At 35.7% G+C, this 72,089-nt stretch overlaps 1 protein-coding gene across 8 annotated transcripts; it reads left to right on the forward strand.

The window, feature by feature from the left end:
* The first annotated feature begins 12,536 nt into the window (after window positions 1-12,536).
* On the forward strand, window positions 12,537-27,173 carry LOC132176592 (probable lipid phosphate phosphatase beta). Of its 8 annotated transcripts, none has more exons than XR_009439538.1 (4): window positions 12,538-13,233; window positions 25,934-26,481; window positions 26,639-26,734; window positions 26,857-27,173. XR_009439538.1 is itself a non-coding variant. In XM_059588844.1 (3 exons), the coding sequence occupies exon 1, from the start codon at window positions 12,632-12,634 to the stop codon at window positions 13,223-13,225; it is 594 nt and encodes a 197-aa protein (XP_059444827.1). In that variant the 5' UTR covers window positions 12,538-12,631; the 3' UTR covers window positions 13,226-13,233; window positions 25,934-25,971; window positions 26,639-27,173. The 8 variants fall into 8 exon arrangements, 3 of the variants coding, with proteins under 3 accessions (XP_059444828.1, XP_059444829.1, XP_059444827.1); XR_009439540.1 differs by having other exon boundaries at window positions 25,934-26,011; window positions 26,305-26,481; window positions 26,639-27,173; XR_009439541.1 differs by having other exon boundaries at window positions 25,934-25,971; window positions 26,305-26,481; window positions 26,639-27,173.
* Window positions 27,174-72,089: the final 44,916 nt, after the last annotated feature.

The raw sequence follows: 72,089 nt of genomic DNA on the forward strand, positions 1-72,089 counted from the left end.
AGTAAGACCCATGTGCCCTCCCCTCAACAGATTTACCTAGATAGTAGCCACTATGGACTGAATATGCTCCATTCTTCATACCAAGCCAAACTAGTCAATTTGGTTTAAGCTCACACGTGAAGGAGAATGTTAAAGTAATGATTAAGTAATTAAATTTACATCTTTCTATCAGCTTTTGGTGATATAACACTCTCCCTACTTTTTCTTCCTTATTCAAATAATTTTCAAAATAATTTTTCTTATCATTTCCTTATACTATTTAAGTATTATTTAAATTAAATGCTGAGAGAGAGAAAAAAATGTAAATATTGTTTTAAATAAATGTTAGAGGAAAGAGAGAAACAATATTTTTATATTAAAATAATGTCACGAAAAGTAAAAGTGCTACCTTGGCAAGGGAACACTAAGAGAGCCGATTTCAGGCATTTTTTAAGAATTTTTCATACATTTAGAGAATTTAATGTTGGTATTTGCTTATCTAAATTACAGTTTGTAATCTCTTACCCTTTTCCTATATTGCTCAGGAAAAAAAAAACTTTAAAAGAAAGAAATTTTTTTTTTTTTTAAAAAAAAAAATCTGTATTTGTTGTTTTTATTTTAGATTGTGTTACCAAAAGGGATTTTCAAATCTATAACTTTCTTTTATCTTTAGGGTAGGTATCAACTCCATAGCCTAGTTAAGGAGGTTTTTGTTTTTCATGGTCAAAAGCCCTTGAAATCGAGGAGGTTGATGACATTTATGTTTTAATTGAGTAACGTGGAGCCTTGAAGCAATCAATGCATCTTATGACCAAGCATTCAACTCAATTATTATTTCTTTTTTCAAAAATAAAATAAAAATAAAAAAATTCTTGGTCAAGTATTAAACTCATGAATTGAATGCATCACTTTCCAACTTTCTCATATAGTTAAATGCCTGCCTTTTCATATATCATTGACAACAACATCATCACCATTATATTTATGCACCTTGGAAATTGCCCATAAATAGGTAGTATTATCGCCGATAATTTTTAACACAATTTATGAATTCAACACGAAATTAAAGAGTTAGGGTTAAAGAATCTGACTCGTTTAATTAAATAGATTAAGCTAAAATTGACATATATAGTCTTATATCCATACTTTGACACGACCCGAAACTAACAAGCAACATAATGACAGTCAATTTTGTACATAATAAACAAATCATAATAAAAAAATTAGATGGTTAGGGTTGAAGAGTTTGAATTGTTTAATTAAATGTATCGAATTATAATTGACCTATATAACATGTACTCATACCTAAACACAATTCGAATCCAGCATACAAACGCAAATTGCCACCCTACGTAGCTTCCTTATTTCAGATAAGCTGTCAAAAAGCTTGAAAATTTGGCTATTATTTTGATTATAGTCTTACAATTTGGCAGCTTTTGAGAAACTCAAGTAGGAATATGTGCACCATTGTAGCACAGAATGCAATAACTGATGAGAGAACAGGTGAAGCCTCAGGTGCCACAAGCCAGGACAGAGCTGAATCAGGTGGGACTCATTATTTATTCTTGAACCAAAATTAATTTAGACTGCTCAAAAAGTCAAAACACAAATCCTGAAAATCTACGGACTGCAGTGCATGATTACCACCATGCTATTCTAATCATCAAATTGGCAAGGTTTTGTTGTACGCAGGTACACGGTACGCGGTACACCCACTGAATCACTGCGGTTGGATTAATTATCAATCTCGTTCTTCAGATCTGTCACCATTGGCTTTGCAAATATTGTCTGCACCTGGGATGCATACTAGTCTTTCACTCGGGAGTCGGGACTATTACTTCTGACGCGTGAATTTATTTTTTTATTTTTATATTTTTATATCAGAAAAAAAAAAGTAAAAAGTAGATGAGAGAAATTAATTGCAATTATTATATTTATATTTTTTCATTGGTAGCCGCACATGGGCTTAAATGAAGAAAACTACGTTCGCTTTTTCAAATCTAACTAAATCATAATTTGATTTAACTCCAATAAAGAATAAAAAAAAAACCAAAATAATTTATACTAATTAAGCAAAGTTTTTCTTCAAACCGAGTTAAAGGAATTTTCTTTAACTTAGTCTATAAAAGTGACATGTGTTCATTTTTTTTTTAATAACATGTGAGATGCATATGATTTTTTAATAAAATTTATTTCAACTTTATCTCAGTTATTAAAAAAAAATAGACACATATCACTTTTATAGATTAAATTGAAAAAAATTCATTAAACTCAATTTGAAAGAAAACTTTATCTGCACTACTGTGTACCTAACCACTTTGAAAATTTTATGACATTTGAATTATTCCTAAAATTTATCACGGAAAAGACTCAAAAGAGAGAGGAGGTACATATAATTTTTTTAATAGAAATTTGTTAATAAAAAGGGTTTTCTTGCTTAATTAAAACTCAAAAAAAAAAAAAACAAACAAACAAACAAACAAACAAACTTCAAGACAAATAAAATATTAACACTTGATCGGTTTCCTTTAGCCTCTAATAAATGGAGGGTGTAGAATTTGCAAAAATAAAAAAGATACATAATTTCAGTTCTTTTCAGAGTTTGACATGAGTGAAGTATATTTTTTTGCAAAGTGTTTAATTTTAATATTGTAATAATTAAAGGAGTTATGATTTTCCTAACAAATTGGCCTTTTTCTTTCTAGAGGAATCATGTTTGCAGAAGTGACATATTAGCTAAGGGTGGTTAGAGCAGCCGGTTTTTATTTTAGCTATTCAAAATGCAATTTTTTTTTTCTTTTTTTTTTTAACTACTAGTTTTTCACTACTATCTCTAACAGAATCTTTATTCTAACTCTTTACGTTCTTTAAATATTATTTTTTGATATGGTATTTATTCTTTTTTTATCCCTGCATTTTCTCCAGCCTCTCTCCTCTCTCTCTCTCTCTCTCTCTCTATGGCATGTTAGATTATATGTAGTATTATCCCACATGGGTTAGAGATATGTAGTGTCTGTATTACTAGCCTGTATATATAGACGCCTTAATTATATACATCATTTTGTGTAATTTAATATACAATATTATTTTCAACATGATATATATTAGAGGTTCTGAATCACATGTTATACATGTTCTCCTCTTTTCTCTCTCTCTCTCTCTCTCTCTCTTTTTGGCCTCCCGTCCGTTTTTCGGCAAATCCAACCAGTGACAACACCGCTCGAAACTTCAGAAGACGACCGTTTTAGAGCCGCCGAGCACAGCTTCATTGGAGTATTCACGCTCCCACATGCGCCACCCAGAGTCTCTGTAGTTCCGCCACTATTGCTTCCTTCCGCCATAGGTCGCCATTGTAGTTCACTTCCGATGGCAGGACTTCCGTTCAACAAATCTTCCTCCGGGGATTCTAGATCAGCCTTGACCGCCGCCATATGAGCTACCACGCGCCCTCATGCATCGCCCCGAGTTTTGGCCGTTCGGCCATAGGCCACCACCATTGTTCACTTCCGACGGCAGGACCTCCACTCGACAGACCTTCCTCCAGCGATTCCAAATCAGCCTCGACCACCGCCATATGAGCCGCCACGCACTGCTCAACGATCAGCACGTGAAACTTACACACCTAGCGCCGCCCCTACTACCGTTTGTGCACCACACACGCCAAGCCTTCTACTCAGCAGAGCTACATGTTAGATCCTCAGAGCACCACGTCAGCCCTACTGCCACGTGCCACGTCAGCGATACGGCCACGATAGCCCTACTACCATGCCAATTGTTGACCGATGACTTTGCCATAGTTGACCAGATGCTTCCTACTCTATTTTTCCTCCTGATCCCATTTTGTGGTTTGTTTTTGCATTTGACCTTTGTAGATGGCACAAAACGAGATTTTTTATCATATTCATACTGTATTGGATGTCATAAACTACATTGTTTGGTCCCAATCTATGCGTGGTTTTCTCAAAAGCCACAAGCTTTGGTCTTATGTGACTAGTGTTACCATTAAGCCGATTAAAGGGGCTACTGAAACTGATGACGCCCTCCACACTAATTTCATTGATTGGGATAGTAAAGGTTATCATATTCTTACATGGTTCCATAACACCACTATTCCATCAATTTCCGTCCTATTTGGTAGTTTTGATGAAGCTAAGGGTGCTTAGGATATGCTTGCATCTCGCTATTCTGCTGTTGACGGTGCTCGAGAGTACCAACTTTTGTTTGAGCTTTTTCATCTGAAACAAGAACCTGGGCAAAGTATCAATGATTTTCTTGCTCACATGCAATTCTTATGGGACCAAATTGATCTTTCTAATCCTATTTGGAAGGATCTCATCGATGCTCAGATGTATGCTGAACGCAGGGATCAACATCGCCTTCATCAATTTCTTATGGCCTTATGTGATGATTTCGAGCATGTTCGTGTGCAACTTTTACATTGCTCGTCTCTTCCTACTTTGGACAAGGTCATCTTCGAAATTGTCCGTGCAGGGAGTAGATTGCAGAACATGCACTCTCAACATAGTCATCCAGTGTTGGCTGCTCCACTATCCGTTTCTTCCTTTGTTCAGCTAGAGCGCTTTGACAAGTTTGGTGCTCCTCGACTCCCTCCTAAGCCTCGTGACAACAATTATTGTCGCTATTGTAAATGTTGAGGGCACACACTATTGACAAGTGTTGGCGTAAGGGAAGATCTAATGATCCCATTGCAAAAGTTGCTCATCCTGAGAACGCTTCCTCTACAGCTGTTTCATATTCAGCTTCTTCAGTTGCTACCTCTGGTGAGTCATCAGGATCCACTGTCACCTTATCGGCAGCTGACTTCGAGGAAATAGTTAATCAAGTCATCCGATCTCGTTCTAGTAATGCATCTTCCTTTGTCCTCTCAGTCTTGCCAAGTAATTCTCCATCTTGGCTTTTCGATTCTGCTTGTTGCAATCACATGATACCCCCCACTTCCTTCACCACATCTACACCTTCACCCCATTCCTCATCCATTCGCACAGCTGATGGCACCAATATGACTGTTAAAAATTAGGTACCATCAATACCCCTTCTCGTTCTATTCCTGAAGTTTTTCATGTGCCAGAATTATCCTACAATCTTCTTTCTGTTGGGCAATTGTGTGAACTTGGATATAGATGTTGTGAGTTTTAATTGTTACTCGTAATTGCATGATTCATTTGTAATATAACTTTTGCAAGTGCGAGGTCGAATTCACAGGGAATTGTGTTCATGAAAACACACTTCTATCTAAATTAATTAAACTTTAACCAAGTTCCAACAATTGTGTGATTTCTCTTGCAAAAATAAAAACTAAATGAAATTAACTTTAATCAAGTGAATAAAAATACTAAGGCTTCAGAATTCACACTCACCAAATCAAGCAACACATTCTCATGTTTGTTCATACATCCAAAGAATGATAAAACCCTATGCATGATCTACTTTTCATAAAAATACCACATTAAAACATTCAATGAATTCATCCATTATACAAATCACAAAGAATACCCAACTTAAACCAAATCATCCAATGTATCTGTTTGATTGACGAATCACAATGGATATCCAATTTAAATTGAATTATTCAATGTATCCGTCGGATGAAATACACCGAATATCCAACGTTTACACAAATAATCATCGAAACAATCAATTAAAAAAGTTTAATCAAATAACTAAATTGAAATAGAACATCAAATATATTAAACATCGGAATTGTACAAACATTACAATGAGAATGTGACTGCTAGTCAATGGTGAGGCTTCATCTTCAACCTTAGTTGAAGGTTTAGCCTCTCACGGCTACAAAAATCAAATTAAAATTAATTGTATTCATCAAAACTGATAAACTTACAAAGGAAAAACGTGTTCAGAGCTACAAGATGCAAAAAACTCAAAAAATACACTGAAATCTTATAGGAAGATTTCAGACCCAAAAATGGTGCAATCTTCTAGTCTTGGGTCATGATGACGAAACCAGTCGAAGAGATCTAAGGCCTTTCCTAGCCTTCTTCGTCATGAGTGTGTATGACAAATTCGTAACGAAACTGTAAGACCTCGCTCCAAAGAGTATGATATTGTTTGCTTTAGGCCAAACTTGCTTAGTTTTATTATTGGGTTTACTCCAAAAGGCCTCATACCATTTATTGAGAGCATATTCCATATAAACACATTATTTTTTTCACACCCAGTCAATGTGGGACGTCACAATCACCTCCTCTTGGAACTCAGCATCCTCGTTGGCAACCTTCATGGGCTTGTGCACGCTCCCCCCATCTCAGGCTGGGTTATGACTCTGATACCATATGTAACACTCCGCTCCAAATTATATGATATTGTCCACTTTGGATCAAGCCCACATGATTTTATTATTGGGTTTACCTCATACCAATTAGAAAGAGCATATTTCATATAAACACATCATATTTTTCATACCCAGGCAAGGCAATGTGGAATGTCACAAGCACAATCCAAGAATAATTAATCATAGCGAATTCATGACGAAAACCCATAGAACCTTTAAATAGCTACATTTTTCACACAAAACCCTTATGACATGAAAAGAACAACTAGTATATTTTTTGACACATCGGATATGGCAAATTTCTAAAACCTAAAACATAAATATATGGGGGCAGAGGGAGGGGGTTGAGAGAGGTCAAATGCCCTTTCACACCTCCCAAAAATTCTCATTACCCCCGATAGAATTTTCCCAATACCTTGGTTGTCCATCCTCAACTACTCATCAGTGGCATCCACTTTACACTAGCAAAATATTTTCAAGAGAACTGAGATTCATCCTCAACCTCCGATGGGATATTTTTTTCTATAATTGTTAGTTTGTTTTAGGATTAGGAGATTAGGACAAATAAAGGTAGAAGAAGGAAGAAGGTAAACAACTTTTTGATTTTTTGCAAAACGCAATGTTTAAGTAAAGCAAAGCAAAGACACACCATTTAAATACGGTTGAGAAATGCTCATTTTGTTTAGACTTGAGAGAGACCAATTGACCTTATAACTTATAACATTAGAATTTGAAAGGAGTTAATATCTTAATCAAGATTGTGGCGCCAACTTTAAACATGTTTTTTTTTTTATATAAGAGAGTGAGAGAGAGAGTTCAGTCACCGACTTTAAACCTAAGGGCTAAGTATATATATAAAACATTAATGCAATTTGATTTAGTGAAATCAAACTTGAGGCCTGACTTGTCTAGGTGCAATGTGTGATTAGTATATTTTTTCCGGGCACACAAATTTGTCAAAAAAAGTTTCAAGTATTTAATTAAAATTTTACATTGATTAAGCTTTTATATATAAATTGCTCTTTTAAATTAATTTTTATGAATACATTTAATTTTTGTTATATATTTAAATTATATGAAATATATAATTGTAGTTACTTGAGATTATGGAGAACGACAATAATTTAATTGAGCTCTAATCAAATTCTAAACGAGATGTGAAGCTATGTTCAATTAAAAACAAAACATCATAACATTTTTTCACAAGCAATCAAATCAGCAGAAAAGGGAATACATAACTCATTTGAATGTATCAATTAATTGTATTCGCTTTTTTTAGAAACAAGGATTAACATTTCGTGGCCATAATAAATCTAAAGACTAAAATAATCAAAGAAATTTTATTGAATTGTTGTGTTTCTTGTGAAGCATTATAAAAAAATTGACAAACTAATCTTAAAAAATGCTCATGAAATTCATTGAATGACCAAACCATACATTCAACAAAAAAATAAATAAAAAAACTAGCAAATGTTGCAACAGGTGAAAGTCTAGATGCTATTGTAAAAGATCTTGGAGACTCGTCATTTGTTATCCTAGTCGATGAATCTTGTAATATATATGTTAAAGAACGACAATCGTTTTACATTATGTAGATAAGCGGGGCCATAAGATTGAACTTTTTAGGCATTACACATGCTAGTAATACCACAATTGCAGTATTAAATATGGCAATTGAGTCAGTGCTTAGTAAACATGATTTAAGTATTAGCAAATTGCAAGGATAATGATAGGATTGAGCTAGTAATATGCGAGTAGAGTTTAATGGAGTTAAAAACTTTTTTTGAATGATAACACATTTTCCTATTACATTAATTGCTTTGCACATTAACTTCAACTGACTTTGGTTGCTATAGGTAAAAACGATTTTAATATTGTTGAAGCATCATGCAAATGTCCACTTTTTGAAAAACAAATTGCTGAAGTTGTGGAAGCACTTCAAAACATTGAAACTTCTACTAATCATGGCTTGAATCAATAAATGAATCTAAAAAGACCCAAATATAAACATTGGAATTATCATTATAGTCTAGTTATTAGTCTTATTCTTAAGTTTTCTTTTATTATCGATGCAGTTGAAGATATTGTTGAAGATGATTTATATTATGAATAGAGAGCATAAGTAAATATATTAATTCAGTTGCTCCGAAATTTTAATTTTGTTTTCAATTTACACTTGACAAAAAATGTTTTGGGGATTACTAATGAGTTATCTTAAGCATTACAACAAAAAGATCAAGATATTCTGAATACAATTAAGTTGATTGAAGTTTCAAAGCAGCATTTACATGCAATGAGAGAATATGAGTGGAACTCTTTATTTGAAAACGTTTATGTATTTTGTGCCAAAAACAATATTGTTATCCCCAATATGGATGATTTGTACTAATCCCGGTCACAATGAAAAGCTCAAAGCTTGAAAAATTTGCGTCGTTATCGTGTGGAGCTTGTTATACTATTATAGATATACAACTCCTACAACTTAACAGTTGTTTTAATAAGGAAAATTCTAAATTGTTACTTTGTGTTGCGTACATGCTTGAGTTCAGATGATTCATTTGCTACTTTTAATAAGGAGAAATTACTTCATATTCCTCAATTTTATCTAAATGATTTTTCACCAATTCAACTTATTACCTTGGATAGCCAACTTAAAACACATATAATTGACATGCATTATAGTGAAGAATTTGCAACACTCAAAGGGATTGGACAACTTGATTAAAAAATGGTAAAAATAAAAAGAGATATCATATATTCATTGGTTTATTCATAGGTGACATTCTTATTGATTATGTTAATTGCGACAACTATTGTTGAAAGTGAATTGTTAGTAATGAATATTGTTAAAAATCGTTAATGTAACCAAATGAGAGATCAATGGATGAGTGATTGTCTAATTACGTACAATGAAAATGTAAACTCTATCAACAATGAAAAAATATGAAGTGATTGCAAAATATGAAGAACTCGTCAAAAAAAATTGAGTAAATTAACGTCATGCGTGACAAAATCAATTATAAGTTACATTTATATGTTTTAAACAATAATTACATTTTATTAAATTATTTATTTATTTATTTTATTAATTATATTCTTTAATATTCTTTAATTAATTTTTGTTCAACATAAATACATATGAAAATCTTAGTTGAGCAAAGATTCGTTGACATTCTTTGTAATATTTTAAAATTTCATTTTGTTTTCTTTTTGGCTTCTTTCCAGTAAATGGAAAGAGTTGGAACCTCTTCAGAATGTTTTACAAGTACGACTGTGTTCCAAACTTGGGCTTCAGAGATTTCTAAGCCCCCGATCGGTGCTCTTTGCATGCTTCCTAGTGGACATCGTATAGAAGTGTAGGCTATGGCCCATGGGCCACATAAATATGGGCTCAAATAGCAAACGTTATGCCCGGGAGTAGTGGATCACTAAATTTGGATTGGGTCCAACTATAAAGAAGGAACAGTTCTCATCCTCCAAAATGGAGGAACAAAAGCCCAGAAAAAAAAAAAAAAAAAAAAACTCATAGAGGAACAAAACAAAGAAAAGAAATATCAATAAATAAATAAAGCAAAAGAAACGTAATATCAAAAGCGTGAAGGTGCCAGTGGGTTTACATTTATACTGCGAAAATAGGGGAATTTAAGAAAATAGTATTTTTGGAAATTTGTTTTTTAATATTTTTGGAATTGCGTCGAAAAATAGAGCTTTTTTAGAGTAAAAAAAAAAGAGATTTTAAAAAAAAGTTTTATTTTGAGCTCTTTCCAAAAATATGTTTTGGCAATTTTTAAAGTAAAAAAGTCAAAAAGTGTTATTTAGTAAACTTTCATGCTACTGTCATATAACTATGGTGATATGACAATAAAACCAGACATTGGATCAATGAGAGCTTTATAACAAGAAAAAATCAATGGTTGATTTTTATTGTCACATCACCATAGTTGTATGACAATAGTATAAGAGTTTACTAAATATCATTTCTCTTTTTCTTATGTAACGAATTTGTATTAAAATGGATAACTTTTTTTTTTTTGAAGGGAAAATCATTCCAGTCTCATTAATTGATGAAAGATCACGAATATAAAACTCTTACATCACAGAGCAAAAGCTTTGAAAAAATCATAGCCGAAGTTACGAGGTTACAAGTCATAGATACATACATAACAATCTAACATTCAAGACCTATTTATGACATCAAAATTCGTTAACCTATGACTAATCTTCAGTTGTAACAATAGGTCTGCTCCAGACAAATTCAATCCGATATATAGATAGCAACATCCTCCTGCCGAAACTCATCCTCCTCGACTTGCAAGTTAGGAAATTCTCAACCCAACAGCCCTGGACCACAAAATACAGAGAAAACAGGAAAAAAAATAAAAAAGACACAAAAGCCCAAAAAACACCACCAGAGGAAGACTGTCGGATGATCTTGGCCAGAGTGCGAAAAAAACCACGCTTAGGCGCGTGTGAGTCACGATTTGTCGTGGGATTGCCGGAATCTGATGCAGCAAGTGTGGTTGGAAGTAGGCGGGGCCGGTGCACGTGGTGGAGGGGCGCGTGTCTAGGTGAGTCTGATAGAGAGACGTAGATTGAGCTATGAACAGTCCGATCCAAGAACCCTATCAGCGACAAAAAAAAGCACTACAGAAATGGTAGATGATACACCTTATGCCATTGCGTTTGAGCCTGTAACCAAACAAAAGTAAAGAAAAAGAAAAAAAGGGGGAGAAAGAGTCGGGGAAGGGAGGGGGAGAACTTCCCCTCTCCCAAATGAATAACTATGTTGATCTTATGTGCTTAAACCTAAGTAAAGTATAATTAATCCCAAAAATCTTCATCTTCTCCCATGGTGGGATTTTATTTTGTTATATCTATTATATTCTTGTACGTAAAAGTTGTTTCTTTTTACATTTTATTTTTACTAAACAAGAGGCAAAAATAGTTGAACAACTTCTTTCTTTCTTTCTATTTTTTTTTTTTTTTTTTGAGGTGAAGTTGAACCTCTTTTAAACGGTCTTATTAGAGTAATGCTTTCTACTATAGTATTAATCTTTTATCTGGTTATTTAAAGTAAAGCTATATATATATATAGGGAAACGACATTTACTTTTTTTTTTTTTTTTTTACAAATTATCTATTCATTGATATAACAATTAAATGGGGCAAAATGCTCCGCACAATGCCAAATATATAATTTGGAATCTTTATAACTCAAACATTATCTATAACATACACAATACCCTTTCGCGCTATTATAAAACAATATTTATGAAAAAATTACCATCTCAATCAGTTTCAGATTTACAGTAAATTCTGGCAAATCATGTCTTTATTTGTTGCCATGTCCTTAATTCCCTGGTTATTTATTTATTTTATCTCCACTACTAGTGCTTTATCAATCACAATCTTCTTCGTTGCTTTTACCATAGTGATAATTATTTTTTATATTTGATAATTCCCCCGTCATTGGTTTATGGTTTGCTCACAAAAAATGAACCATAAGGAAACAAAAAACAAACAAAAAAACCAATTTCGTTATTCTTAAGGATTCGTGAAAACAAAACTTAAGAAAACGAATAAAATTTCACCACATAGATCGCTATTAAAAGCATATATAGATAGAATACATTCTTATTTAAAAATAACAATATAATAACAAAAACTCAACACATCCTCACGCGTTTCACACGCCACCGCCAACCAGCCACGCGCTGCGAAAAAGCACATCGAGGACGATTGACACACGTGCCCTGATTGATCTATGGTGGAGGCAGAAAAATGAAGGGAGAAGGGGAAAAGAGAAAGCTGGTAGGGAGGAGAGAGTCGTAACTCCCTCCCCCACTCTGCCATGCTCTCTATGCGCTGCTTTATTTCTAGTAATATTTACCCCCTTCTAAATATCATTCTTTTTGCAATGTCATAGTTTAGAAGATCTTTGAAAAAAAAAATATATACATTACAATTTCTACTGCAAGGTTTTAGTAAAAGAGAGAACAGTAATTTCTACATGGTAATTATAGTAATGCATAATTATTGCAGAGTTTTTTATTGTTTTAGTGAGTGAATAGTATTCTGTGTTTGAGTACTTGTTTATTTACCGAATAAAACTAACTAATTGGCTGAGTTTATACAAAAAAATATATATTTTTTTGTTTTTGTGATTTTTAATGATTTGAATGTCACTAAAATAGTTTTTGGGTGACTTGTGGAAGTTGTTTAGATGAATGCCCCACAAAACGGCATCGCTTCGCTATTCTTTGCCAGCTCACAGTTGACATAGCCAAAACACCCACCACTCACCAACTGCCAAGTCCGCGGCCGCGCCATTCCCAAGCACCCATGGACGCACCACCACCGCTACCAGGCAAATCCGGCAGCAGCAGCACACTCCTCGGCCGCCTAATAAGCGTAGACGCCTCCATCTCCCATCACCTCCACACCGTAACCCGACCGCTCCTCCCCCACTCCCTCCTCCTCCTCTTCGAGCTCTCCGCCGACTTCCGCCTCTTCTTCCCGATCTCCCTTTCCCTCCTCCTCAGCCCCACTCTGCTCCGCCCCTTCCTCCCCCCTCTCCTCCTCGGCCTCATTCTCGACCTCGCTTTCGTTGGCCTCGTCAAACTTATCTTCCGCCGCCCCCGCCCTCCACACAACAACGCCTCCACCATGAAGGTCGCCGTATCCGTCGACCACTTCTCCTTCCCCAGCGGCCATGCCTCCCGCGTCTGCTTCGTCGCCTCCCTCGCCCACCTCTCCGCCGCTGCTCTGCCGGATTATAAGGCCCTGAATTATGCTCTCCTTCTTGTTTTGGTCTGGGCGGTGTTCACATCCGTCTCCAGGGTTCTTCTCGGCCGCCACTTCCTTTCCGATGTCATCGCCGGGGCGTGTTTGGGTGTTCTCGAAGCTCTCTTTGCTTTCCACTTCCTCAGGTTTTAGCGTTTCAGGTACTGTGATCTCAGATTTTGGTCAAGATTAGCTTCTTCTTGTGAGCTTAATTTGAGTATGAATGTCCCGTTTCTGCATTAGCTTACTTGTTTTTCTTTATTTATTTTCGAAATGTGACTCCATAGCAGTCTTAAATTCATTCGTGCTGGTGGATAAACATTGGATGGATTTGGTATGAAGTCTTAGGGGGCTACAAGTATTTTAGCGATAGGAGAAATGGCGGGTTTAAGATCTGTAGATTGATTAGGATTTTGAAAAGCTTGAGGTTTACGGGCAAAAAGGGGTTCTGGTCAGCAACGAAATTGGGTTTTTGAGGCAGGCATTCAGGGGTTGATTGGTGCCAAAGGTTAGAAAATATCATTGGGGTCTTATGGTTTCTAAAGGTGTAGGGAAAAGGGTTGTGTTTTGGGGTTTATACTAGGCTTGAAGAAACCGAAACTTGGCTCTGCGCGGTTGTTAAGATCAGTAACCAAGCTGACTTTTTGAAATTTTATGTGCAACTTGATATATGGATGGATTTTGGTTTGTAAGAAAGATTTTAAGTAAGGGTTAGAAATGAGTGGAGAATTATATCAGGTTGTTGGTTTTAATTGGTTGTAGAGGTTTAGGAATTGGAAGTTAGGTAACCATGCTTTTCATAAGCTAAAACACTTAAATTTCAAAACTTTATTAATCCAACTCTAGTAATCTTTGAGAAGCACCCAGATTTTTATAGGCTTTTGCGCGTTCTTAATCAGTTTGTTATGAGCAAGTGCAATGAAAGAGACATTGAACCATCTTTTGTTAAATTGTTGGGTAGTTTGGGCTTTTTGTTGGTTGGTTTTTTTTTCTCTCTGTGGATTGCGCATGGATTCTTTCTTAATCAGTTCATCATGGCCTATATTTTGGAATAAGAAAATTCAAAAGCTTTGGTTTGACATTCAATTGTGCTGGTCTTTGTGTATATAGATGAAGTGCTGCATAGACGTGTAGTCGATTTGTATGCTTATTTGTGGAGTACTCGAAATGCTGCTGTGTGGAAGATGGTGCCTACCTGCCTTTTTATGGTGTATATAGATGAAATGCAATAGTTTTACTTTAGTGGGCATGAAATATTATTGTTGGGACTTTGGTTCACCAATTTTTCGCTCGTTTATTTTTACTCATCAATGGTTTTGTTATTGGTTTCAAATCTAGATCCTTCTTTAGATTTTACTTGTCTTTTAGGTAGAAGATGTTGCCTACCTGCCTTTTTATGGTGTATATAGATGAAATGCAATAGTTTTACTTTAGTGGGCATGAAATATTATTGTTGGGACTTTAGTTCACCAATTTTTCGCTTGTTTATTTTTACTCATCAATGGTTTTGTTATTGGTTTCAAATCTAGACCCTTCTTTAGATTTTACTTGTCTTTTAGGTAGAAACTATTATTACGCCAAGGTAAAGGCCAGAGATCATGATGCAATGCTTCAATGAGGCCAACTACATACATACAAAAAAAAAAAAAAATCTGGCTCGCGTCGAGGCCACATGGCTCAATTAGACTCACCTATTGATAGAGTTTGACAAATGACCTGCAAGCAATAGTTATTTTCTGGAGCTATTTGATTTACCAAATTATCCTTGATTCAATAAAATTGACTAAAAGCTAAACATTTGGATAAAAGGAAATTGTATTGATCTAATAAATAAACTACTATGTAGACTTACTTTTGAACCAAAAAAGGGTGCTTGTTTTGGATCGCTAGGCTTAGGATTTCAAAGGGAGTACTTCTCTATTTATTTTATGGATGCAGTATTAGATGTACCATATTTATTGTCCGAGATTCACCAGGATAAAACAAAATTTCTTTACTAAATAGTATGATGACTCATGCAGAGTCCTGAAATCTAGAGAACTTGCTGCAGAGATTTGGAATTGAAGCATCTACTGCACAAGGAAGCCATGATCACTAATCAACATAGGAGAAACAAAAGTAGTTGTCCAAAGATAGAGAGTATAGAAAAATAAAGCCTATCCTCGAAAGTCCTCTCTCGTTTCTCAAAACTTCTATTATTCCTTTCCCTTCGTAGACACCACAATAGACAAGAAGACACCATCTTCAATACAACAGCACTCTGAGGGCTACAAGCAGGCCACCAACATGCATATAAGTTGACTACTTGTCTAGGCATAACCAAGACAACCTAAATCAACTGAAGAATACGTTCCATAAGGCCTTGACAATCTCACAATGGAGAAAAGGGTGGTCCATGGACTCTCCATTCTTTTTACACATACAACACTTATTAATCACGATAAAATGTTGTTTTCTCAGATTGTCCATGCTAAGGATATTACCTAGGGCCGCAATGCCATATAACTAGAAGCTTCCTTAAGGGCCAACTCTCCGCACCACAGACCATGCCTGAAACTAACCTTTGAGTTATCTTTGACCTCAAATCTAGTACGGTTGGTGAACTTCCCCCAACCTCTCTTAATATTCTTCCATAATCTCACTCCATACATCTCAGGAGGCTCATTAGAACATCACTCACCCCACGAACTACCAAATTTAGAGTCCACCATAATTCTCCACCAAGCCTCTTTCTTATGCATATAGCGCCAAAGTCATTTCTCTAAGAGAGCACGATTAAACAATAGCAAGTTCTGGACCCCCAACCCTCCATCCAAGACTGGAGAACAAACCTTGAACTAGCTTACCAGGTGATATTTGAATTCTTCACCTAGTCCTCCCTATAAGAATTCACGTTGAAGCTTCTCAATACGGTTAGCAACACTCGCAGTGAGAAGAAAGAGGGACATGAAATACATAGGTAAATTGGAAAGAGTACTCTTAATGAGGGTGACCCTACCTCCGTTAGACAAGTACATCATTTTTCAACTAGCCAACATATGCTCAATCTTTCTGGCAATGCTGTTCCAAATAGACTTAGCCTTGTAAGAGGTCGGTCCCCTTACGTCAAAGGAAAGGGGGAAACCCCACAACCCATAATACCAGCCGACCCATCTACATTAGCAACATTAACTACAGGAACCAATTCTGACTTAGCCAAATACCTTCAAGCCTGAGATGACTTCAAAACATAAATACAAGCATTGCATATGACAAAGGTGATATGGGTTAGTCCCTCAAAAAATAAAAGTATCATCTGTAAACAAAATGTGAGATATATCAAACCTTGTCCCCACAGATAAGCCAAATAGTAATCCCCCACTCATTGCAGTGGAGATCATCCTATCCAAAGCCTCCATCACAATGACAAACAGCAGAGGAGACAAAAGGTTCCTTTGTCTCAAGCCAGGGGAGCTACTAAAAAAATGGTGGGAGTGTCGTTAACCAAAACTGATAACCGCACTGTGGAAATACAATGAGCAATCCAAGAACACCACTTTCCCCTAAAACCACACATTTTCAGCATTTATGATAGAAAATCCCAATTAGCATGATCATAGGCTTTTTCTAGGTCCAGCTTGCAAAGAACGCCTGGCTCCCAAGATCTTAATCTACTATGAAGGAATTTATTGGCAACAAGAACAGGATTTAGTATTTGCCTACCCTGGATGAAAGCATTTTGCGACTTTGAAACTATCTTTTCCAACACCATCTTTAGCTTGTTTGCTAGAATCTTAGCAATAATTTGTAAATGCTACTCACAAGACTAATTGGGGGAAAGTCTTTGGAATCAATAGCCCCTGAAATCTTTGGAATGGGGGCAATATAAGTAGCATCTTTTCAAACTTACCTCTAGCATGTAAATCACAAAAAACCTTTATAATGTCTTCTTTTAACATGTCTTCTTTTAACAGTTTCCAACAAGGTTAGAAGAACGCCATAGAGTAGCTGTTAGGGATTGGCGCCTTGTTGCCATTCATTGCTTCCACAACCTCCAACACCTCCCTTTCCTCAAATTCTCTCTCCAACTAATTAGCCTCAGTCTCACCAATAGAATCAAAGGAAAGACCATCCACCGAAGGCTGCTAACTGAATTGCTCGGTATACAACTTTTTATAAAACTGGACAATGTACTCGCTATTCTCCACCCCATTGGTAGAAAGTGTGCCCTCAATCAACAAGGAGTCAATGGAATTCTTCCTCCTATTGGAGTTGGCCACTTTGTGAAAAGACTTTGTGTAGTTATCACCCTCCCTCAGCCATAAAGCCCTAAATTTTGCCTCCAATTCACCTCCTCCACAAGAGTGGATTCTCTAACTCGCTTACTACTTCTTCCTTCCTCCTCTTCTTGTCACCTAAAGTTCTCTCCTCTTCATTCCAACATTTTGAGCTCCCTAATGCCTTTGCTGGCAACATTAGAATAGGAACCCTGCTCCTTTTGAGGACAACCTGCTTCAATAGTTGTCAATAACGCCAAAAACTTCTCCTCAAAACCTTGACACAAAACCCCCCAAAAACAATAGATTTCCTTTGTACATTGCAAAATCCAATCTGAACACGCCAACCTGAAATGACCAGATTTCCCCGCACAACTGGGGAATAGGAGTTTAGGGGGTGCACAACGAGGGGGTTCCGTTGTTGAAAAGATCCACAACCCGGCAAGGAACTGAGTCCAGCACAGATTGATAATTCCTTCCAACACTATCCAACTTCATCCCAAACACAGTAGACATAGTCATCCCCCTTCTCAGTAGTAGGACTGATTTCCCATAGAAGACCCAATGAGGAGCCAATGCTTGGGTCTACAGGAAGAACCAGCATCTAAATGGGTAACACCAGAATCTTAGCCACGGCTAGGTCTGGAGTAGAAGACTGATCAACTAGCGGGTTCTGAGCAGGACCACCAGCAAGAGGGACTACTTGAGGCTCCATAACCAAACCCACAACTTCAAACTCTGCCCCCCTCCTCAGTTGGGGCTGAACCACATAACTGAGGCAAAACTAGCCAACTGGCAAGTTCCTTACCAATTTTCTGAGGTCGCCAAGGCCTTGGAAGGTTCACTAGCAAAATCTGGCCTCCCCCAAGGCAAACACCTCCTTCTCGACGAGGATTGGGTCATGGTGGGAAGGGCCATCAAAGTTGTTCTTGTCGGCAGAAGTACTGCTTGTCTCCGAGCTTCTAACCAGATGGATGCTGTGACGACCCACAACTGCCCCGACGTAACAAAGGCAAGAATACAGGGCATCGCAATAACCTCATCATACATAACATCTCATAACATCAGAGATAATCATGAATCTTGTAGCCAAAACGTCACATATATATTTTTTTCAACATTTAAACCATAAACTTCACATAACACACAAAGCTGACAATGGACATCTATATTGTTAAGCGTTTACATTGTACTTTTACATAACATATACCCATACTACAAAGACTAGACAAAAATGACGTAGGCGGCACAATACCAAATACATCATAAGTGTATATACATATGAAAATGTACACAAAAGGTAGACTATGATACTAGTTTAACAAAACCCAAGGCACACAATGACCTCAATTATAATAGCCCAAGTACAAGGCTACCGAATTATCATCTATATCCTCATCACCTGCAACAACAATAACGTCTATACGATTGTGGGGTTACTACAATAATATAGGTGGATATGTGAGTCCATAGTCTCAATAAGTATAAAAATTACCAACTTAAAACCAATGAGCCGATCCTTATATAAAATATTGTTCTACTATGAGCTTACAATAATTACTATAGATTTTTATAATTTATCAAAGTAAACTATAGTTGATAAGGTAAGTACTGTAGATAAATAATCCTTTGCAACATAATACCTTAGCTGTAGAAACACATATATATGTATATATGCATTTCACAACCCATTAAGTGAAACGCATACATATGAGCATATCTAAGCAAGAAAACAGTTCATAAACATCAATAAGACACATAAGTCCTGTGCAATGCAATTTTTCGTTTATTCTCTTGTTTCCGTTCTTCTCTCATCATAGTGTTGTGGGACTTTGGCCCTCAATCTTTGTGTATTTATGGGGGACTCTAACCCTCAGTCTTCGTGTAGTGCTGGAGGACTCTAACTCCCGGTCTCCCTTTTTCATTTTACATTAAGGTCTTCTTCATATTTCACCATAGCAGCAATGCCATTACAATATCATTAATAACATACATTAACAAATATAGCATCATTGCCCACATGTTCTTAAAACAATTCCTTTTGTTTTCATAATCATACCTATTTAAAACATCATTCTAACACATAAGAGATTGAAAGCAATTAACTTAATCAACACCTTTGTTCTAATCACAATATCTTAACACATGTAAAATCATCAAAGTACATATATTCATGTTTATCCCCAAAATATTCGGGTCATGTAAAACATAATATTCATGCTTCAAAACAAGTATCTTATCCTCTTTGACGTTTGAGAAGGATCCCATACTCAAGCACAACTACAATATCACATTGCATTACAATGTTAGTCTTAACCCATGTCAAAACTCCCCAATTATTGGCCAACTCCATAGTGTTCAACATCTCAAGCACAAATCCTTATAAAAACCTAGGACAAATTAGGGTTAATCATTACTACACATGCAATTAACCCAATCTTAAAGAACATATAGGGTAAACCGTCAACACCAACAACAAAATCCAACCTATAAGAGAATTCCAGGGTTTAATATCAAAAATCCCAAATTAATCCAACTTAGAGAAATTAGGGTTTAGTTTTTGCCTGGAAATAATCGGTGAAATCAAAGCTCCAACACCAAGAATCAAGTACTCGATGCCTAGAAATGGAGTAAAAATCCTCTTCTTGCACAAACCCAAGCTCAAGCCCTAACCCAACGTGAGAGAGAGAGAGAGAGAGAGAGAGAGAGAGAGAGAGAGAGAGAGAGAGAGAGTGAAATTTTCGGTTTTGGGGCATTTGAAATTGCATGTATACTATTTATAGTCAAAACCATAGTCTTTTGTTCGAACTGACAAACACCCAGTTTGAATTGAACACCATTTCACGCAATAAAGCTTCTGAGAAGCCTTTATAACCGCATCCAGTCCAAACTTGCAAAAATTCCGTTTGAACTGAGCACCTAGTTACTCATTTGTTTGAACTGAATTACTCTTAGTTCGAGCTGTGCTCACACAAAAGCATAGTCTCCAACTCAAACTTAAATAGAACGTCACTAGAATGGAGCTCTCGGCCATACGCCCCAAAACTACCCAATTCAAATTAGACTTAGGATGCAATTTGGAATGGAGCATTTTGGCTGGCTCCAAAATGTCCCAGTTTGAACTGAACTTAGGATAGAAGTTGGAACAGACACCTCAGCCAAAGCTCTGAAACACCTCTAAACTCGCCGTTCGAACTAGAATTGGAATGACACTTGGAACATAAGGCTCTGTTTTGCTCCAGGCTACTTTTTGCCTTGGCCAGTTCGAACTGATGAGTTCTTAGTTCGAACTGATGAGTTCTTAGTTCAAACTGATAGCATAAAAGTGGAAATAACTTTCTAAGTATTTTATAGTTCCCAATATTATGGTTTAATAACTAGCAAACACCCAAACTATTTCTTGGTGTTACAGATGCTATTCTCCATAACAGCCCTACTTGGGCGATCCGCCGAAGAAACCACCAGGTTGTGGAGAACCCGAGCCCATCCTCGCATGCAATGTTGGGATTGGTGTCCTAAACTCCAATTGGTCGAATGATTTTTTGTTGTAAATGAATAATACTCTTTATTTCCTGTTTTATTGTTGATCATTTGGCATATGTATTGATGTTTACATGTATATCTATGATTGAATATTATTCTGTCATGTACATATAAAGGGCCCTAACTTGCCAAAATCATTGTTCGTGGGCGTAAATGGAATTGGGCATTCCATTTAGACCATAACATATCAATCTATGACGAATTATCTTGATCAAGTGAAGCAAAGAGGCTTCAGGTTGATATGTTGGTATAGGAGCAAAGAGATGCCATGCGTCGAACAAATCATATGAGTCATCATTATTTTAAACATTCATAAAGAATGATGTATGTACACGACTGTTTATAACAATTACTCTAAATCCTGAGAAGGTGAACTTAGATGTAAAATGTAGGTCATTTTGATGCATCAAGGAGTGAGACCTTACTACGGTCAAAATCTCGGTGTATTTGGTGATCGCATGTAGTAATGTGGGAACACCCTCTTTAAGAAGGAATCTAAGTTCTCTGTATAGAACAAAGTGATAAGGAATATTTCTCTTGATGTAAATTTAATGAAAATGATTATTATGAAGCTCGGGCCTAAGTGTTTCGGTGGGTGATGCTGAAACTCTTATGTATGTAGTAAGATGAGGTTTTGTAATGACCCATGGAAAAGTGCTAGCCACATCTACGCTATCACTCCAAAAGGACTAGTCAATTTGGAGTTTTCCTAGAATTCATTATAAAGTCTAGTTTCACCTAGTAACTGGACTTAGAACCACCCACTCTGTGGGCTACTTCTCATCTTCTAAATATGGGACTGGAGTGTTACAAACTCCCCCTCTTAAATTTTTGACGTTCTCGTCAGGGTCACGTCATGCAGTGCTCTAGTGCTACATGACTTGGTGTTACTAGGTGGCTTTGATACCATTTGTAATGACCAAGAGAAAAACGCTAGCCACATCTACGCTATCACCCCAAAATGACTAGTTAATATGGAAGTTCTTTAGAATTCATTATAAAGCTCAGTTTCATCTAGTAAGTAAGCAATGTGGAACTTAGCACCCATGAATATCTTTATAAACCACCCACTCTATGTGAGCTACTTTTCATTTTCCCAATATGGGACTGGAGTGTTACAGGTCTCACAGATTACAAAGAATAATCATGTAATTAATTTGGGTACTCAAGGATAAGAGGTAGTGAATTAAAGTGGCAATTTATTGACTGTGATTCAAAAACGAAATATTCTAGGGAGGGGTAATATGTATTAAATAACCATGTCATGGGGATTTATTGATTAAATTCAAAAATACAAATTAGAGTGTAGTCACATTTGTTTAGTGGAATCAATTGTGTTTAATAGTAATCCGTGACAAGTTATTGATAACAAATGTCATAGGCCAGATAGATTGTGGTGGATTTCTTCCAAACAAGGTCTATTCAAGGTTAAGGCCCTTTTTTATTCTTTGGCTTGCAATGAAGGTGGGAGATTCCCTTGGAAGAGTGTGTGGCGGACGCAGGCTCCTCCGAGAGCGGCTTTTTTTGTTTGGTCGGCGGTTCTAGGCAAAATACTAACCTTGTATAATCTCAGGAAGTGTCATGACATTGTGATAAACAGGTGTTGCATGTGCAAGAGGAGTGAGGAGACGGTGGATCATTTCCTTCTTCATTGTGAGGTTGCTTCTACTCTGTGGTATGCCATCTTTAGTCGCTTTGGGATGGCCTGGGTGATGCCTAGACGGGTATTTGATCTGTTAGCCTGTTGGTGGTCTTCTGGGAGGCGGAGGAGTGCTGTGGTGTGGAAGATGGTGCTTTGAGGACTTGGAGAGGTCTTTGGAGGACATTTTATCCTTTTGCTTTCACACTTTGTATCTTTGGACTGGGGTACATCTGTCCCCGTTGTCGATTAGATATGATGATCTCCTTGCCCGTTTCTTTTTCTAGTTAAGTGATCCTTTTGTATATTTCCTGTGTACCTTGGGGTGCCTTACGCTTTTAATAAGACTAAGCAGTTATTTATTTATTTAGGCTGTTTTATAAAGGACCAAGGAGTTAAAATTCCTAAATGCCTAAGCAGTTAAAAAAGCATTGGGCTAAAGGGATAAAACCCAAGCCCAAGCATTGGGCTTCAAGTAAAAGGGCTAGAGTTAAACCTAGCCCTAGGAGGCACATCGGGAGAGTCCCCATGGCCGGCGGTTATTCTCCTTGTGACCACAAATCCTAGTACTGCTAGGATTCTAGAGTGCTCTTTTCCCACCTATCCAAGTACAACTAAATCTATAAATAGAGTACCCTGTAGAAGCATAAGTGTACAGTTGTGACAATTAAAAATACAGATCAAAAACTGTATTGAGTTTTGGTTTTACTTTATGCTTCTAGTTTACTCTTGAATTAGTGAGAATAGGTTGTGAGTCCACACTCACAGACTCATAGTTATATTTAGTCATCAAAGAGAAGACCTGAAGTCTCAATCAAATCCTCAATTACAAGAAGCTAGTTGTGTTCGTCATCAAACATGCAAGAAGAATATCAAGCAGAATTATATAGCCCAATATGCCTAGGAGGCCAAAATTTCTCATAAATAACACTCAACTTTTTTTTTTTTTTTTTCAAATAATCTACCATTGTTTATCTTGATGAAACGGTTTATGGGATTATTTTTCGGTCCATATATTTTTATATGCATGATCCCAACACGCAAAACCCCCTTTGGCCTAGGAAGAAGTGCGACAGTCGAACTAGAAGATGTGGCAGGACCACTAAGGGTAGTAGCCGGAGTAGAATCACCAGCCGTGCACGACATTGCGGGATCACCGAGTTGGCCCAAACCCGTATTCTTCACTGAAATCTAACCCATGGGCTGAACTGAACTCTGTTTGCAAAGACTTTCGTCTTGGGCTTAAACAAGACTTTGAGCTGGCTACCCTCAAAACCCATCAAGGCCTCAATCTTAGCGCCACGAGCTGTATGGTCTTTGGGCTTCAAAATAACTTGGGATGGGCCTTCAGCAGCATTAGGATTCAGTTTCTTTTGTATAGCACCTGTTTTTTAATCTCAACTCATTTTTCCAATTAAGCTTTGGGATAATTTCTGGCCTCTCCAGATTGATGGACAATAAACTACCTGAACTGGTGGAAGTCCGGGAAGCATTTTGTGCTACCTGTCCATCTGGGATCAAGTTGAGACTTGAGAGGAGGAGAGACGGACTAGATTCTTGTTGGAGTAGCAGCAGAATAAGTGTTTGTTGAGAATGGGTGTCAACAGGTTTTTGATTGATTTTAGGAAAATGTTCATTTAATTTTAATCTTTAATAGGCACCTGGTGTTCACTATATAGACAACTTCAACAACATATGTGCTTTATATTGTACGCCTAAAATGAGAAGTTGGAAAGTTTACCTGCAAGATTTTTGATAAGTAGGCACATTTTTTTACAGATTAATGTTTCTGCCAATGGATTGGGAAATGAGGTCACAGTTTTAATCTATTTTGGACAAGTGAATAATACAATGCTTATGTCTCAGGCTCCGTTTGGCATTGGACAGTTATTGTTTAGTGGACAGGAACTGTTGCAAAAATTAATTGATGTGATAAAAAAGTAAGAATGTTTAGTATAAAAAAGTGAAATTTTTTTGTTTTGTAGTGATTTTCTTATTTGAATAATAGTAAAAAATGATTGACATGATGTAAAAAATAAAAATGTTAGGAGTTCAATTTTTTGCATAAATTGTAAGGGGCTCCTGACAAACGGTGCCTCAATGACAATACAAGTCAGGCAGAGATGGTTCCTAGGAAATTTCCTTTGAATATGCCAATCAAATCTAGGATGATTTGGGTCTTTAGACAAGAGCTGCCAGGATTTCGTCTATCCCATGTGCATATCTGCTGCCGTCAGTTAAGTCTTCTTTCGTAGACATATTGCTGACACTAAGGCAGTATCGTGCTTCTCTCTTTGAGGTTTTCAATCCCCTTTTCCACTTCCTGACAGTTGATTGGATTGGAGTTGATTTATTGGTCACTTATCTGTAATCACCTCTGCTCTGTCAGGTTTGGTTGATCCTCCATCTTTCTTTGCTTGAGGTGCAGAAAATAATTGAAAGGAAAGAAATTCTAGGAAAAATTAGGGAAGTAAAGCTTCTCCTGCAAAACGATAAGAAGTATACATGTACTCGTAGAGAGTTCTGTTTTAAAGTTGGTGGATGAAAGATTGGTTGGCAAATCCTGCTGGAGTTTAATGGTGCTTTCTCTATGTTTCACTGACTTATTACTTTTTGCGTGATGTATTAATACTGTTTTTCTTTTGATACTTCTAAATTGGATTTTGGGTAAGCCTCAAGTTAATAGAATGAATGAAAGAAAAAAAAAAAGAAAGTAGTCAGCCTAATCATTTTTAAAATTTCTGCTTTACCCACTGTCATATGCTTTATCTGATAAGGTGTTGTTGGTTGACTGATTGATTGATCATTTGCATTTCTTTTGATTTTGAAAAAAGACATCATGTAATACTAGGCTGATGGTTATCGTTGAAATTTGCTGGTTGCAGCATGGCTGTTATTATTAGGATGGAAATGGGAAACAACCCATGATAAAAAGAAGCTAAATATATCTTCGAGTTTATAGACTTGACACGTGGGGGGGGTGGACACTTTAGCACCAAGAGTTATAATCCAACCCCATACTTTTGAAAAGAGGGGGATATGCCATTATACCATTAGGCCATTGAAGACTAGTGGTGGTTGTTTGTTTTTACATCTTTTTCTTATTGATGTCACTAAGCAGCTTAATCGAGAATGTGAAATTGCTTGTGCTGAGGTCTCTGTCCTTGGTACTTGTCGATTGTAATAATTTAGGCTATAGTCTACACCCACTTCTGCTAGGGTCCTACCATGGACACCAAACTTGGAATCTTTGGTCTGTTCCGAAAAGACCAAGGTAATTTTGTTTGAATTTGTCAATTTGTGGGGGCACCTGCGTGCGTGCGTGCTTGCTTTTCTTTATTTTCTCTTTTCATGATTGTTATTTGAAATCCAGAAATACCGGCTTTCCTGCAGAACTAACCCAGACTTTTTTCTGGAATGCAGGAGACCTTAAACAGGAGCAGGCAATCATTGAAGCCCTGGTGAGAGCATGTGTCAAAGGCTAGACAGGCTTTAAGTTGGGTGAGGCAAACTTTTCTGGAATACAGAAAAGTTTTCCTTTAATTTGAACTTTAATCCAGTCTTTAGTGGGCTTGAGCCTTCCCCCTCATTCTCATTCTCAGATTGATTGATTGATTGAACATCATAATTAGAGGCAATGTTATATAATGGGAGGAAGTATTTTCTATACCAACAACAAAATACCATGATTCCTCTTGGGTTTGGCCTTTGTCTATCGTTGTAGATGAGATAAGCTCACATGTCAACATTTTATTGTCGCCAAGTTTTAAGGCTTCGTCCTCTTGTTTATGTAGGGAGAAATTCCTCGTTAATTAATTTCAGAGAAAACGTTCATGTACTAAACTTGATGCAGAAAAAAAAAGAAGAGAAATTGATACATTGATAATGGACTATGGCATGGGTAAAAACCAAAGAAAATGCTTGGTATACAGTTTAGCCTCGAAGAATGCTTTGGTCAAATTGTGTACAAGGTTGGTCATAAACACTTTATTTCCCCTCTTTTGATTGAATTATCCCCACTTTTGATAGTATGGGACAGAAGACAATCAAATTGTTCACGACTTGTTTGACTTTGGTTTATCAAGATGCTTATTTAAGCCTCTCATTGTTCAATGTGGTAACTTTTAGGACAATTTCTGAGGTGGCACGCCTGCTATAGATAATGATGAACCCAAATGTTCTACAGTCTACATACAGACAGCCTGGGAGCGCAGCCCCATAAAGGTGATTGAAACATGTGACACTGGGCATGATAAATTCTAAACAGATTTTGGGCAGGTGCTCATCAGCACAGAGTTTGATGCCTTTCTGACTGAAAAGCTTGGATTGTGAAATTGTGATCGCAGAGGGATGGGAAATTGTTTTACATGGATTTCCATTTTATCGATGTGCGTACCCAGTTCAGAACTGGCACAAGCAGAGGACCTGGGCAGACGGATTCGGAGTCTGAAGAAAGACTGACAACATTTCAAGTAGGAACGTTGGAAGAGTTAGATGATCATGCAGACAGTGCCGCATGACTTGCAGCTCTGTCATCATCTTAGGCTCACTCTGTTTACTTGTAGAGAGAGAGAGAGAGAGAGAGGTACTTTTAGGTTAAGATCTTAAACTAACGTTGTTTTTAGTGTCTCAACCATAATAAAACATAGGCTACGTTTGTCATTGGACTTGAAAAATGAAGTGATCTGTAATTGTAGTAAATTTGATTAATGTGAAAAAAAAAGTAAAAATGTTTTGTATGAAAAAAATAAATAAATTGTTTTATAGTGATTTTTTTATTTGAATAGTAATAAAAAGTGATTGATGTGATGTAAAAAATAAGAATATTATAAGTTAATTTTGAGATGAATAGTTTGAGATTTTTTTGGTGTCCTTCGGCAAACACATATAAGGTAGTGGCCGAGTTAGGAATTTATCTTAAGATAATTTTTAATTTTTTTTTTATTTTTATAAACTATGATTTTATTATATATAAAAATTACACAATTCAAAATTGATATATTTTATAACATAATATGTGTTATACTATTTTATATACAATGTGTATCACAAAAAAGTATATCTATCAAACATCATATATATATATATATATTAATAAGTTAACATATAGGTACTAGTACAAATAAAAAAAATATAAAAAATAAAGTATCAAATTGCATCCTACACTCTTTTAACAAAATCATCATCAAGTATTGAATTTGAATTGAAGCTCATAGAAATTCTATTTCAATATAGACAATTAAATTATTTGCAAGAATCTCATTCTCCATTTTGTAATGAAATATTGTTTTAACAATTTTCATAGCTAAAAATGTTCGTTCGATAGTTGTTGTAGATACTAGCATAGTTAAAACAAGATGAATCAATATATCAATAAGATGATGTGTCCTTGATTTTTTTTGTCTCCGTTAAGCATCGACATAATTCCGCAATGGAAGGCAATTTTTTTTTTTTTGATTATTAAGCATATCAAGTTAAAAATATCTCAACTAAAATCTAAAATTAATTTTGTTAGTTTTTATTATTGGCTCATTCGGTGTCCATGAGATTTATTTTATGTTTTTAGGGATTGCGTAGAATTGTACTTAAGCCTGCAGATGAAAACATTCAAGAAAATATTGCTAAAAAATGCATGTACAAGAGAAGATGTCCGAACCTTAATTAGGTTGTCTAGACATGATAAGCCCCAGGGAGTCACTATCCCCTAGGTTGTCTGAACAAGTCAACGGACACCCACTCTTGGCTTGAAGAGACATCTGAACATTAGTATAAGCTGTCTAAATGTTGTTTACAATTACCTACTTAAATTAATAGGCAAATAATTGGATGTTTTACCCACAAGTGCACGAGGACAACACAGTAATATAGTGTGCAAATACGGGGTCATTCCCACCAGGATTGCTGAATCTTGTCTAAAATCAATTCTCAAAGTAAAATAAAACAAAAGATTGGATTTAAGTTGATAATGATAAAAAGGTAGGACTTTGATATTCACCACTAATTATATTTAGCTAATATGTCAATATGCCAATGTTTTGATCATGCTATGTATATCTAATGTTTGTCAACCTAAGGGCATGTGTATATACTCCTTAAGCTATTGATTTTCCTAAGCAACGAGTTAGGCATGCGTGTATACTCTTACTCTTTCTTTCCTAAAGGATTTAGCATGGTGTATACTAAGTTGTTCTTTAGAAAAGCATATATTCTGTGGAAATAGACAAACACATGAGACCTATGGTATGGGTGTATACTTCCGGTTCTCCATGTTGATTAATCCAAGAACCCGGTGTGGATTACTTTTGTTACTTATGTTAAACCCATGACTCAGTCATCTAAATTGATTTAATTAACTAGTCCATACACATGCACATGTTGATCAGACACACACATATAAGGAATTCATGAAAATATATATTAATTAATTTAGATATCACAACAAGATCATCACAAATGCGCCAATATTGAATATTAACTAAACATAACTAGGGCTTCAATCTAACCCTACTAAATAAATTAGCTACACATGAAGTTGATGTTAAACATCTTCATAAAATAAAGGAAATGAAAGGAAAAGAATAAACCCGAAACTTGAACTTGAAGAGCTCAAATTCTTCTCCTTACAAAGCATACCTATTCTAGAGGCTTAAGGGTCTATTTATAGGCCTTTAGGAATGCTCTAGAACCCCTAAAAATTGTAGGGTTTGAGCCCTAGTTCGCACTAAGCTACAAAACCCTAAATGTGCTCTTTCCATAACAGGGCTGGCGACTGTCTTGGCCATCACGCACGGGTGCGCTCGATTGCAACCCGTGTGCGATTCATCGCAGGTCTGCGATTGATCCTCCTCATGCTTGCGCTCGATCGTGGATGCCTTGCATGTTGCCATCTTCGCCTGTAGTGCGCTCGATCGTAGCTCCCCTACGATGGATCACTCTACCAGAGCCTTCCAAAATCCAAAATAGCTCATTTTCAAGCCCAAAACTTCTGAATTTTTTTTTTTTTCCAATGACCTACAAAATCAAAGAAAACACAATAAAGAGCTAAAATGACCTAATTAATTAAAACTAAAGGATTAAAACATGTAAGTTAAGGGCTTGAAATATGAATATTTTAGCACTTAACACCAAATACGAGTTGCTCGTCCAAACATTGTTGCAAACATGAGCTCTCGGGTTAAGAGATGTTCAGACATGGACATGAATGTTCGGACACCATAGGTTAATTTTTTTTTTACCGTTCCTTGACCTGTTTGGATATCACAACGGATGCAAACATTATGTTTACCTAATGTCCATACACCAAGGACAAATGTTTGGACATGGAAGGTAGTTAAGGTTACAAAACCCTAGGTGTGTTTGGTCACCTTAAGTACCCGTGGACATTGTCATTGCAAAATGCATGGTTGCTATTTAAAAGACTGCTTTGCTTCAATCTTTAGTACTTCTATTAGACACACGAAATTTGAAGGCTTCATTGAGAGCATTGAGAGACAAGTCCATATAAGTTCTTGAATGTGAGTCAAGAGTTGTTTGTATGAAACTCTTGAACTGAAGATTTAAGCAAAAGGTGCAACAACTATGATTACACAAAATACAACAGAAGTCTATCAGTGGTGATTGGTAAGGATTGCACTCTCAGAAGACTAGCAAATATGGTAACTTGTTGGAGGTGAGACACTTAAGGAGAGGGTCGTCCTACAGACTGTCATAGTAGAATTACAAGGGGTGTAAGTTTTATTATTCTTTGTAGTTGGTTAATCTATAGTGGAAATATTCCTAGGTTAACTAACCTAGAGAAGTTTTTCTTTGGTGCAAGGTTTTCATCTTCGTTAACAAAACTCTGTGTGTTGTAGCTGTTTATTTTGTTGGCTTAATTTTTAGAATTGCATTAGTTATTTTGATATATTCTAAACTGCTGTGAGTTAGTTTATTTTGTTGCATGTTTGGGGTCAGAACCGTGGGTTGCGTAAAGCCCCTTTTAAAATTTCACATGTATATCATGAATGCTAAATAATTTATAGGCATAATTTGGATTTAAAGCTAAACTAAGTGTCAAAAGTTTCATTGTTCCCTCACCAAACCTACTATGCTTTTGCAATTAAAAGTTTGTGGTAGCATTATATATGTCAAATGATAATGATACTCCATTGTAATGTGATCTCATTGGTGACAACCTCAGTATTCAATATAACGAGCATTCAAATTTGGAATATCAATTTCAAACTGCTTGGAGAAAGAGACGACTTTCTCAAAAAAAAAAAAAAATTGCAATTTTCATCTCTTAATTTTTGGATGAGTCATTTTGTAGTAGAGACTAATTGCCTAGCATTCAAAATGTCTTGAGAGTTTTGCTATAAATGTTGACAAATAACATTAGTAATACCTATGACTTCCTACATCAAATATAAAATGAATATGAATTGGAAAGATATAAATATTTTTGTTAGGTCTTAGAAATTGGCCTTATTTGATGATCAAAACTTAGGTTGAAAAACTTTTTAACACTCAAATCTTTGGTGTAAAAAGTTTTGTTTAAATTGTAAAGACTATCATTTGGACTGTTACCAACGATGCTAACGGAATTCGTGGATAAAGACATTAAGGATCAACCTGAGAGCACCGTCATTGTTAAGTGCCAAAATATTCATATTTTAACCCTTAAACTTATATGTGTTAAGGAACCTACGATTGAGTGCAATACCAGAGAAGACAAGCAGCGAGTGCAGCCAAGTGCGATCGTGCGCACACCAGAAGAGTCTCGATCACAGACGTGCGATCGAGCGCACCCGTGCGCTGGAGACACATCAGAGGTGGCCAGACTCCCTTTCCTTCCATATTAGGGTTTTCCAAGTCACACTTGTAATATGACTAAACCCTACGAATTTTCTAGGTTTACTAGTGTGTCAAGGACTTCTAAAATCCTATAAATAGACCTCTTAGCTTCTAGGAAAAGTGTGGAGAAAAGAGGCATAAACTCTGAAAAGGAACTGAAGGCTAAATCAAGAGGAGTTTGTGTTTTTCTTCTCTTCCACCTTTTATTTTTGTTATGTAGTTTATAGTTTAATTAGGGCTGGATTGAAGCCCTAATCATGTCTATTTATAATTTCAATATTGGCGCCTTTGCTACAATTATATTTTGGTGTATTTAACTTGATTAATTCCTATTATCTTGAATTCCTCATATGTGTTTGTCTGGCTAACATATGCATGTGGTATGGACTAGTTAATTAAATCAATTTGGATGATCGAGTCCTGGGTTTAATAAGAGTAACAAAAGAAATCTACACTGGGTTCTTGGGTTAATCAATATGGGGAACCGAGAGTAGACACCCATGCCCTAGGCCTCATGTGTTTGTCGATTTTCACAGATTTATGCTTTCTTAAAGATTAACTTAGTATACACCCATGCTAAATCCTTTAAGAAAGAAAATAATTAGAGTAGACACCTATGCCTAATTCGTTGCTTAGGGAGATCAATAGCTTAAGGAGTAGACACTCATACCCTTAGGTTGGCAAATATTAAATATACCGGTATGATTGGCGTATTGACATATTGTTATCTTACTTAGTCTGATTAGTAGTGGATATCAAAACCCTAATCCTTTTTAATTTTAGTTTATCTTTCATTTTAAATTCAATCGTGACAATTGAATGTTATTTGTTTAATTAAATAGGAAATTACTTCTAAACATAATTTACCAATCCTCGTGAGAATGATTTCGTATTTGCCTGCTATACTATCGTTTGATCTTGTGCACTTGCGAGTAAAACGTACCAAGTATTTGCCTATTAATTTAGGTGGGTATTTGGCACAACAAGTTTTTGACGCCGTTGTCGGGGATTGTGTTAAATTTTGTTTAAAATTATTTTCCTTTAGTTGGTTATTTTAATTTTTAATTTTAATTCTATTTTTATCAAAAGGAAAAATATTTTTTTTAGTTTTCCATTTACTTCTCTGTTTCTGTTCTGTTTCAGCTTGCAGCACCCGACATTCCAAGGCCGTCACTTTGATGTGTTGATGCTAGTTGTCCGAGTGGACTCTCGAGAGCACCGTCACTTGGATAGTCACCATGACGTGTTAATGCTGCCTACTCCAGGGACTTCCAAATAGTTCTGTCTCTTGGACCGACACCTGGTCTATGTTGATGTTGCTTGCTGTATAAGAAGTCTAGAGAGCTCTATCACCTAGTTTGTGCTGACGCTGTGAGCTGTCAGTAAAAGCTAGTAATGAAACCATAGTGACCATGCTTAAGCATTTCTGGCCATCTTTACGTTCTAGGGATATTTGCACTAAGCTGAAGATGATTGGTACTGAGCTAAATAGTTAAGGATGCCTATTTTCAAAGGTTAAGCAAGCCAATCAAAAGTGGTTAAGAGTCCTTTAAGAAGGAACATTTTCTTCGGTCTTATGATGAGCCAAGAGAGTTTAGTTAAGAGCATTTAGTTCTTTCCCTCTCTTGAAGTTTTGTGATTCAAACCACACCACTATACAAATCTTCAACCGCTTGAAGTCTACCATGGGTCAGTAAGGAGTTTAGGTGTAGTAGATTGTCTAATGAGGAGTTGGAGTCTATCGAGGAGATAGGGAGACAAGTGAGGAGTTTGTTTGCATGTGGATTGTCTTAGTAATTTTATTAGGGTTGTAAGTTTTACTATACATATACATTGATTATTCTATAGTAAGTGATTTTTTAGGTTTGGCTGCATCGGAGTGGCTTTACCTTTGATATGTTCAAAGGATTTCCACTTCCTTAACAAAGTCATTATGTTGTTTGTGTGGTTTGATATTCTTAATTGCTCACTAACTCTAGTTTGAATTTCTACATTATTGTGCATTTGTGTAAGAGGTCCGATTCCAGTCCCTTCAATTGGGTATGAGAGCGAGATTCACTCACTTTTAGACTCATGTCCCGGGTGTTTTTTTATTTATTTATTTTTATTTATATTGTCATAGAGTTGACACCCACAAATGCACTTGATACAAGCGACAAATGGTATCAATTTGAAAATTTTGAGGCTTTCACGATGTCTGCTAGTAGCATCCAAGAGTCTCGTGACTCTAATCCTTTAGAATTTTCTGTTAGTGACTCTAAGGAAGTGGATGAATTGAAAATTGCCTATTACGACCTCTTTGAGGATTTTTCTGTATTAGTTGATTTGAACAATTTAATTTTTTTTTTTTTTTAAAAGCTCAAAGGAATTGACATTTAAAAAAGTTGCTTGGTACTTGATTTGAGAAATGCTTGTGATGTTTGCAATGTTCTTAAATATGAGAATGCTTTGTTAATTGATAGGATAAATTCTCTGAAAAAGGATTTGTGTGAAACCAAGATGCTTTATAACGAATTCACAAGTGAGAGATTGAAAAGTATAGTTGGGATTTCTAGGTTGAATTGGAGTAAACTTGTTGCCTATACCTCACATGCTTATGCTAGCAAGAACAAAGACCATGTTGCTAAGCTTGTGAAATTGGGGATTTTAAGGTTGAAAACTTGCTTGGATTAAAATGCATGATTGTGTGAAACACAAATCTATAATTCCCTTTAGAAAACAAGCTTTTCTCATTATTGTGGGATCACAGGTCACATTAGACCAAATTACTTTCTTTTAAGATCCCAAGAACCTAGGACTCAATGGAATGCTTATAGGAGAGACGAACTTGGTTATGAAAATCAGAACAACCTTGATTGAGCAGGTCAAGCTCATAAGCACTAGACTTAATGACTTGTCTCTAATTTATTTTAATGGAATTTGAGTGAAAATGATGACCACACTTGTTTGGTTGCTCACACTGCTCTTAAAGTGCTTGATACCTGTCATTGGTATCTCGACAATGCCTACTCTAAACACATGTCAGAAGAGGACAAATCTATCTTTAAACTTCTGAAAGAGTGCATGGGTGGTAATGTCACTTTTGAAGATGGCAGCTAGTCACAAGTACTCAAAGGCAAGGGCACCATCAAGATTCAGGATCCGCCAAAGCTACACGAGGTCCTCTATGTCAAAGTCTTCAAGGCAAAATTGTTCTGCAACAACCAAATTGTGGTGATGTCCTAGTGGTTTAATTCTCCAAGAAAGAGTGCAATGTCTTCAATGATAATGGGTAATGGATTTTAGGACGACAAAGAACATGTGACAATTGTGATGGAGTTGGGAAAGGTACCACTATAAGTTGCAACAGTGTCAAGTTAGATGAAGTTGAATTGTGGCATCAACTCTTGGGGCACCTGAACTTTAGGGATCTTACCAAGGCTTTCAAGAAGGAACTCATCTTGTGCTGGCCAAGGTAGGAAAAGTTGAGAAGATATTATGTGGGCCTTTTCAGATTAGAAAACAGATGAAAGTTTGAAAATGTTGCCTTTGAAGACTACTATGAAAAGCATGGGATCAAGTGGGACTTCTGAGCCCCCATCACTCCACAACAAAATGTGTTGAGAGGAAGGATAGAGTGTTCCAAGAAATGAAATGTGCAATAATTCACTTCAAGAATTTGGCCACTCACTTCTAGGGGAAAAGCCGTTAACACAACCTGCCATATCATCAATCAATAGGGTCTACCTAAGACTTGGAACCGAAAAAAAAAACCCATATGAAATATGGAAGGAGATGAAGCAACTATCAAGTACTTCCAATTTTTGGAAGCAAGTACTACATTCTACGAGATAAGGAAAATCTTACTAAGTTCATCAATAAAAGTGATGAAGGGATATTTATTGGGTATTCCTTGTCAAGTCGAGCTTATAGGGTCTACAATGAGAAAAATGAAATTATGATGAAGTCCATCAATATGGTGGTTGATGATGATACCATAGAGGCACACAGTGAGGGCCGAGGGCAGGGGAGAAGGTTGTTAAAGATAGCATCGAAAAATCGGGTTCAAATTCTGAAAGTGAAGAACCATCAACTTCTAAGCATAAAATGTTGTCTAAAGAACCTCCATCCCAAATAAGTTTGAATCATCTAAAATAAAACATCTTAGGTGATTTGGATGAAGGAAAAAGGTTGAAGAATAAAGTAGTCAACCAAGTGTCTCACATGTGCTAGTTATCTCACATTGAATCTAAAAAGGTTAAGGAGGCTTCGAATGATGAGAGTTTGGTGGATGAAATGTATGAGGAACTACATTAGTTCACTCGTAATGATGTTTCAACTTTAGTTCCTAGACCTACTAAGCACAATGTCATTGGTACCAAATGGATACTTTGGAATAAGTTTGACAATAGTAGTACAATTGTGAGAAACAAAGGCAGATTAGTAGCTCAAGGTTACACCCAAGTTGAAGGCATTGATTTTAATGAGACTTTTGCACTAGTTGCTAGACTTGAGTCAATTTGGATTTTACTAGGTATTTCTTGCAATTTGGAATTCAAGCTATATAAGATGGATGTAAAGAGCACTTTCTTAAATAGTCTCCTTCAAGAAGAAGTCCATGTCGAGCAACATAAAGGCTTCAAGGATCATTTTCATTTGGATCATGTTTACAAGTTGAAGAAAGCCTTGTATGGATTGAAGCAAGCATGAAGATTATGGTATGAGAAACTCATTGCTTATCTCCTAGACCATGGCTTTTTTAGAGGCAAAGTTGATTGTACTTTGTTCATCTGTAAAAGCAGCAAGAATATGTTGATTACTTGGATATAAGTGGATGACATACTTTTTGGTGCTACCGTTGACTTGCATGCTTATAATTTTGCCTCGAAAATGAAGAAAGCTTTCGATATGAGCATGATTGGAGAGTTGACCTATTTCTTGGGCAACTTTAGGAACTGATGGAGGAGGTATTTTTGTTCCTTAGTTAAGGATGCCCACTTTCAAAGTTAAGCAAGCCAATCAAAAGGGTGTTCTAGAGCCTTTTAAGAGGGATCTTTGCTTTAATCTTCTGATGAGCTAAGAGAGTTTAGTTAGAGCCTTCAATGCTTTCCCTATCTTGGAGTTTTTTTATTCAAACCACACCACCATACATACCTTCAATCGATTGAAGTCTATTGTGGGTCGATATGGAGTTCACATGTAGAAGTTTCGCCAATAAAGAGTTGGAGTCTATTAGGGACACAAGGAGACAAGCTAGGAGTTTGCTTGCGTGCAGATTGTATTAGTAATTTTACAAGGGTTGTAAGTTTACTATGCATGTACATTGATTTTTCTATAGTGAGTTTTTTTTTTTTTTTTTTTTTTTGGGTTTGGCAGCGCCGTAGTAGTTTTATCTTTGAGATGTTCAAAGTGTTTCCACATTGTTAAGCAAAATCATTGTGATGATTGTGTGTGGTTTGATATTTTTAATTGCTATATAACTCTAGTTTAAATTGTTGCAGTCTTGTGCGTTTGTGTAAGTGGTTGGATTCCAGTCCCTTCACATTTTATAAACAACATTGGCATCCTCACGTTGATAGTAAGTGGATCATTCTTTCATTTTGTTTCCAAACACTAAACAAGTAGCACCAAAAATGCGCTAAACAAGTATCACCAAACATCCTTACTAAGCTACAAATAGAATTCATTTGCAAGGTTGAAAACGTTCTAGGACACATCCTCTTCAAAATATAAGTTTATAACCCTAAAGTTAGAACCTTTTATAAGAAAACCTTAACTTTACCACCAAATATCCCAACTCTCACACACACACTTACGAAAATAACTTAATTATGTGAGCAAAACTGAAATATGATAAGTGCTAAAATATTCATATTTTCAGCCTTTAACTTGCATGTTTTAATCCTTTGGTTTTGGTTAATCAGGTCATTTTACTTCCTTTTTGTATTTTCTTTGCTTTTCTTTGCTTTTGTAGGCTTTTGAAAGAAAATGAAGTAAATCTGGAAGATTTGAGCTCAAAGAGAGAATTTTGGAAAAATTGGAGTTTCTGGTAGTGTGATTGATCGCAGGAGACTGTGATCGATCGCACACGGGTTGCGATCAATCGCACCTGTGCACTGGAGAATTCTAGAAGCTGCGGACAGACTCCCTTTCCTTCCATAATAGGGTTTTCCAACTTCCGATTGTAATAGGATTAAAACCCTACGAAATTCCTAGGTTTACTTGTGTAACAAGGACTTATAAATCCTATAAATAGACCTCTTAGCCTCTAAGAATAGGTGTGGAGAAAGAGGCACAAGCTCTGGAAAGGAACTGAAGGCTGAATCAAGAGGAGTTTGGGTTTTTCTTCTCTTCCACCCTTTTATTTTTATTATGTAGTTTATATTTTATTTCGGGCTAAATTGAAGCCTTAGTTATGTTTTGTTAATATTTCAATATTGGCGCCTTTGTAATGATCTTGTTGTGCTATTTAACTTGATTAATACCTGCTTGCATGAATTCCTCATATGTGTGTGCCTGATCAACATGTGCATGTGGTATGGACTAGTTAGTTAGATCAATTTGGATGACCGAGTCCTGGGTTTAACTTAAGTAACAAAAGAATTCACATCGCGATTCTTGGGTTAATCGACATGGGAAACCGGGAGTATACACTCATGCCCTAGGCCTCGTGTGTTTGTCAATTTTCATAGAACATATGCTTTTCTAAAGAACAACTTAGTATATACCATGCTAAATTCTTTAGGAAAGAAAAGAGTTAGAGTATACACCCATGCCTAACTTGTTGCTTAGGGAAATCTATAGCTTCAGAAGTATACACCTATGCCCTTAAGTTGGCAAACATTAGATATGCATAACATCATTAAAGCATTGGCATATTGTTATATTAATTGAATATAATTAGTGGTGGATGATAAGTGCCAAATATTGCATATTTGGACCCCTTTATTTACATTAGTTAATCCTTTAGCTGTGTTGTTATTTAATATTTTGTGTTAGTTTTGTGTTTTTAGTATTTTATAGGTCATTGAAGAAAAACTATAGCTTTGAAGGGAAAAATGCAAAGTTTGGAAGAAAGAATACTTTGAGAAGACCTAGATGATGTGGTTAAGTCTAACCAAATCCAAGAAATAGGTTAAATCAGATTAAATTGGATAAAAGATCAGATTGGATAAGATTTCAGATCGGATTCAAATTTAGATTCTGTATACGTCTCAGTATTTTCACCGTAACTTTCTTCTCAAATATCGGATTGAAGTGATTCAAATGGCATTGGAAAGCTAACGCAAAATAATACAATTTATTATGAAATATGATTTTCCTAATTCGGACGGTTTCTATCCCAAAATCGCCCCGCAATTAAAGGATACAATCCCAGAGAGCAAAATTATTTTGTTTAGTTTTTCTTTAGGTTTAGGTTTAGGTTTAGATTTTATTTTTATGTGGAACTAAATTCCCAACTAAGGTTGGGGATGAAGCCTCACCGATGAAGAACGACATCACTTTTATGTAAGTCTTTATTTATCCGATTTTATTGAGTTTTATATTTCAATTGTTTTACTTCTAATCAATGTGTGGAGTGATTCTTGGATATCTCTTGTGATTCAAGGATACATGTGATGATTTAAGATAATTTCATATGATTGATTGCTTGGTTTTTAACTCATACAAATTGGATATCCCTTGTGATTTGTTCTACGGATACATCTGGTGTTTCAATTGAATTTGGATTCCTTTTGTAATTTGGGCAATGAATGGATACATGGGATGATTTTAATTAATTCTTTGAAGCATAGTAAAATATACATAAGATTTAAATTGTGAGAACTTCGGATAAATATTGATGGATATGGAGTATGTTGTTATGATTCGGTGAGTGTGGATTCTTAAACCTTAGTCTTTACCTTTTGTTTTATTTAGTTTATGTTTATCTTTTAATTTTTAAAACCAAAATTCAAAACCCTTTTGGAACTAGATTAGGATTTAATTAGTTTAGATTTAAATTGCTTTTTCAAAAATATAATTCTCTATGGGTTCGACCTCGCACTTTCAATCCATTAAACTACAATTGTTCAATTTTTGAAACCAATTTATTTCTAAATTAGTTTTATTCTTCTACTAGTTATAATAAGGATTTTATTTATCTGCAATTTGTTTTGTTTTATTCGTGTTACTAATAAAAAAAAAAAAAAGATTTTTCTTGTTGTTTTTTTGTTTTGTTTGGCTTATTTTACAGTTCTGCCGCAACACCTTCCGCAAATTAGTGCAATCGAGCGCACGCACAGCAAAGACAGCAGTTCCGTAGATCTTTGCCAAAAAAAAATTTTTGGTCCTTTTTGTGAGTTTTTAAATTTTAGTTTTATTTTATTTTTTGTTAGTTACTCTTTTTTTTTTTTTAATTTTATTTTATTTAAAATAAAAATAAAAATGGTTAATGTTTTATGTGGGATATTTGCATGCTAATAAGTGAGGGGGAAGCATGAATTTTCATTTTAATGATTTTAATGTCTCTCCTAGTTATAGGACACCAGCTCCTACCAACTACCCTCAAAATTTTTACCCACATAAATCATGTTCATATTGTTTCAATCTTTATCATGAGGAAAACAACTGTCCAGATCTGCGAGCTGTGCTCGATGACTTATGGGACAAATTAGACCAAATCAGAGCAGCTAGATCTAACTTTTCATATGAACAAATGAACACCAGTTTCTCCAGCCCGGGGTTTGATTCAAATTTCAATTGTTATAACCCGGACTGGAGCAACCAATACAATTTCTCAAGATCAGCTCAGGCTACAGGAAATTATGCTCACCAATTTGATGAATTGCACCATTCAGAATATCTGCAGTTCGATCATCAAGCTCAACCTCCTGTTTATCAATCCATTACTCAAGTGCCACAGCCTCCACCACAATCATCACTGGAAAATATGATGAAAACATTAATAGAAAAAGTCGATCAGTCCAACTCCAGAGCTAATTCCAATTCACAAGCTATACAAGAGCTCAAGAATTCTAACTCCCAAGGTATACAAGAGCTAAAATGTTTTACCAATTAAGATGTACAGGAGCTGAGGAATTCCAAAATGGCTAATGGCAGAGACATACAAGAACTTAAGCAGGCCATGTCCAAGATAGAAGGACAAATCAGTCATCTATTACTGACGTTAACAGAATAAAGGAAGAAGAGCTTCAAAGTCAGCTGATGGCTGAAAGGTACTACATGAATGATGAGGATGATTCTGAAAATTTTTATCATGAGTATGCCCAAGTCACCATCACACTAGAGAGTGGGAAAATTGTGGATAACAATGAGGAGGAAAAGAAAGAGGAGCAAATTGAACACCCTGAGCAAGTTGAGCACCATGAGAACAGTGAGCCACCAACGGATCCTAATCTGCTCAGTGACATGGAAGTGAGTACTGAAGCTCCTACCTGCATCACTGTCCATCTTGAGACATATCAAGAGCCCAAAGCTTCATCGCCTGAATGTCTCAAAGAGCCATCTTATGTCAAGATACTCAAAGACTTGTGCACACAAGCACACAAATCTAGGAACCACTTTCCTAAGAAGATCCTTCGAAGTAAGAGATTCTACAAAAGATGGCGAAATCTCCTTCCAGAGGGGTATGAAGTTTTGAAGAAGAAGGGTTGGAAGAGATTGGTTGGACATCCGCATGATCGGGGAAAGCACTGTAAAGTTTTCTCCTCCAGTTTATTTTCTGCACTTCACTCCACAAATTCTTTCTTTTCTTTTTCATTATATTGCATTTCTTTTTATTTGTTTTTGTTTCTAACAGCAATTAATCTTTTGATGTTTTGTTTCTGTGAAAAAAAAATATTGCTGTTAGTTTTTGTTGACAGTTGTTTTGGTGTTTAAGTTCGGGGATGCCCTGACCTTGTTCACACTCAGATTTCTTTACTTCCGGTAATGTATTTCTATACTACACATTAAGGGCAATGTGTAATTCAAGTTTGGGGGTATGGAAAAACACTGTCTATTTATTTTTGTTCTTATTTGTTTATTTGTGTTAAAAAATTTTTGAAAAAAGAAAAAAAAATTAATTATGCTATGTTTTTGTCAAGTTTGAGTTAAACTGTGACTGTGGTTTTTATTTCATTAGCTTGCTTAAAGGGTTGAACATCGTCATTATGTCATTAGGAGTCTGAGTCCTTTGACTTATTTTTGGGTAAAAGAGATTTCACTTCTTTTGAGATAAAATTTTATGAGCACATTAGCATGTTTTCTGTGAAGTATGATGTTTGAGCTTAAGCTTGTTCTCTTTGAGATTTGTTAGATGATCTATTGATAAATAACCATTGGCTTGCAAGATATAAAAAAAATAAAAAATAAAAAATAAATAAAAAAGAGAAGGAAAAAGAAAAGAAAGATCATGTTGAGTTTTTCACTGAGTAACCAGACCTCTTGCCTCATTAAGCATTGAGTGTTCGCGTCAAAAGGTGTGAAGTTCAGTGTTGATTTATGATATGGCTAGTCTGGCTTCGTAGCCTTTTTGACTTAAGTTAATAAGCTCTTAGGGATGTTCTACATCTAGTGCCCTAAAGCTACCTGGCTTGGGAGTCATTGGCCTAACACTTGTTACATTAGTCAATTAGAAAGCTTAAGGGAGTTAGACATTGCAAAGCCTATAAAGAAAAAAAAATGCATATCTTGCCTTGGTTGTTTCATTTGTTAGGGATTCTTTCAAATTTTATGGAACTTATCTTGAGTTTAAACTGAAAGCTTCATGATTATATGCTAATTACACTTTACACATTTCAGAACATATGAGGTCTCAATTGTCCATTTATGAGTAATTTGATTTTGGATTTCCTTTTGACTGTTATGATGGTGTTTGTCTTTTTAAGTTTGCTCATGAATAAGAACCATGGTTTATGTGAAACTTCTTTCTTGTTAACAACATAGTGCACAATGTTTGTGGGTATCATTCCTGTTAAGCCCTCACGAGACTTCACTCGTCCACTAGGGATGCCTAGGGGTTTAAAAGACTTGTTGCATATGCTAAATGCAATCGTCTCTCCCACGAAAGAGGATTTATGTTTCTTGCTTTCATTTTATTTGTCGTTTTGTTTTGCTAAGGGACTAGCAAAATGTAAGTTTGGGGGTGTTTGATAAGTGCTAAATATTGCATATTTGGACCCCTTTATTTACATTAGTTAATCCTTTAGCTGTGTCGTTATTTAATATTTTGTGTTAGTTTTGTGTTTTTAGTATTTTGTAGGTCATTGAAGAAAAACTATAGCTTTAAAGGGAAAAATGCAAAGTTTGGAAGAAAGAATACTTTGAGAAGACCTAGATGATGTGGTTAAGTCTAACCAAATCCAAGAAATAGGTTAAATCAGATTAAATTGGATAAAAGATCAGATTGGATAAGATTTCGGATCGGATTCAAATTCAGATTCTGCATACGTCTCAGTATTTTGACCGTAACTTTCTTCTCAAATATCGGATTGAAGTGATTCAAATGGAATTGGAAAGCTAATGCAAAATAATACAATTTATTATGAAATATAATTTTCCTAATTCGGACGGTTTCTATGCCAAAATCGCCCCGCAATTAAAGGACACAATCCCATAGAGCAAAATTCTTTTGTTTAGTTTTTCTTTAGGTTTAGGTTTAGGTTTAGATTTTATTTTTATGTGGAGCTAAATTCCCAACTAAGGTTGGGGATGAAGCCTCACCGATGAAGAACGACATCACTTTTATGTAAGTCTTTATTTATCCGATTTTATTGAGTTTTATATTTCAATTGTTTTACTTTTAATTAATGTGTGGAGTGATTCTTGGATATCTCTTGTGATTCAAGGATACATGTGATGATTTAAGATAATTTCATATGATTGATTGCTTGGTTTTTAACTCATAAAAATTGGATATCCCTTGTGATTTGTTCTACGGATACATCTGGTGTTTCAATTGAATTTGGATTCCTTTTGTGATTTGGGCAATGAATGGATACATGGAATGATTTTGATTAATTCTTTGAAGCATAGTAAAACATACATAAGATTTAAATTGTGAGAAGTTCGGATAAATATTGATGGATATGGAGTATGTTGTTATGATTCAGTGAGTGTGGATTCCTAAACCTTAGTCTTTATCTTTTGTTTTATTTAGTTTATGTTTATCTTTTAATTTTTAAAACCAAAATTCAAAACCCTTTTGGAACTAGGTTAGGATTTAATTAGTTTAGATTTAAATTGCTCTTTCAAAAATACAATTCTCAGTGGGTTCGACCTCGCACTTGCAATCCATTAAACTATAATTGATTCGTGCACTTGGGAGTGAAATAAATTTGCACAACAGTGGATATCAAAATCCTAACCCTTTTTTGTTCTTGTTTATCTTTCATTTTATTGAATTCAATCGTGACAATTGAATTTTATCTTTTAATTAAATAGGAAATTACTTCTAAACATAATTTACCAATCATCGTGGGAATGATATCGTATTTGCTTGCTATACTATTGTTTTGATCTTTTGCACTTGCGAGTTAAAACGTACTAAATATTATCTATTAATTTAGGTAGTATATTGCACAACAAAATACTACAAGGCTAGGGCAAAGAGTTTACCTTTCTTGCATAAAGACTCCAAAACTCTCTCTCTCTCTCTCTCTCTCTCTCTCTCTGTGTGGTGTTTAGGATGATGAGGAACAAAAATAAGGCATGTAAGTAGGGCTGTTAAGTGAGTGAAGCGTCTCGCGAGCAAGCTCGGGCTCGGCTCGCATAAGCTCGGCTCGTGCTCGACTCGAATATTAAATGAAGCACTTCATGAACACAAATCCTGGCTCGAATATTAAACGAAGCAAGTTCGGCTCGACTCGGCTAAGCTCGTGAACAGCTCGTATAAGCTCGAGTGTGTGTGTATATATATATATATATATATACACTAAGTAATAGATAATTAATTATAAATATCATAATTATTAAAACCTTAAAATTGCATTTATATTTAAGCGTTAGAGAATGAAAAATTCTAGACCCTTCGTGATGAAAGAGAGAGAGAGCAATCATTAAAAAAACCTCGATTCAATTAGAGCAGATCCAAACGAAAGGAAGAAGAATCAAGTAGAAACTATTGAGGGAGATTGCGAAAGGCATAAACTATTGAGGGAGATTGCGAAAGGCATAAACTATTGATGAATCAAATACACCCAAACACTATCACTACATGTCTGGTGAGTGAGAGTGAGAGAGTGGGAAATGAGAGTTCAGGTGAAAGATCCGTTGTGACTGGTGAGGGGGATTGAGAGAGAGAAGTTAAAAAAATATTTTTTCGTAGGGGGTGTTGTCCCAATGTAGTCTGAATGCAACCTGTTAACTTGTCCCACATTGTTAAGAAAACATCAATCTCCAAGTTTGCTTATCTATAAAAGGATGCATATCCTTTTTCTTTGAAACCAAATGCCTTTACTGTATTGACTCAGGCTCCATACTCGATTAGCCAGACTAAGCAAATACTCATATGCAAACTAACTTCTTAAGCCGTTTAAGAGTACTTGAAGTTAAAAAAAAATTTTAAAACAAAAACATTAAATATAAGAGCCAGCTCGCGAGCTGGCTCGGCTCGACTTATTATTAGCTCGAGCTCGATTTTTTTGGCTCGCACTTGAGCTCGAGCTCGAGTAAAATTTAAACGAGCCAAGCTTGAACAAGGGAAGCTCGCTCAAGCTCGGCTCGTTTACACTCCTACATGTAAGGTTTATCCTATGGCCTTAAATAAGCTCTCTCATTTATGTGCTACTTTGCCTCATTTGACTCACTTGCAAATTGTCATTGTTCGAATAGTCCTCAGATTGTTAGGATGGGCTTTACTAACATGGATCATTTGAACGACGATGAAGCGACTTTCCTATTTTTTTCATTATCTACCATTCGAACATTTCTCAAATAAGTGTAGTGATAAAAATCTAGAGGCCATAGATCTCTTGGACTTTCACCAATGGTCATTGTAATTCTCAATGAATTTAGACCCCTAAAGCGACAAAGAGAATTAATCTCCCTCTCCACAAAATTTGGTATAATGAAACAGTATCTCTTTCTATAAGATTCAAAAATCAATATAATGCAAAATATTTGTTTTGGGGTTAAGGGATGGGCCCAAAACGGCAACATGTGTGTGTTTTTGGTCGGCTCTAATAACCTATGTGGAGTGATGTCGTTTGGGGCTTGGACAAAAACAACATTGTCTTGCGCATTAAGAGATAGGAACCTCAGGCTCGAAACAACATTGTCCAATTCCATCGGTTTGACCAACCATTGTGTCTTCTTCAACCTTTCGACTTACAAACGCATTCAAAACACAAGACTACAAATTTTGTGAACTTTCCTATGTTCAAGTATTAATTAAATGATTAAATTTATATATTTTTTTTCCTATTGTTAAAATTATAACTAGTTCCAAAAGCTTACGGTGATAGGAAGAATTGAATTTTAATCATTTAATAAATATTTTAACACTTCCTCTTACGTGTAGGCTTAAACTCATTTTTAATATGTGAGACCCACCAGGCGAAATATTTAATTGAAGTGAGGGAAGTAAACTGTGGAGTTAGGATTCAAACTCAAGACTTTTGGCTCTAATACCATGTTAAGTCACCACTTGTCCCAAAAGCTTTAGCTGATAGGAAGACATAAATTTAATTATTTAGTCAATACTTTAACATTCATCTCTTCTAATGACTTCTTAAGAAAATTTTAGATTGGGGTTAACATCCTCAATGCCCAGTGGAGGATTTGTTTTTGGTTTTTTCATAGAAAAAACTTTATGCAAAACCTCCCTTGTCTTCTGCAATGGAGGATTTTATGAGATTTTTCTCCAATATTCATCCTGAACGTTGTACAATTTATGCACGTTGGAGACATTACCAATGTATTGCAATCCTCCAAGAGTTATTTGCAAATGGAGTAATGTTAGAGATCATCTTTTATCCTCGTAAAGCTGATGTGGCTTTCAAGATCACCATTAGATCAAAATTCAAGCATGATTCATCTAAAATTTAATGGTGATTTTAAAAGCTACATCAGCTTTAGGAGAATAAAAAATGGTCCCTAGCATTACTCTTGCAAAGGTCTCTTGCTTGAGTTTTCAAAATCTTGTTGGAAATTATAAAATGCAAGAACTTATCTATGGATTGTCTTGTCTATTTTGGACAACATGTGATAGGATTCTCCCTCTTGAGACATTAAGGGCTTATTTGGGATTTTGAGGGGTTTAAAAGTCTGTTTAACATTCAAAAGGTCCGTTTGAAACAAAAAAGGCACTCGTTTGATAAAAAGATTAAAAGCGCTTTTAAAGGTTTAAAAAGTCTAAAAATTGCCACTTTTGACAAAAACTTAAAAATGAAGCTTTTGCTAATAAGCGCTTTTTGACTTAAAAGCTCTATTTCTGAAACGCAATCCCAAACAGGCTTTAAGACGAGGCTCTGATACCACTAATGGATCTTGAACGAAATTGGAGACAATAATTTCCCATTTGGATGCTTATTACGTTGGAGAATTCTGGAGAGGGCAAAAGGTAACCTAACTATGGACCACTGCATCATTTTATAGATGCAGTGTTGCTCTTTACCAAGAGTTGCTTCTTGGTTAATATTTTTTCACCCTGATTGTGAGAAGTATTTATTCTCCCCAGGTTGTGATAAGTTCAACTCAAAAGAATATGGGAAGGAAAAAGCACTGTGTGCAATTAAATTTTGTGGTTTGTTCAGAGTTAATTTTTTATTATGAGAATTTTTTTTTTTTTTTTTATATACATCTCTTGTACATATGTTGATGTACATTGATATGAGAGAACATAATTATTCATTTAGAGTAGAAGAACACGACAATACTCCACTCAGGATAGGAGAAGACCACAATTTGACTAATTGTCCGATTCCCATTAACAACCAAATGGCCTTTAAATAGAAATACAATAATCTAATAAGATAACACCTAAATTGATAAGAACTCATAATTAATCCTAATCCTAAGTTCAAATAAACTAATACTAATTTAAATAATCTAATCTTAATGAGTTAGAATTACATTCCAACTCAACTTTATATTATCCCTTTTCATACATAAATGCTGATGTACAAGATTTATACATACGTAGTAGGTCTCTTTTATTATTATTTTTGCTTACGAATTAGGAGATATACATTTAAGTGACTAAAGCTACACTTGCAGTAAACTGTAGATCAAGCTCTAGCTGTCATGGATTCAAATTGGTTGTACACTTGCAACCATTAATTCTATATAATAAAAGCCAGTGTACCTTCCTATATATGCATCCTACAAATTGGTTGTACTCCATGAAACACGATTAATTATTGACAAAAAGGTTTTACTTTAAGCATCTTCTAGATCTTTTCCTGCCAATAGCATCCATATATATATATATATATATATATGATCCATCATATCAATCACACACAGACACAACTATTCAAGAATGTAGAGTAAACTTCAAGATTTCCCATTCACACCATTGAAGATTCCATTAATATTCATCAATATGCACAGCTCTACTTAGACTTCAACTTTAAGAAAAAAGCAAAAAAAAGCAGAGCTTTCAAGTCGATGATCCCCTGTCACCAACAAGGCAAAAATGAATATAGTTGAAAGTTCTAGGGTGGGATTAAAGAAAGAAAGAAAGATGGTATGGGCAGGTGCAGGCACATGGTTTGCTGGTGTGACACATATTTTGATAGGATAGGGGAGCATACAAGCATTGCGCCATGCATGCATAGAGGACATGAGCAGCTGTGGGGGCCGGTTGCTAGTGCTCCAATGAGTTGTTTCCCAACTGGAACTCTGGCGATCTCAATGGCGGAAAATGGCTCATTGTTTGGTACTTGAGAAACATGGATTTGATTGCCGGTTGTTTCTTCTTTCCCACCCTCATCACCCTAGCGTTGCGTCCCATAATTCATTATTATTTTCTCATCACCAACTTTGATGCCCCACCCGCCCACTAAATATCTTATTTTTGGTCTTCAACTTTGAATTTCTCCACCCTATCCTATATATAAACCATGTGATTTATTTGTTTCTCTCAAAAGTTTTCTTCACCTTGTGTAGCAATGAAGAGGGTGTGGGGATGGATGGATCATGGATGGACCATCAAAGATTATATTCATCATGCTTCAACTCTATATAACATTTTTCATATATATATATATATATATATGCTAGACATGGATGATTAAAGGACATGGGTCATAGCTAGCTAGGTACTGACATACGGCATATTCAAGCATCAATTAGTTGGACATGCATGGAAGCCACAACCCTACATCTACTCATCAATAGATCTTCTGGTCCAAGATCACATCAATGGAAATTAAATTGGATATCAAAGAATGTTTAATAAGCAGAAGCTTCTTTATTAAATTAAATTTATCTTTTTTTTTTTTTTTTTTGTGATCCTTTTAGATAATTTACAGCACATGCTAAAGTATATAATAGAAAAGAATACAAAAACCACGGAGTATAAAAGGTGTACAACTCACATGAGTCACATTATTTTTTATTTTTTATTTTTTTGTCAATTTCTAAAATTCTCCCAATATTTTTTATGCCTTCTTGTCTCCTGCTTGAATCTTCAGTTGGGAGCATCATTAATTAGATACCTAACATGCATAAAGCTTCCTTTTTATGCATACAAAATTAATAATGAAGAGTGCACCATCCCATACAACTTGGAAATGATGCTCGCACACTCGTGCCTCCAAATGTACAAACAAAAGCTAATTCTCATTAATGCCCACATAAGAATAAACAAGACATTCATCCAGTCCAGTACTTTTAGAAGGGTCACATAAAACTCAGAGAATTAAAAAAAGAAGAAGGTAATTAAGAAAGAAAAAGATAAATTTACACTCTTTTTTACTCTTTTTCTTTTTTCTAGTATGTTCTCCATGGAAAGAAATTTAAATGGAAAGGATAATCATTTTTCTCGTCAGATTGCAAAGACTCATCGTTGTTAACCTGTTTACTTGAATGTGGCTGAGGCTTCAATAGTTCACCACTATGACCTTTGTACATTAATAATTATTGATTGTCCTTCATCTTTGAAATTGGTTTCTGGAGTGGAGACTAGTCAAAAGGGAGAAATCTTGAAAAATGAAAGCATATAGTACAATTAAATCGTGTGGTGTGAGAGCTATATATCCACTTTATGTTAATTGTATTTTTTTTATTAATTAATATGCACAGCAAAAAAAGAGACACATTTCATTTTTTTAACTATTTATTTTACAAATTTAATTATAGATTCACCCGTCTACTATACAAAAATAGCTAAAAAATGAGTCGAAGAATGATCTTTTATCATTTTTCTTGCAAAAACTAGGCCTAATTGCGTCAATTAAAATCTTGTAGGTTGTGTTTTTTTTTTTGTTTTTTGTTTTTTGTTTTTTCTTTCTTTCTAATCATCCTATATTTTTAAGATTCCATGGTTGATCTTAGATGGAAGAGAAGCAAGATAAGGAAAGCGATTGAAAATGAAAAGCATTTTAAACTATTTTCCTTTCTTTTGTCCATCCTAGCTAGCTTTTAATATGTATGACTGTTATTGCTCATATCTAGTGCGACTAATGAGTGCAATTAGCCAACACTCACACGTGAGAGAGAGAGAGAGAAAGAGGTGTATATATGGTGACTTCACATGCATCAAGACTCAAAGGGCTTGTGTTAAGGCGTTTCTCCACCCCTATCAACGCATGAGCACGTGGATCCACACAGCCATCAACCTCAAAACCCTATCTCCTTTCAACACAAGCTTCACTATTAAGGACATTATTTAATGTTATGGATAGCATAAAACAAGCATTATACCCATCTCAGATAACTGCAAGTTGCCTTCCAAAAGCATGAAGAAATAAAAAGGAGTGGTTTATAGATTGTGAAGTGAGATTTCTTGTTTTTTTGTGAGTCTTACCAAACCAACTTTGCCTTTCCAAGATGAACTTCTGATTGGGACTATCTTAAGCTCTAGTGGGGCCGCTTAACACACTCTTAATAGTTAATGCAGACACGTGGTAGGAGATAACTTGGATAGTTTTGGTCTCACAAAGAGATGACACCATTATTTTTAGGGGTGAGTGTCTGACATTTGATTTTCTCTCGGATTGATGTTATATATATATATATATATATATATATATATATATTATTTGATTAAGTACAATACCTATGTGATAAATTATTATTTATCTTAAAAGTTTTATATTTTAGTACAAGTGGTAATTTAATATAGTATATATTATAACAAATATTTTAATTTCAAATTTTGTTTTTATCATTCATCTCATATTTGAATTAGATTTTATATGTGTTTAGCCTCACTTAGTAAGAAAAAATTTAAGTCCGACCACATGTAAAGTTAAAATATTAATTAAATAATTTTTTTTTATTAGCTTAAACTTTTTTGATAAGTTGTGATTTAAATTTTTGGGACAAATGGTGATTTGACACCATGTTGATCCTATTTGAGTTTTATTTTTATTATTATTTTTATTTAATATTATTCTTGGGGGGCTTACTAATAAACTATATATGGAGTCAACAGCTTAGAAAAAAAAAAACTATGGAGTCAACATTTTACTTTCTGGTTAATTAATAAGATATAAACCTAGTACTAACCATATTCCCATTCCTTTCAATTGTATCTTTTGAAATTTTACTCTTTAATTTCTTTATGATGAATAGTAAGAATTATATTCTCAAATGATACATTATTTATCAATGCATCTATATGTATAGAAGGATCTGTGTCTGATTTTAGAAATAAAAAATATTCTTTTTTAAAAGATCCATATAAAAGGCACATGATGCAAACTTAGACCAGCTAAATATCTTTTTTGGACGTAAACTAAAGAACAACCCCATGTGTCCTAAGGACCAATCAATCAGAGCCTTGTTTTTAATGTGTATCACACTACCTTTTTGAATACACTAATGTGACATATCCACTTGACAACATTTGGGGAAAAAAGAAACTTGACAAGATCATAGCCAAATTTGACGGACCATATTTTGAAGAAGTATTTGTATTCAGCTCAACAAATATTTTTTTTTTATTTTGGTTACCCATTTTCTTAAAGTATTTATATTTTGACTCAATATTTTAGCTATCTATTTTCACTAATTCATTTAACTATTATTTCTTTACTCTTTCACCAACAATCATATTTTTGAAACTGTCATTTCCTAATGATAATATTATTCAAAATTTATCTTTTTTCTAATGATCATTATTGTGCAAAAACGATCACAATTACGGTAAATAAGGCAAAGACAATCACACACAAAATAACACCAACATTTAAGTGGTTCCCTCAATGTGAGGTACATCCATTGGCAGAGACAATCACGAACAAATTCACTATAAAAGATAGAATACAAAAATATAGTAAAGAGAAAATCACTCAGAACCCGAAGCCGCAATACACCTAAATTTCATTATCACACAATAGAGATTATTCCCCAAAAGAAAATTCAAAAAATAGAAATACAAACTCTTCTTTTGCTGGGACAAGACGACAGTTGGTCTCTATTTTCTCTCTTCCATAGTAGTACCCTTTCTTTTTTCTCTTTTATTTTGGCTCCTCCTTTCTAAGAAGAAAACAATTGGCATTGTGATTCTCAGATCTCACCTACAATAGCCCACTATTTGTGTAATACCCCGAAAATAAATTAGGGTAAAATACACTATAATTATGATGTTAGGGTTGGTTCTCATTGGGTAAAGTGTAAGACCTTTGACTTTTTAAGAATTTACTATTGCACTAAATGTTCAACAAAGGTACCGATGCCTGTAGAATTGAAGAATCAGCTTATACATGGTAACCAATGAGTATGTGATCAATTACGGTGTGAAGGTTCAGGAATAATTCCTAAAGGACGAGAAAGCATTGGAAACACCATCTTAAGAGGGAAATCTTAGATTTTCGAATCCCAAGAAGGCACTCAAAAATATTGGAATGGACACCATGATGTTTGTCTCGAAAAGAGCTTTTCGGAGGGGTCGCATGCACAATTCCGAGACTCGTAGCAAAAGTTATGATCATGCAATTCTATGCATGATCATAGAATTGTTGATATGAGTGATGTTGCAGTCCATGAGATTGTTAAGCATGAATTCTGGGAGCTTGAGCTTGCCACGAGAGATTTGATTGTTGGCTCCATGTTGGGTTACAGGAATCAAAATAGCGGTCGTGGTCTAGAGAATGATGTGTTCTTATGCCCATTAAATTTGTTAGAAATTTGTCTCATTATAAGACATTCTCGAATGACCCTGCATGAAATAAAAGAAAAAAAATCAGATCTATAATTAGTGCAGTAACTGTGCTGCTCTCTGGATGTACGATCGATCTTACCATAAGGTTCGCTCGATCGCATTGGTGCGCTCAATCGCCCTGGTTGGACGCTTGAGCGCACCTCCAAAGGCAAAATAGGAACTGCGAAAAAAAAAAAAAAATTAGAAAAACAGAAAAATTTTAAAAAATCAATAAATTAACGGAAAAATCAAAATTGAAAATTGAAAATTAAAATAACACAACTAAAGGAAATTAATTCTAAACAAAATTTGCCGCAATCCCTAGCAACGGCGCCAAAAACTTGTTGTTACAAATATCTACCTAAATTAATAGGCAAATTATTGTATGTTTTACCCGCAAGTGCACGAGGTCAACATAGTAGTATAGGGTGCAAGTATGGGGTCATTCCCACGAGGACTGCTAAATTTTGTCTAAAATAAATTTCAAAAGTAAAATAAAACAAAGATTGGATTTGAGTTGATAATAATAAAAAGGTAGGGCTTTGACATCCACCACTAATTATATTTAGATAATATATCAATATGCCAATGCTTTGATCATATTATGTATATCTAATGTTTGTCAACCTAAGGGCATAGGTGCCTACTCCTTAAGCTATTGATTTTCCTAAGCAATGAATTAGGCATGGGTGTCTACTCTAATTCTTTTCTTTCTTAAAGGATTTAACATGAATGTCTACTAAGTTGTTCTTTAAGAAAGCATAATTCTGTGGAAATCGACAAACACATGAGACCTAGGGCATGGGTGTCTACTCTCGGTTTCCCATGTTGATTAACCCAAGAATCCGGTGTGGATTTCCTTTGTTACTTTTGTTAAACCCAGGATTCAGTCATCCAAATTGATTTAACTAACTAGTCCATGCTACATGCATATGTTGATCAGGCACACACATATGAGCAATGCATAAAAGCAAGAATTAATCAAGTTAAATACTACAACATGATCATCACAAAGGCGCCAGTATTGAATATTAACTAAACATAACAAGGGCTTCAATCTAACCTTACTAAATAAATTAGTTACGCATAAGTTTGATGTTAAACATCTTCATAAAAGAAAATAAAAGAAAGGAAAATAATAAACCCAAAACTTGAACTTGAAAAGCTCCAATTCTTCTCCTTGGAAAGTGTGTTTTCCAGCTTCTTTATTCTCAAGGTTTAGAGGTCTATTTAAAGGGCTTTAGAAGTCCTTGTTACACTAGTAAACCTAGGAAATTCGTAGGGTTTTATTCCTATTACAAGTGGGAGTTGGAAAACCCTAATATGGAAGGAAAGAGAGTTTGTCCGCAGCTTCTAGAATTCTCTACCGCACGGGTGCGATTGATCGCAAGTGCGATCGATCGCAAATCTCCTGCGATCGATCACACTACCAGAAACTCTACTTTTCCAAGATTCTCTCTTTGAGCCCAAATCTTCCAAATTTACTTCCTTTTCTTCCAGAAGCCTACAAAAACAAGGAAAACACATAAAGGAACTAAAATGGCATGAATTAACTAAAACTAAAAGGATTAAAACATGTAAGTTAATGGCTAAAAATATGAATATTTTAGCACTTAACATGTCCTACTCTTCGGGCACGTTCGACCTCAGGGGCGAACGTTCGGCCAAAGAGTAAAAGCTCTCGGCCATACAAATAAGGTCCTATGCTTCTAGGGTGTGGTTCATCTCATCCTAGGCTCCTAATGGACACATGCAAAGTAACATATCATGCTAACATGCAAACTTAAAGCAATAAAAGGCGGGTTGAAAACTCTTTAAAACATTTTTGGTCTTTGTGAAAAAATAGGTACAAGAACTTGTCAAGGCATTGTTAAAACTTGTAATACTAAGAAAGCAGTAAGAATAACATGAAGGTTAAGGGATTGGACATGAAAATACCTTGATGATGGAAAAACTCCACCAAGGCTTCCTCCTTCTCTTTCAAAATCACTCATCACTCTAGGGTTATGGTCTTTTGGTGTGAGGAGGGGCTGAGGGTCGATGGTAGGGGCTTATATAGAGGCTTGGGGCACACTCTCCGTTGAAAAAGGTAGAGAATGGGTTAAAATTACTTTTCAGAGAGTCAGCGAACGTTCGGGTACTTTAGGGGCGAATGATAAGTGCTGAATATTGCATATTCAAGTCCCTTAATTCACATATGTTAAGCTCTTAATTTTGTTATTATTTGATCTTTTGTGTAGTTTTTGTGTTTTCATGCAGTTTTTAGGATTTTGAAGAAAAGAAGTCGTTTTTGGCAAGTTTTAGACTTGAAAGTCATTTTTGGAAAAGCTGGATGCTATGGGATTGATCGTAGGCCAAGCTAGGCTCGAACGCATGAGTGTTCGAGCGCACAAGCCACTAGGATTGAGCACACCAGCGCTCGATCAGACAAGCAACCAAGCTCGAGCGCACAAGAGGTAGGATCGAGCACAGGCATGCGCTCAAGTGCACCTACATGGGATCGAGCAGACTTGAGCGCCCAGATGCAGCAGAACCCTTTTTCCACATCAGATTAGGCAGTCTCCCTTTTGGACTAGGAGATTGAACCACGCTTTTCCTAGGGTTTCTAGAGCTTCTAGGGTTCTCCTAATCCTATAAATAGACCTTTAAGCATTGAGAAAATTAGAGAATTTTATAGAGGAGTTTTGGGAGAGAAATTGGAGGCTCAAGCAAGACGCATTTTCGGTTTCTTCTTTTCCTTTTTATTTTCATTATGTGTAACTAATATTTTTGGTAGGGGCTAGATTGAAGCCCTAATCATGTCTCTTTAGGATTTCAATATTGGCGCCTTTGCTGTAATTATATTTTGGGATACTTAACTTGATTATTTTCTATTTGATTGAATTTCTCATATGAATGTGCCTCATCAACATATGCATGTGTTTGGATTTGTTATTTGTGTCAATTTGGATGGCCGAGTCTTGGGCCTAGTAAAGTGAGAAAAGAACCTCATCACGGGTTCGTAGATTAATAAACATGGAAAACCAGGAGTAGATACCTTACCCTAGGTTTCATATGTTTATTGGTTTTCATAGATTTATGCTTTCTTGAAAAACAATTTAGTAGATACCATGTTGAATCCTTTGAGAAAGAAAAGAATTAGAGTAGATATCATGCCAAATTCGTTGCTTAAGGAGATCAATAGCTTAAGGAGTAGATACCATGCCCTTAGGTTGGCAAGCGTTAAGTATACCGGTATGATTGTAGCATTGGCAATTTGCCCTTCCATCTTTGACAGCTTGATGAGAGAAGTTCTTTGAGTCCCCGAACTCATTCTTAAGTTCTTGTATGTTTCTCCTATTGGTCATGGTGGCATTCTTCAGCTCTTGTATGGCTTAGGAGTTGGAATTCTTGAGCTCTTGTATAACTTGATTATTGCTCATGTTAGTATTCTTCAACTCTTGCATGATTGCTTTCAAGGTGTCATCCAATGATGACTGTGGTGCAAGCTGTGGCACTTGAGTGGAGGACTGATAAGTAGGCGGTTGAGCTTGGTGAGATGGTCGGAACTGATTCTAAGCTTGAGTGGATGTACCTCCCTGATTAAGTCGCTGATTATGCTTCCAAGAGAAATTAGGGTGATTCCGCCACACCGGATTGTAAGTCTCAGCATAAGGTCCACTTGTGGGTTTTCTGTACTCATTAAAGGCATTGACTTGCTCTGTCGAGTACTCAACAACTGTTGACAGAGATGGGGAGTTTTGAGTGAAGTGCATTGGGCTGGCACATAATCTGCCTACGTTAACTTGGTAAGTATCCGCTGCATTTATTGGTTTGTTTAGGGCCATAGCGTCAAGCTGACACCTGAGATCCTTGAGTTCCCTTTTTATGTCAGTATCGTCCTTCACCTCGTAGAGGCCTCTCGTCTTGGGAGCGGAAAGTTGTCTACCAAAACTATCTTGAAAGTCCCATTGTTGTGCGCGTTCGGACAGTTCAACCAAAGTTTTATAGGCTTCATCCCTCGTAAGATTTAAGAATTCTCCACCATTCATAGACTCAAGCAGGTTACGCTTTGTTTGAGTCAATCCCCTATAGAAATATTGAACGATCTTCTCATTCTCAAAACCGTGTGGTGGGCACTTCGTAGTATGCTCTTTAAACTTCTCCTAGCTATCAATGAATTTCTCCCCCTCTTTCTGCTTGAAAATGGTGATCTGTTGACGGAGATCATTGATTTTGGAGATTGGGAAGTATTTGTTGTAGAATTTGTTTTGCAGCATTTCCCAAGAGGTGATGGATTCTGGCCTGTTGGAGTGTAACTAGGTTTTTGCCCTATCACATAGGGAAAAAGGAAATAGCCAAAGACGCACTGACTCTTCTGAGAAATTTTGCAATTTAATCAAGTCGTATATCTCCAAGAAAGTCCTCACATGAACGTATGGATCTTCGTTCTCTAACTCTTTAAATGAAGGAAGGGTATTGATTACACTTGGCTTCAAATCGAAGTGAGTGGCATTGGTAGCCGACAACACTATACATGATGGTATGTTGGTAGTGGTGGGTGCAAACAGTTGCCTGAGGGACTTGGGTGGATCTCGTTCTCCCATCTTGGTGGCTGTCTTAGATTCTCTCTCGTCGTTCTTTCAATCTCGGGATCAAAAGGGGTTAGCTCCAGATTTAAAGATCTACGACCGAGCATGCAAATAGGATCTAACAAACTAAAAACTAAACTGAATTGAACTAAATTAAACTATACTAAATTAACTAAACACAATTGCAAAGAGAAATTAATGCAAACAAAAACTAAAAACTCACGAAAAGGACCAAAAAAAAGGGCAAAAATCTATGGAACTGCTGCAAGGGCTGCTCACTGAGTAGGTGCACTCGAGCATAGGTGATGTGGGATCAAGCGCAGGTGCGCTGATCTGTAGGAGTGATTGAGCTAATGATCATGTGCAGGTGCGCACAATTCAGATGTTCTGGCCACAGGTGCGCTCGAGCGTAGCAGGGCTACTCTCGATTGCACTTATATAGGTGTGCAGGGGCAAATGCAGTCCGGAGCAGCAAAATAGAGACTAAAAAAAAATCTTTTTTTTTTTAATTTTAATTTTTTTTATTAGTAACAAGAATAAAATTGCAAAAAAATAAAATCCTAATTATAACTAGTAGAAGAATAAAACTAATTTAGAAATACATTGGTTTAAAAAATTGAACAATTCCTCCGCAACGGGGCCAAAAACTTGTTGTGCAAATTTATTTAACTCGCAAGTGCACGAATCGTTTGTATTCTTGATAACAAATTTAAATCTAACGTAATTAAACCCTTACCTAGTTCCAATTTTTTTAGAGGTTATTGTTTGAAAAAAAAATCAAAAGCATAAACAAATTAAAGTGAACGAAATCTAATGACGAAGAACTAGGGTTTTGAAATCCGCACTTACAAATTCATAGAACATAGTTCCATGATCTATAATATTTCCCAAAGCTCTCACAAATTAATCTTAGGTATGTTTTACTATTGCTTCAAAGAATTAATCAAAACATCCTATGTATCCATTCATAACCCAAATCACAAAAGAAATCCAATATTTTATTAAATCATCAACTGTATCCGTAAATAACAAAAAGATATCCAATTTTTAATAAAGAAAATCGAGCAATCAATTGTATTGAATTCTCTCAAATGATCAAGTGTATCCTTGAATCACAAAAGATATCCAAAAATCATTCAATCAAATTGATTAGAAGTAAAACAATAGGGCAATTAAATCATTAAATTGGGAAACACTACATACATGGAACAAAGTGCTAATCATAAATGAGGGTTCATCTTCAACCTTAGTTAGGGGTTTAGCCTCTCATGTTATAGAAAGACAAAACAAAATTAATGGAATTCATAATGAAAATTGAATACTTACAAATATGGAATCACAAATTTGAGATCCAAAAGCTAGGAAACCCTAGAACTCTCTTCTTTCTCCTCTGGAATTTCGTACTTCGTAGCCTCCCTAAACTAATCTGAGATCTGTTCTATTTATAGGCTAAAACTAGGGTTTACAAGTTGAATTAGAATTAGATTCGTTGCCAGATCGGACATGTGTGCTCGAGCACACTTGAGCATGCAGCTTCCCCCTCCCGCGCAGGCATGCACGCGCGATGTCCTTTAGATTGGGCGCATCTGCGCTCGATCGTGGTTGTGCTGGGCTCAAGCACTTGTGCGCTCAAATGTAGTGTTCTGCGCTCAATTGTAGGCCTGTTGGCAACTTCTCCCCAAAATGTGCAACTTTCGCATAAAGTCCCGCAGTTTTCCTTTAGCAACCTATAAAACACTAAAAACACAAAACTAACCCAGAACATCAAATAATAACATAACTAAAGGATTAACAAAAGTAAATTAAGGGGTCAAAATATGCAATATTTGGCACACATCAATGATATAGGGCTCGTCTCACTCAAGTGGTCAAGAAAATATCATAATTAATAAATAAGTATAATCCATCTTCAATTGGTTGGACCATCTGCCTAACCTCTAGATGCGGTACGGTTCGTCTTCCCTATGTATGGACTATCAAATCGCTTAATCAGTTATACGCAATCAAGGGATAAGCATAACTCATCTTCGGGTCGTAAGAATTGTCTACCTAAATTACACTAAGCTAGCGTGTAGAGTAATTCGCCTTCCTTAGGCATGGCCTATCAAACCTTCTTGATTATGTGCCAATTAAAACTATTGTATAACAATCATTCATATTATTGATGCAAAATATTTCCAATAAGCTCAAATAAAAGGCCTATTATGATAGATGGTCCACGACCCACTAAAGCTGCCAAAATGCATGCTTTCAAATCTTAGTGTTATTGCCTGATCCACACCATCTCAACTTGTTGCATGCAGAATCAAGTAACCCTGATAATCAAGGAAGCACAACTATTCTCCAACAAACCAAATCTGGGAATGATAAACTGGATCTTGAGATAGCCAACCAGATCTCACTGAAATGAGTCCAGATACATGATACTCTTTCCATGCATTCTCCTCAAGATTATCTTGAAGGACATCTATCGGTTAAAACCACTTCCAAAGATCAAGGGAGTCAAGTAAGAGTCCCATAAGGACTCACCCACTCACAACTTCTATAAAAGTAGAAGCCTACCACAACACTAGACACGATGAATTCTATACTCAACTACTCTCAATTTATTATCTCTCTATTATTATCTACTCTCATTTCTACTCAAATTCTAACTTAGGCATCGGAGGTGGAACGGCCACCACACCCCCCACTTCGGCTTTGGAATCCAGTTACTACCAGGGTTGATAACTGTCTCAACACATATAATCACAAAAGATATGAATGATTGAGTTGATTCAAGATAAAAAGCTTTCTAAGACAAGAGAAGAATTTCATAATGATTGAATATAAACGTTAAAACCAAATTTCTAAGTTATACAACTGTCACGCATATAGAAAATTCATAAATTAAAAGTATAATTAAATCATTGTTACTTGGGAAGCGCTACATCAACACCCTATTACAAGTTTAGCCGCTCATGGTGGTGCTAGAATGACCTCCTGCCATGTTCATCTTCTCTTCAACTCTTCAAGCCTCCAAGAAGATATTTTCTGTCTAAAACTAAGCACACATTCTCTCTAAGGCTTAGAGACCTATTTATAAGGTGTAAAATAAACCCTAGAAGCCTTAGAAATCCCATAAAAATTGTGCTTCAGTCTCCTAGTCCACTTAGGAAGAAATGCTAGTACAAATTGGAATAGGATTCGTCAAGATTTTCATCCTTATGTTGTGGGGCGATTTTGGCATAGCACACGTCCAAATTAGGAAAATATTACTTCACAATGATTTGTATTATTTTGATTTAGCTTTCCAATGCCACTAGTTTCACTTCCATCAGATACTTGAGTTGAAAGTTATAGACAAAATATAGAGACATGCTAAATCCAAAATTTAATCCAATCCGATTTTAACTCCAATTAGATAAATTCCGATTTAATCATTTCCTTGATTTGATTAAACTTAACCACATCATATAGGTCCTCTATTATGATTGGTTAAGTTTAACCACAACAAAATCAAATAGATAATAGTGCTAAGGAATTAATATATGTGAGTTAAGAGGCTTGAATGTGCAACATTCGACGCTTATCACACCCCCAAACTTACATATTGCTAGTCCCTTAGGAATACAAAACTGAAAATAAATTGAAAAACAACTAATTAATTCCTTCTTTCGTGAGACGTATGATTGCATTTAGCCTATAAACAAACCTTTTAAACCCCTAGGCATCCCTAGAGGACGAGTGAAGTCTCGTGAGGGTTTAATAGGAATGATACCGATAAACATTGTTAGCATTATGGTATTCAAAGAATCAAGCATCACTGAAATAATGGTTATCATTAATTGGCAAGCTTAAAAAGATAAAACCTCATTTTCAAAATTCCAAGAAATCAGTTAAATCACTTACAATTGGCAGTTTGATATACAACAAATTCCAATTAGTGCAAAGTGAACTAACACATAATCATGAGGCTTCAAAATAATTCATACATAAATGATTCTGCATCTCAAAATTTATTGGACTTCCCATCAGGTGAAACAACCATGGCATTTTTTTTTTTTTTTTTTTTTGAGATGCTTAGCTCCCTTAAGCTTTCTCTAGTTTTCTGTTGATAGCTCTTTGGGCACTGGGTCTTGGGAGATTGATTCAAGACAGGATGTGATATAGCCTTGGGCTGTCCTTTGCTCTTGTTTGTTGGCATGTTGCCTTGATTTGTTTGATGACAAGAAATTTGTGGGTTTGGTGAACTTGAAGAAGAAACTCTACCGAAGATGGCCAAAATGGAGACAAGCTGGGAAGCTTGTTATTCTTACTAAGTCTAGAGGATAATCGGGGGTTAAGTTGCATTTTCAACTGCGTATCGTCGAATGGGTTTCGACAGATTACTCTTTGTGAGACCTCAAAAGAGGCATAGGATATTCTTGGAAGACCTATGAAGGATCTAAAGGAGTGAGGAAGGCCAAACTTTAAATGTTGACATCTCGATTTGAGACTGTGAGCATGAAGGAAGATGAAACATTTGAAGAATTCAACACCAATTTGAGTGAGATTGTGAACTCCATGCGAGGACTTGGTAAAAGAATTTTGAAGTTAAAGTGATTGAAAAATTTCTTCAGTCACTTCCTTCTCGGTTTGAACCTAAAATAACTGCTGATGAGGAAAGCAAGGATGTGGAATCATTCGATATTGATGAATTGGTATGATCTTTCATAACCTATGAGAGTAGGAGATTCTCCCCTAAAGTTAAAAGCATAGCATAGAAAATCACTAAGAAGGAAAAGGAAGTGGTTCATGAAGAATCAAGCGATGATGAGTCATCTGACTCGGAGCCTATAGCTATGCTAACTAGAAACTTCCATAAATATTTGAGGAATGCCAAACAGATTGGAAGAAGATTATCAGAGTAGGCTATCAAAGGAGAATCTCAGAAGGATCCAAGAGATAAATCCAACAGAGACAAGAAGACTTGTTTTCCTCAATGCCTTGAGTGTTAAGGGTTTGGTCACATTAGGGCTGATTGTGGGAACCTAAAGAATGCTCGAGAAAATGCCATGAATGCATCCTTGAGTGATGAATCAGAGTCAAATGACCAAAAAGGGAAGAAAGTTATCTACATGGCATTTCCAGCCACTACTCAAGGTTCTAGTGATTCTCCATTAGCATGGATGCATGGTGAGTCTTATGAAGAGAACTCAGATGAAGGTTCAGTGAAGAGCAGCAGTTATCTTGTGTCCCATAACACCCTTATCAGAAACTGCACAGATGCTAGGAGAAAGTGCAAGGAGCTGTTAAAGCAACTAGCTGTTGCTGAAGAAGAAAACATTCTTCAAAATCTGCTAGAATCGGCCTACAAGACTAAAAAATCTCTAAAGGTAGAAAATAATTCCTTGATGACTAAATTGTTTGATGCTAACAAAACTTGTGCAAGTTTGCAGGATGAAAATCAGTTGTTGGTGAGAAAAATGGATAGGGTTAGGAGCTCTGAAGATGCCCAGAAAGAGGACCCTCACAATGAATCCCCATCATCAAAATTGAATACCACCACAAATCATACTAATTAAGATAATACTAGGCCAATGTTCTAATCATATGGTATATTTAATGCTTGTCAACCTAAGGGCATGGTATCTACACCTTAAGATATTGATCCCCCTAAGCAATGAATTAGGCATGGTATCTACTCTAGTTTGTTTCTTCCCTAAATGATTTAGCATGATATCTACTAAGTTGTTCCTTAGGGAAACATAATTCTATGGAGATCGACAAATACATGAGTCCTAGGGCATGGTATCTACTCCTAATTCCCATGTTGACTAAGCCAAGAACCCATGGTGAGGTTCTTTTCTCACTTTATTAAGCCTAAGATTCGGTCATCTAAATTGACTTAACTAACAGATTCCAAATACATGTAAATAATGATGAGGCACATTCACATGGAGAATTCAATCACATAGGATTTTAATCAATTAAATTAAACCACAATGATTGAAACAAAGGCACTAATATTAAATTAAAAAGACATGATTAGGGCTTCAATCTAGCCCTAACAATAAGGTTAGTTACACATAATGAAACTAAAACTAAAACATAAAAAGAAAACTGAAAGAAGAAACCGGAAAACGCTTCTTGAAGTAGCCTCTAATTTCTCTCTCTGGAATTGTCTATTTTCTAAGAGGCCTAAAAGTCTATTTATAGGCTTTAGAAAGACCTAGAAACCCTAGGAAACCTAATAAAATTGGAGAACAAAACCCTAGTCCAATTAGGGTTGGGAAAACATAATTTTAAGTGGAAAATAAGTCTTTCCGCATCTGGGTCGCCCGTATGTGCTCGATCACTATGCCTTACGCTCGATCGTTGCTTGCGCTCAATCATTCCTCTGATGTGCTCGAGCCTATGTGTGGTGCGCTCGATCCGAACTCCAGCTTTTTCCAAATTTGGTCATTTGAGCTCAAAACTTCCAGAAATGCTTCCTTTTCCTTCAAACACCTAAAAACAGACAAAAACATAAAAAGGAAGTAAAACAACATAAAATAGCACAACTAAAGGATTAACACACATAAATTACGGGGCTAAAATATGTATATTTTAGCACTTATCAATAATGACAAGGGTAATGGTAGAAAAACCTACATACCTTTAGGTTTTGTAGAAATGAAAGGGTCCAGTGGACAAAGCTCTCATGCTCCGATGAAGGGAGCTCCCTTCCAAAAGAAAGTTCCCACCTGTTATTCTTGTTGCAAAAGAGGTCATATCCGACGTTATTGTAATCAACTCTCTCATAAATCTCCAATCAGGGAGAACTCCAATGATTATGAGTTTGAGACTCACAATAACTCCCTTAACCAAATCATTTCTCTTATGAAGGACATTACCTTTAGATTGAACAAACTTGAAGGTAATTAGGGTCCTATCTAGGATGAGTTGGGGTTACATGGCTAGTTTTCCTTCCTTATTGTGATATTATGTGTTCTAGCTCATGTATTGTGAGTTGCAGTGATTGCATCTCTGTGTTGTTTAGTTGGTTCTTGATTGATTTTTTTTCTTGGAAGCTTTTTGATGATGTGTTCCCTGTGTTAAGACAGTATTCCTCCTACTTGTTTATCATGTGTTTGTTTTTGTGAGATACATCAAGATGTTTCTGTTGACTAATGGATTCACTGTGAACCTTGTTGGTCTGAGTTCTTCCATATGAAGTGATTCCTTAGGAAGTTTTCTAGTTGTCAATCGGTCAAAGACATTTATTTTATAGCACAAGTTTTAAAACGAAGATGTTCATTTTTCTTAAGTGTCTCATGCCCACTCAATTTGAAACTTTGTTTTGACCTTTTACAAATTGACCTCATATGTTTGAGTTCTCAAATGTTCATGGCATCACCTCCTTCAATGACTAGTAAATTGATCAAAGATCATGTATGCCTTAACATTTTTAGACTTCAAATGATGTCTAGTTTCTTGATCCTTATAAAAAAAAAGCCGATATCTATGCATTACGGTAAAAGGTGAAACACCCAAGGGATTGATACTGCTTCAAATAAATAACTTGGACAATTGAGGAGGAATGAGTGTGTGACTTTTGGCACAAGAATTAGAGAAGAAGGGTTTGACTTTTGTCAAAAGAAAGAAACAATGCATTGTTAGACATCTTGACTATTGACGTTTGAATTGTGTGTCCTTTGTTTTTGAAATGATCACACACTTCACTGACTTTACCTTAATTGGATTAACTTATCAAATTTCTTATATTGAGAATTAAATCTGTGGATGTGTCTATCCAACTTGTGTGACCAGAGGATTAATTGATCTTTTGAATATTTTGTTAGACTCTTGAGAAAGTTTTTTTTGTGTGTGTGTCACCCAAAGCAATTTGTTTGAAAAACAAAATAGAGGAGGATTTTCTATGTTGCTGTCTTAACGGAGGAAATCTAATCATAACAAGAGTTGGTTTGTAATTCCCGTCATAACAAGGTCCTTTCTTGTCATGACGAGAAATGTTGTTCCTTCTATTATAACGGGAGAAGTATTGCGTTAGGACGGGAACTTATTTGTGCTTGAAAATCTGGCTTCCCGTCTTAATGGGAAACATCCCAGTTCTGACGGGAACTGGATCTAGAACTTCCTCACTTATCCCGACGGTTGCCTCTCCCACCTCCTTTAGGGTTTTTTTTTTTTTAATCCTAGTCTCTGCTTCCCTACTTAGCATATAAATAATAAGGAGCCTAAGTTCTCAATCATCACTTCCAAGTTCTCTTGATATATAATTTGTAGATATACTCTGAAAATTATTAGTTCTTGTGTAAACTTACAAATAACAAAAGTTTAATATTTGAAGAGCCAAGCAATAGCTCACATTCTCTTGGTTATTATCAGTCATTGGTGAGAAGATTTGGAGGTCTCAATATTCTTGAGATCAATTGTGTTCTTGGAATATGGGGAAAATTCACTTCACCCCCCTGAAGTTTGAGGTGTTTTTCAATTTGAACCTCAATGTTTAAAAATTTTCAATGTACCCTCTATTGTTTCAAAAATTTGCAATAGAGACCCTCCGTTACTAATTTCCGTCTAAGTGGACGGAAATTATCCCACGTGCGTCTCACATGGGAACAATATGCATTATCTTCCAATTTTGCACCTCAGTAAAGCTAGTGAAATGACCTAGAAGAAGCAAAAAGTTTTTTCTCGTAGCCAAGGCGTGGCAATAGATCTTCAAGTAAGTAATCATTGTTCTTTCTATTTAATTGAAATAGCAACTGTTTTTCATATGTTCTTCATAAAGTTGTTCTTAGGTATTCGAATATGATTCTTTCTGCTACGAAAATTTTGATTTGCATACGTATTCCCAACAATGAGGTGGCATAGTAGTTATCCCCTGAAAAGCGTCCCATTTTTTCTTCCGAACTGTCCCACTAGGCTTATCAGGATTTGTGGTTCGGGCGCAATCACACATGATTCTCATGATAGTGTGATTGAAAAAAAAGCAATATGTATTTGTAATATTCCAAAATGTGAAAAAAAAATAAATCCTTAAGTGTATCTTGAAGACAATGCATGTATAAAATTTTATATTGAATGTGTTCTAAATAAGATATGATATATAAATGATTTTAAAGAGTTTTAATTATAATTGTAACACCCCGGTCCCATACTGGAAAGATGAGGAAAAACTCATATAGAGTAGATGATTTATAAAGATAGTCATGATTGCTAAGTCCCACATTGCCTAGTTACTAGGTGAAACTTGGCTTTATAATAAGTTCTAAGGAAGCTTCAAATTGACTAGTCCTGTTGGGGTGATAGCGCAAATGTGGTTAGCGCTTTTCTTTAGGCCATTACAAATGGTATCAAAGCCACCTAGTAAGGCCAGGTCATGTGGTACTGGGGCATTGCATGACATGGCCCCAACGAGGACGTCAAGAACCAAAAGTGGTTCCCTATACATTATTTTAATATAAACATTTTTCTTTCTTCTCTCCTCTTTCATTTTTTTTGTCTTTAATTGGGGATTGTGTTCGAATTGTATGAAAAAAATAAAATAAAAAATGAGAGTATGTAGGAACTTATATTTCGTAAAGAAATAATATTTTAATAGTATAGAGAAAAGTAAAGGAAGCTATTGTGAAATATATTTTCATATGGAAGCAAAAGTAATTTTATTCCCTTAACTTAAAAAAAAAAAAAAAAAAAATCAAAGAGAACTGCTAGTAGCAGGGCTGGCAAAACAGGTATCTGACACGACCCATTTACAACCTGCGAGGACCCGTTACACGATTAACCTATACACGAACACGACCCGTTTAGCAAAACGATTTATTGGATTTGACACAATTATAAGTTATAACACAGAATGTAACCGGGTAACCTAACACGACCCGTTTAAAATAACCGAGTCATATTTGGTAGACATATATGTTAATTATTAAGTACCAGAATCTAACATCATAAGAATTGAAGATGTTAAGGTAGCTTCCATTTTCTTCGATTTTTAACTAAATTTTGGCAAAACAAAGCCAGAAAATATCAAAGCTCAGGATATTGTAGCTGTAGGTCTTAATCAAATATCCAATTTTATAAAATAGAAAATTTTTTGAGAAACAGAGCATTTTTCTCTTTGGAAAAAAAGACAAAAGAGATAGAGAGTTAAAAAGTAAAAGAAATAAACTACAAAATTATACCCCCTTTTTGTTATACAAATCAAGGAAGACAGGAAGAAGAGAAACCAGATGGGTAAAATCTGCAGAGATTGAACGGGAAGGGAGGAACCAACGGAAATCAGAGGAATAGGCGGTTCTGGGAAGAGTTGATGTTGTAAATCTAATAATTTTATTTCACTTTTGTCGTTCGTTCCTGCCTTATCATCTTCAAATGCACCCAAAATCTCTAGTTTAACCATAATCCCAAATACCAATGAAAAACAAAATCAGAGTAAGAAAGAGAGTCAGAAATAAAATCAGAGTGCAGAGAGAGAGAGAGGAGGCCAAGCGGAGAGAGAGGGGGGGTGGGGAGCTGCTGCGAAGTTCCTGGCGGCTGGGTTAGACTTAGTTAGGGACTTAGGGTTAACTTAGAGTCTTAGTGCACTGCTTTTCTTTTTTTTTTTTGTAACGGGTCTGGCGGGTCACGCTGGATCGACCCGTTAGATACGAATGTAACCTGAACCTGATAAGCCTAAACCTAATACCTGTTTTTTTCGTATTATATTTATGTCGAGTTCGCGAATCATATCAAAATTACCTACCTAATTAGTAATGCTCTTAGACATATTGCATGTGGTTTATGTCGCTACTAAGATGTATGAATTTGGATCTGCAATTGGCAAGCAGTTGGGTTGCACTCTTGAAAGCATTTTTTGGTGTAATAAAATTGACAATCTTATTCTAACGCATCTTATGGGCCCCTCCATAAACGTACGTCATAAAGCATGTCTTGGAGGACCGTCATGGCGTCATGTGTGAAAGCAGCTCGATGCTGTGCTTCAATTAACTCCAATTTCCTGGCATACAAGTATACAACAACTCTCCAGGCTCAAAAATAAATAAATAATTTTTTTTTTTTTAATCAAATAGGGAAAGGGGTAAATTAGTTTGTATGTTATAATATTCTCATAAGAATTTTGGGTATCATCTCCATCCCCAACTTTGGTGTATAAATATTTAAAGAGGAGTAATTATAGATTTTTAAATTATGTAAGAGAAAATCTCATTAAATTCTTATAAATTTTCGCTCATTTTGATACTATTATCGCATTTCGTTATGATTTTTTGTTAATTTTTGTCAAAATACTCAAATACCCATGTGTTTTTTTCATTAAAAAAAATGCTTAAATCTTTACAATTTTTCATTTTATTTTATTTTTATAATAAAAAAGAGGTATTTTGGAAATTTTAAAAAGATTTAACAAAAAATTTTAAAAAATTAAATAATTGAAAGTTTGATATCCTTAATTAAGAGTTTTTAAACTTCGGTAGTACTTTCAAAATGCGTGAAAGTTTGGTGAGATTTTGTGAAGTCTACCAATCATGTAATTTAGGCCGTTTATAGGAATTAAAACGCTTAAAAAATATCACCTATTAAAATTATAGTATCTTATATTTAAGAATGAAATACATATAAAAAAAAAAAACATTTTTCAAAGAAAAAATATTTCTATCACTCTCGATAATATGTCATATTTTTATACGTTTTAATACCTAAAAAGGGCAAGAGTATTTAAAGATGAGGCAGTAGAGAGAGAGAGAGAGAGAGAGGGGGGGAGAGAGGGGGACCTGGAGAGAAGAAAAGAAAAGAAAGGTGCGTGGGAAGGGTGTGGAGTGGGATGGCGAGCCACATGTGGGGAGAGAGAGAGAGCAGCCAATATATTCCTGTTGTTTGTTCCATCTGTTACTGCAACGTGTCAGAGAACTGTTTCGCCACCTCCCCCAAGGGGTTGGACCGGTCTCGTGCAAATGTTGAAAAGTCGATGATCTACTTTGTATTTGTTGTAATTTAACTGTGGACCGACCGACCGACCGACTCCTTCTCTCTCACTACATTACAACATCCATCGGTAGTTTTGCTGTTGTTGTCACTTTTATCATCCATCAATATAATTCCAACTCTCAACATACATATGCTTACTTCCAAAACTACTTGGTATTTCTTGGAATATGGTTTTTTTTTCCTCTCAAACTAGTATTCTCGTGAGTTGTTGGCCCACTCACCCCACGTACCTTCAAGTTTTTTAAAGTCATATTTGTCTCCACCGGGTTAACTTATGTGGGTGATAAATGTTTAATATATATTTTAAACAAATCATTTTTACAAAATAAATTTCTCTTATGTATATGCCTATAAATAACTTAATTAAAAATAAATTTATTATCATATAGAAAATTGAGTAGAGAATATAAATAACCATTTATAATTTATAATTAAAAGCTTTTACATGGCCATCAGATCATACAATCACACCCTCATAAGAAAACCATACATACACCCTCCTCGATCAATCAATCCACCCTACAAGGAAAATCAAGCATCATTGACAACAATGTTATTGTACTGGACAAACAGCACATCCTCTCTTGCAACTCTCTTCACTCCGGTTTCCTCTCAAATATTCTACTTGTTAAGAAATTTATCTTATTTTTTTAAAACTGGTGAGATGCAATAATTGAGAAAAACACAAAAAATAAGCAATTATAAAACTTAGAAATTTACGTGGTCTATCACTAAAAGCTAGGTTCACATAGTTTTAGCGAAGTTTTACTATTTTCGAGAGATAATGATACATAAGGCATCAATAATACATCCGTACAAAATGCTAGTAAGAAGCGATTATAAATATGACCTTCAACTGGGTCAAACCACCAAAATGGGAAATCAGGTCAGGTGCGAATCGGATACAAAATCGGGCTCCATGTAACTTATTAATACTATTGACTTAAGCATTGAAGGGGTCCTTACAATAGTTTTTTCTTAGTTTTGTAAGAAGGCGAGGCCATCCAAAAATTGCTTATATTAATTGAAAAATATAAAGCATAGTTTATACAAGGATGGTGATGATCAGGTGACAAATGGATGACAGTCCACATTTCATATATCTATTTTTGTTTTTTTTTAACAAATCAACATTCATTCAAACAAAGAGGCTACCGAAGGCAGAAAGAAAGAAATGCAAGCTTATTAAAACCCCAACCGAACAAATCTAAAAAAACAAGAATGAGATTATAAAGGGGAAAAAAAGATGCGAATGCAGACTAAGAAAACCCTTGCTGCGGCGCGTACTGGTGATGGATATTGCCATTGAGAGTACGAATACTCCTACCAAATATCTAAATAGGCTTCATAAAAAGCCATGGAGATTTAAATGAAAAAATAACTATCGAAAAAAGGTTTCCGAAAAGAAACCAAAAAGAAAAGAAAAAAAGATCAACTCCAAAGAGTCTCATCTGGTTCGGGTTAACTAATAAGCAACACAACAACAGAAAGTTATATAAAGACAAAATAAGCTACTGTGTTAGAGAGAGAGGCTCTAACCTCTCTCTAGAAATTTTTATCAACCTACGTTTTTTTTTCTTCCATCTCCCTGGTGAGAGCAGCCACCTCCTTAGTGAGGTTTTTCTGGGGAGGAGATATGGAGTTTTTCTCCATTCTCCTCCCTCTTCTTTGTCTATATTTCCTGTTTTTGGTGTTTTCTTTTGTTGTTTTTGTTGTTGTGCAGTCCGACCAGACCAGGAGCTCCGGCCTCCTTCATCCTCTTCGATCAGCCTCCGTTCACCGCCGTACAGCGCCGCCCGCCTCCTCAAAACTGATTGGGTTTTTAGATCTAGTTTTGAGAAAATCTAGATCTAGCCTCTTCGGTCAGTTTTCCACCAACACGCGTCATCTCACCTTGTTTCTCGGCCTTTCATCTTCCCAACGCCACCTCCTTCGGCCAGATCCGACCACCACGCGCCGGCGCGTGGATCTCACGCGCCGGCGCGTCAGCGCCACGCGCCTGTCAGTGCTCGCCTTTCTCCGTTCCCTGGCCGTTGTTACTGTTTTCTGGTCTTTTTGTGGTTGTTTTCCTGTTGTTTTTATGTATTGTCGTTTTTTGTTGTTTTTGAGGTTTGTGGGTTGCTGTCTCCTAGCTTTTTATTGGTTTATTTGTTTAGTGGAGACTTCTGTAACTGAATTTGTGGTGGTTCCTCTCTTTACAACAGTCCTTGGTACGGACTCTAGCAGTGCTTTTATCACTTCAACCTCCTTTTGGCAGTTGTTGCTGGTTACTAGTGGGGGTTCAGATAGGTTCGCCTTAATCTGTGCCCCTTTTGCATCTGAAACCGCCTTGCGCGGCCCCTTGAGAGGACCGGGGCACTTGTTTGTCCCATTTCCTACGTTTTGTATTTATTTCCACACTGCTTTAGTTTGTTTTGGGTCTATTGTTGGGGAGCCCACCCCTTTTTCGTTTTTAGGATCGTCCTCTCTTTCTTCCTTTTGGATCAGGAGTGGAAATGATCATTTCCTGTAACCCTTTCCTTAATCAATTAAAAAAAAAAAAAAAAAAAAACTTGATAAATGAATTTCAAGACCAAAAAAGCAGGACTTTTATTTAAAAAAGTTATTCAAAAGGATCTACTAGAATTGAGGTGAGTAACGATTTCAAGATTAAAATTTGGCATGATGCGTGGTGTGAGGATTAAACCCTTAAGATAGCTTTTCCAGAGCAATTCAATATTTGTTGCTTTAAGGATGCTTCTGTGGATCATTTACAAATTTCTAATAACTCTAATTAGTGGAACATTAATTTTATTAGAGTGACGTAGGACTGGGAGGTGGATTTCTTTACTTTGCTCTTCAATCTGTTGTATTCCACCATATTGAGACCGAGACAAGCTTTGTTAGGCCTCTTCCAAGAGAGGGTTGTTTGATATCATTCTATAATATCTTATTTCCCATAATAGTA

Source organism: Corylus avellana, chromosome ca3 (genome assembly GCF_901000735.1).
Source record: "Corylus avellana chromosome ca3, CavTom2PMs-1.0".
Taxonomy (NCBI): domain Eukaryota; kingdom Viridiplantae; phylum Streptophyta; class Magnoliopsida; order Fagales; family Betulaceae; genus Corylus; species Corylus avellana.

Bases quoted from the DNA above. Each gene is read 5' to 3' on its own strand.
- LOC132176592 (XM_059588845.1), top strand. From the start codon at position 12,632: ATGGACGCACCACCACCGCTACCAGGCAAATCCGGCAGCAGCAGCACA.